The 60948-nt window shown below is 39.4% G+C and overlaps 1 protein-coding gene across 1 annotated transcript; it reads left to right on the top strand.

Moving 5' to 3' along the window:
• Positions 1-1505: 1505 nt before the first annotated feature.
• CPO (carboxypeptidase O) lies at positions 1506-23693 on the top strand. The gene is made up of 9 exons (XM_035006611.1): positions 1506-1622; positions 9704-9803; positions 12017-12118; positions 13058-13162; positions 14016-14126; positions 15463-15553; positions 16663-16865; positions 22511-22595; positions 23431-23693. Exons 1-9 carry the CDS (start codon positions 1555-1557, stop codon positions 23691-23693), a joined length of 1128 nt encoding a protein of 375 aa, XP_034862502.1. The 5' UTR covers positions 1506-1554.
• Positions 23694-60948: the final 37255 nt, after the last annotated feature.

Here is a 60948-nt window from a genome sequence, read left to right as displayed (position 1 = left end):
TCCTAATTCCTTCACACTTCACAGTTATTCCATAAGCAAATTTGCTTCTAAAATAAATTCCCCGTGTGGCCATGCTGGACCGTATCACTATGACTGACTACCCTGAGGCCCCATCATCGCTCCCTTAGAATTCTGGTTTTTCTGTTTCTATTCTGTCTGTTGCAGCAGCCAGACAAATTATTTAAGATATAAAACCAAAACCTTTTCAGGGATTTCTTAGAATAATATTCAAAGTCCATACTATGGCCCATGGTCTCTACAAGGTCTGCCCCCTTGCCTATCTCCTTGACCTCGTCTTCCATCACTATTTCAATCCCACTTCACTCAAACACTGGCTTTCTTCCATTTCCTCAATGGGACCAAGTTCATTTCTTCCCTGGGACCCCTATATATGCTCCTCCCTTTACCTGGCACGCTTTTCCTACAACCTTTTTCATGAGCCATATCATTTAGAACTTAACTCAAAAATCATCTTAAATAAATCAGGACAGGCCTCTCCATCTCAATATAGTCTTGGCCCATGATCACCCCCATCTCCTTAATTTGATTTCCTTTACTTGAAATTGTGGGTTTGTTTTTTTTTTTTTTTTGTACACTTGTTTATTGTTCTCTCAACTCTATTTTGAGTTCCATAAAGCAGAGACATGGTCTGCCTCATTCATCTTGGTATGTTTTCATCTTTGTACTAATCCCTGGCATATAGTGGGTACTTGTTACATTTTTGTAGAATGAATGAGTGAGTGAGTGAATGAATGAACAGAACAAAGGATTTAGACTGGGCCCCCAAATGCCAAGGACACTGTTTAAATCTACTTTGCAGCACTAAAGCTTGCCTTGCTCAATTAGACTTTTAGCAATGATCTTAACTTGAGCTTTTACTTTTTAGTGGTCATGTTTGAGATTCAGGCATATCTAGGTTTGTTTGAAAACATGGTGGGTTATCTGACATAGTCCTTTATGTGAGAGGGCCTTGTGAGAATATCCACTTGAGAAAGGGTTTAAAATGTTTTCACTGCTCAGATTTGGAGAGACCTGGATTTGTTTAAGAAGCTGGTGGTGTGATCTCTCAGAACAAGAGAAGGTATTTGATCTAAAATATAGCTTTAAGAGGGGAGTGGAAATCCTAATAATAACCGTGCCTACCATACCCAGGGCAGAAGACACACAACCCATTATGCCCAGAAAACTGTGTGGAAGGAACAGCAGGAATAATTAGCTCTTAAGTAAGTACAGGTGATGGGGATTCCTAGAAATGAGTACTTCACATTGGGAAGAAACTTCTTTCTGGATCTCTTGAGGCCAAGAGCTTGTATAAATTTGGTTTTCAAGGAGAAATGAAAAATCAAATGGTAGTGTTTTCTACTATATAAGAAAAAAGCTATTTGAGGACATGACAGAGTTAATAAAACACCTGCTCACTTACAATTCTGCTGAGACATCCATTAACTGACTTATCTTGATTGTAAGAGCCTCCGCCTTTATGCATTCTCAGAGATGCTTGATTCATTGACCTACAGGAAAAGCCTAGGATTTTCTAGTTCTCTCTGCAGAAGAATGAAGCCTCTGCTTGGGACCCTTTACCTCTTGGGGATCCTGGTTCCTGAGGGGCTGGGATATGATGGGTGAGTGTGAAGTTGGAAGACTGGCTGACTATCTTGACTTAGACTGTCTAAATGGAAAGCTTTTTTCAAGATTAGTGTAGCTGGATTTTCCCCTCTTCCTACCCATACATACCACCATGAGATGAGAAAAATAAAGTTTTATCATTCAACATAAATGAATAAATATCTTCATTTTCCAGCACAAAATATGATAAATACCAATAGATATGTCTTGTTTGTGATTGAAAAAAGGAAATTATAATGAAAATTCTATATTCTTCATTTACAGTTTCACAATTGGTAAATCAGATTATTCTAATTTTTGAAAAAAATGTTTAAAGTCTTTAAAATTTCACCAAGATATAGTTACTCTTAGTATTTTTGGATAGATAGGTAGATAATTATGTATTCAGTACTGTTGCCAGAAATTTTCAATTAAATTGTATTATAGAAATTTTCCTATGACATTCATAATACATTTAAAACAAAACCAAAAATAATATTCCATCATTGCTACCCTATGGGGCATATGGTGGATTTCTATGTTGTCATTTTTACAAATGATGCCATGGTGAGCATTTAGCCACATGACATTTTTTTGCAAATCTTTGATTATTTTCTTAATGTAAGTTAGAAGAAGTGGAATTCCTGGGTAGAAGCTGAGAAAAATGTGAGAATCTTGCTTTGCATTGCCAAATTGCCCTCTAGAAAAATGGCATCAGTTTACATGTGAAAATACCCAGTTGACTTACTTTGCATTTTGTTGATTTCTAATAAATTTAAGTGTTTTGTCTTGATTATTACTCATTTTAATAGTTTATAAGTTGTCCACTCTTATTATTTGCTTATGTTTGTGTTCTTTCTTATTCCTAATGAATTATAACTTCTTTAAATATATATTAAATTCTGTGTGTGTGTGGTATAATTTTCATATAAAGTGTATGTTTTCCTTTGTTCACACATGGTTCATCCTGCTCATTTGGCATATCTCATCAAGCATGTGTGGTTATAGATAGTATTTTTTCTTTTGCTTCATGGTTAAAAGAATCTTGCAACAAACTCACTCTCCCAGAACAGGGAAATTCACTCTGATTTTTGCCCTGGATGAATGGTGCAATCTCAGCTTATCTTTTAGCTTCATAGACAGTCTGATTTCAGCTATATAAAGAGAGCCCACAATCTCCACGGCACCAAAACCTGTCTGGACATTGCCATCTCATGTTTTCCATCAGTTTACTTAGTTTCATATAGATACTGCGTTGATCTTTCTGATATTCTTCATTCATAAATTAGAGACAAAGACATATATCACAGAGCTTTGATTGGGAAAAAGAATCACCTTGCTTAAAAATATCAGGAGCCTTAAAACTCACACATTGTTTGAATGAAACTTACACATTGATCCCTGCCTCTGGAAACTTATTTTGAGAAAATTAAGTATGGAAAGAATTTTATGCAATGAGATGTAGCTTTATTTATAACATAAATATTATATAAAATATTATAATATTTGGAAATAACCTAAATGTCCCACATTAAGTTATATAAATGTTGATATGTGATATATGACAATAGAGTATTATTTATCCATTAGAATAATGATTACAAAAAAATTCTAATAGCATGAGAAAAGGCATGTTTTATGCTAAAAGCAAGATGCAGGATAGGAAATGTAATAAAATACTTAGAAAAATAAAAGAAAAAATATGTACCAAAATGGTCATTGTTATCTTTGGTTGGTGATTCCCCCCCTCCTTCAATTATTCATTTTGTAAATATTCTTTAGTGAAGATTTGAAAAAAATATTTTTCAAACCCAGGTTAAATTATGGAAATGATGTGGCTCAGGCAGTAAGACTTAGGCTGGCTTCCATTGGATAACTCAAGTGCAGCTTCTGACTGCACTTGAGGAAAACATTTTAAATCTTCTAGTCCTGGTCCTTAGTGGCTGTTTGCATCTTCATTATTATTTACTAATAGAAAATAATGTTCACTTTTGTATGGCTCTTACCAATGCAAAACGTAGGTTACCTGCCATTTCTTATACTCTATTCATTACATAAGATGTAATAATAGTTTAGAAAATCTATGATTAACAAAGATTATAAGCTTTGTAACCTTCCTTTTGAGTAGTTAGGGAGGTGGACTCATATATACTGCACACTCCCAATAAAAGTGTAAATCTGTAGAATCATTTGGGATTTAGCAGTATGAATCAAATGCCTTGAAAATACTCATCCTCCTTGACCTACTAATTCTTCTTCCTGGAATGTAGCTCAAGGAAATAATCAGAAATGAGCACAAAGATTTAGGCAAAAAGTCATTAACTCCAGAATTATTTACAATAGCAAAAAACCAAAAGGGGAAATAGATTTAATATCCAGCATAGATGACAATATTTAAATAAACAATGTTATGTAATATACACCTACTGTCAGATATTATGCAGTCATTAAAAATAATGTTTATAAAAAGTTTTCATTGGTTTGAGAAAATGCTTCTGGTAGAATATTATGCAATACAAAGGAGTGAATACAAAATTATATATAGATATAACCTGCACTGTGTTTAAAAAAAAAATATGCACAGATAAAAGATTGATGAGAAATATGCCAAAATATCAAGAATGAACTCAGGGAGGTGGGATTATTAAACATTATTCCTCCCTTCTCTTTTCTGTTTTTCTCTTCTCTGTACTTTCTATATTTTCCACGATAAGTGTATGCTAATTTTGCAAGAAGAAAAAAAAAAGTTTGAAAATACATTACCGTCATGAAATATTCATATAACTGTATCCTTACTAAGTATTGAAAATACAAAATTTGCCTCAGTATTCATTAGATTCTTGCCTCTTTATACATTCCAGTCAAAATTTCACTAGACTATCTTAGATTTATAGTATTTATTCAAAATGTACCCCAAAGGATCATTTTCTCTGTTAAACATTTTATGAATTCCTATTCAAAAAGAATACACAAAGTACAATAATCTTTTCATTTGATTGGTGAGATGAGACTGGTGATAATTTGGGGGATTAGCCAGCTTTTCCTCCCTCTTCGCATGCATTATGCATTACCCAAGAAATTGCCTAGAAACAAGGAATTGTCTTTTCTAAGTGTATGGTTTAAACATTGCTTGAACTAAGTATTTGGGTTTCTGGAGTTTAAGTATTGTGTTTAATCTCATGTAAAAATGATAAGCAATTTTAATAGCAGAAGTTTTCACTCAGATCCCATACAGTTTTTTGTGGGTTTTTTGGGCATATTTCGTGGACCTAGTCATTCAAAGCCGGGCTTAGGAGGCAAGGCACTCACACATTTGACAGACGTTAGCTGGGGGAAAACCAAATGTTGGTTCTTGGTGGTATCCAGTTACCTTTAATTTCTTCCATTCTATATTGTGGAATTGCCAGGGAATACCAACCCAACTGAAACAGGAATTCACTGGGACCAGCCCTGCTTTGTGTGTACTCACTTTCCTACCCCACTGAGTAGATAACTATGATAAATAAAGACCCAAACATTTGCTGAACTGTATGAAGGATGGAACAAGGTTGCTCTGAACATCACCATCTCTGATTATCTCATTTCTGGGCAGGACTGGACAGGCAGGATAGCCAGTGTGGGGAAGGATGAAGGGAGGACTGAAAAGATATCCTTCTCAGTTGCTTTATTTCTTCTGCTCTCTCCTTTCTGAAAAAGCACTGAAATTGTTTTCTAGTGACTTTATAATGCTGATACTTATTTTCTTTCTTCGTAGTCCAAATCAGAGTGAGACAATTTTTTAAATGGGCTAATAAATATTTTATGCTGATTCTCTAGGGTATAATAAAAGCATAATTTAACCTATGTAACAAATCTTCAGAACAAAACAACAACCTGGAATAATTTACCTTAAAGATTTTTGTCAGGGTTAAGTAAGTGTGTATATATCAAGTTCTTTGAACAGTGCTGGCATGCATAATTACTAGGACAACACTGGTTGTTATCACTGACTATGCTTGAGTTAGGAATTCTCTATCCCTTGTCTTCAATACACTTAGTGTACCATTTAATTGGTAGTCAATCAGGCAATTTTCTTATCAGACTTCATGCCTTATTATTTAATGGCTCAATTATTTTGCTTTTCATGTATTTATGTCTATTCCTTTAAGTAGATTTTAAGGTCTGTAAGAAAGAAATCTACTTTTCTACTACCATTATCTATTACTGATTTTGTATACAGTAACAAGAGTACCAACCCCTTGGGTTGTTGATTGGGTTAAAAAAGATGATAATATAAATGCTTTTGTCAGTGCCTAGCATATAGTGCTCAGTAAAGGTTAAGTGGTAATAATATACATATATTTCCTGATTATTTAATAAAGACATGAACTGTGCTCCTGATTGAATTTTTATTAATTTAAACACACCAATGGTTGTACATATTTGCTTTATAAAATGATAGTATGTTTTGTCAACCAGCCTCAATATATTGCTTCCACCAGTACATATATTTTATATTAGAATTGCTCACTCTGAATGAAGCACTCTTGCTTATTTAAGAAAAAAATCAAATGAATGATAACTATTAGAAACAAAACCCTGAATAACATGGAGAAACATATTGCTCCTCAACTATTATAATTTTAATTACATTTGCTTCTTTTAATCTCCTAAAATTCATTTTCATTATTTTAACTTGATTATTTAGACAATCCTATCTCATGAGATTTTCATTTGAACAAAGTAAATAAGGTAAAATTCATTCAACAGTGTAATAAAACATTTACAGTTTTGAGGGTAAAGAACTTATTAAATTGAGAATAACAATTCTTATTAATATTAGCTATTCTTATAAATATTAGTAACAATTAAAAATAATAAATGTAGTTCCAAGTTTAAAGTCATAGAATTGTGTAGGGAAATTGATTTCTATTACAGTGGGTAATTGTAGTATATGTGCTAAATGAACAGGTTAAAAAATTGAAATTTAGTCAATCCAGTAACTGGATTTCATATTTGATAATCAACTCATGTAATCCATCACAACAATAGGCAAAAAATAAAAAATCACATGATACAGGATCAGTGGATATAGCAAAAGCATTTGACAAACACCAACACCCATTTGTGACAAAAACTCAGAAATTAGGAATAGAGGGGAACTTGCCCAACATCATAAAGAGTAACCACAAAATACCTACAGTTAACTCATACCTAATGGTGAAAAACTAGAAACATTCCTGCTAAGATCAGAAACAAGGCAAGGATGTCCACTCTCACAACTGCTTTTGAACATTGCCCTGGAAGTTTTAGCTAATACCATCAGACAAATAATGGAGATAGAAGGTATACAGATTGGGAAGGAAGAGATAAAACTGTCTATGTTCACTGAAGACATGACCATCTATGTAGAAAATCTGAAAAAATTGACCAAAAAAACCTCCTGGAATTAATAAGTAACTATACCAAGGTTGTAGGACACAAGGTTAATGTACAAAAGTCAACTGCTCTTCTATATACTAGCAATGAGCAAGAGAAATTTTCCATTAAAAACATATTACTATTTATATTATCACCCCCCCAAATAAAATACTTGGATATCAATCTAAGAAAATATGTACAAGATCTATATGAGAAAAGCTATAAAACTCTAATGAAAGACATCAAAGGAGAACTAAATAAATGGAGAGATATTCCATATAAATATATAGGAAGACCCAATATTGTCAAAAGGTCAATTCTTCCCAACTTGATCTATAGATTCAATGCAATCCCAAATCAGAATCCCAGCAAGTTATTTTGTGGATACTGACAAACTGGTTCTGAAGTCTATATGTAAAGGCAAATGACTCAGAATAGCCAACATAATATTGAAGAAGAACAAAGTTGTAGGACTGACACCACCTGATTTTAAGACTTATAAAGCTACAGTAATCAAGACAATGTGGTACTGATGAAAGAAGAGACAAATAGATCAATGGAACAAAATAGAATGCCCAGAAATAGACCCACATGAATATAATTAATTGATTTTCGACAAAAGAACAAAGATAACACTATAGAGCAAATTAGAGTTTTCAACAAATGGTACAGGAACAACTGGACATTCACATGCCAAAAAAAAAAAAAAAGTGAATCTAGACACAGACCTTATACCCTTCATAGAAATTAACTCAAATTGGATTATAGACCTAAATGTAAAATGCAAAACTAAAAAACTCCTAGAAGATAATATAGGAGAAAACCTAGATGACCTTGGATATGGCAATGACTTTTTAAATACAACACCACAAACACAGTCAATGAAATAAATAATTAATAGCTTGGATTTTATTAAAATTAAAAACTTCTGCTCTGCAAAAGACGATGTCAAGAGAATGAGAAGACAAGCCAAAAACTGGGAGAAAATATTTGCAAAAGATACATCTGATGAAGGACTGTTGTTTAAAATAAACAAAGAACTCTTAAAATTCAATAATAAGAAAATGAACAACTTGAGTCAAAAATGGGCAAACCGCCAGAACATACACCTCACCAACAAAGGCACACCAGTGTCAAGTATGCCTGCAAAAAGATGTTCAACATCATATGTTATTAGGATACTGCAAGTGAAAACAATGAGACACCACTACACACTATTAGAATGGCCCCAAATCAGAACAGTGACAACACCAAATGCTGGTAAGGAAGTGAAGCAACAGGAACTCTCATACATTGCTGGTAGGAATACAGAATGGTCCAGCCACTTTGGAAGACAGTTTCTTGGAAGGTAGTTTCTTACAAAACTAAACATACTCTTACTACATGATCCAGTAATCATGTTTCTTGGTATCTACCCAAATGAACTGGCAACTTATGCCCACACAAAGCCCTGCACAAAGATGTTTGTAGTATCTTTATTTATAATTGCCAATTAAACAATTAAGAAAGATGCCCTTTAGTAAGTGAATGGATAAATAAACTGTGGTACTTCCAGATAATGAAATATTATACAACTCCAAAAAGAAATGAGCTATTAAGCCATGAAAAGACATGGAGAGAAGTTGAATGCATGTTACTAAGGAAAGAAGCCAATCTGAAAGGCTACACACTGTATGATTCCAGGTACATGACATTCTGGAAAGGGCAAAACAATGGAGACAATAAAAATATCAGTGGTTGCCAGTGGTTGGGGGGGCGGGGCAGGGATGAACAGGCAGCGCACAGAGGATTTTTAGGACAGTGAGACTGTGCTGTATGATACTACAATGGTAGATGCATATCATTATACATTTGTTTAAACCCATAAAATGTGCAACACGAAGAGTGAACCCTAACGTAAACAATGGACTTTGGGAAATAAAGATGTGTCTGTCAATGTAGGTTCATTGAATCTAACAAATGTTCCATTGTGGTGTGGAACAGGATGTGTTAATAGCGGAAGAGGATGTGTGTAGGGGGGGAACATTATATATATATATGTGTATGTATATATATAATTATATATATATATATGAATATTCTCTCTCTATATATAGAATATTACTCAGCCATAGAAAAGAATGAGATCTTGCCATTTGCAACAACACGAATGGGTCTACAGGGTATGATGTTCAATAATGTTTTTAAAAATAGTTTTAAAAATATCGCAGTCTCTTCAATCAGGCTGTCCATTGTCAGTTATTGTCAATCCCAATAACACTTTCCCTGTGACTCGATTTCTTCATCTCGGAAATGGGGATAGTAAGAGTACCTATCTCAGAGTTTTCAAGAGAAGTAAATGAGATTTAAATTGCTTGAGTGTCTTGTAATACATTTCAGTTCAATAAATCTTAGCTATTATTTCTTTTACAAATTTAAAAGTATGTTTACCCACAACATCTTACTGAATTACCCAGCTTCCCTGCAAGATTGGAATGGCTGTCCTCACCTCACTCTACTGATGAAGAAACTACAGTTTGGAGGGACTCAATTTTTGCCCCAGATCTCACAGTCAGTAAGTCACAGTGAGAAGACTCTAACACTGACTTTTCTCCTCCGAATCCTGTTCACAGTGCTTTCTACCACCTTTTTCATCAGCTTTCCAATCCTCATGGTATTCTAGTTTCTTCATTGCTTTGAGTCTGACTTTCTTCTGCAGATCCCTAGCACAACCCAGACGAGAGGTTGTGGAAGAGACAGTGAACCCATGGAAGAGCCTGGACACCTATTCCTATACCAAATATCACCCAATGGAAGAGGTGAGCAAGGACACATGGAGTTTGGTGGTGGCCACGCCTACTTTAGGATGGGCGAGGGTTGGTTCACTGTTAATATGCATAGGCTAGAGTGTCTCAAAATATGAGGTAGAGATTTGCCCGTGCACCGAGTTCAAGGGATTGCAGAAAATCATTTTTTGATCACCACCATCAAAGCTATAAATCCTATCATATTAAATAAAAAGGCAAATCAACAGGGAAAAGAATCCTCTAGCCAGTTTTACTCCTGTGAACGTGGACTAAAGTTAACCCTTGTTCTTGTTTGTCAGGTGGTTAGCCAGTTTATTATTTTTTTAAAGACTTCATTTATTTATTTGACAGAGAGAGATACAGTAAGAGAGGGAACACAAGCAGGGGGAGTTGGAGAAGGAGAAGCAGGCTTCCCGCGGAGCAGAGAGCCCGATGTGGGCCTCGACCCAGGACCCTGGGATCATGACCTGAGCCGAAGGTAGATGCTTAACAACTGAGCCACGCAGGTGCCCCTGGTTAGCCAGTTTAAACAGGGCAAGGACAATGTGTATATGGCTGTGGGACATGCAGTGGAGAAGCCTTGTGATCCAATCACATTTAGCTGAAAATGTGGCATTTCTTGTCGGATGTGAAGGATGCAGGCAGTAGTTCTTAAGAGGGGAAAATTTCTTTTAAAGAAATACTCGTATCACTACTAAGATGAGTTTGGTTATTTTTGAAACTGGATACAGTAAAAAATTAGCTACTATATATGCATATTTGTGAGGTATGTGTGTGTGACTTTATGCAAAGCTTTTTTTGAGGTATAAATTTCTAAACATAGAGTCTTTGGGTTAAAGGATAAGCATATCTAAATTTTTATATAAATACACAAGTGTCCTTCCAAAAACGTTTTACCATTTATTCTGTCAGCATTTGGGAGTATATTAATATTTTCCAGAATTTTTTTTAAAGAATGCAAGAATGAGTTTATACATTCTTTTATAACAATCACCCCCAAGTACTAAAGATTCTAAAAATTTGAACAAGGTCCAGGAAGGCCCATAGAAAGCTTATGCTCTGGTATAGGAGATAGATCACACCTGGCTTGACCACTTGCTCTGTGACCTTGACCAAGACACTTAACCTCTTTGGTCTTTGGTTTCCTCACCTGTGAAACAGGAAATCAGTCCTGATCTTGCAGCTTTTCTGTGAGAGTAAATGGAATACACTACACTACTTCTGATTAAACAATAGATAAATAATTGCTGCTGTTGAGCTCTTCTTTGTAGCCTTCCCAGGGCTCATGACACCTTCATCTGACCCAGCCCATCAAGAAGCACGCACAATACCCATGTGAGAAGTTGTCGTTTTCTTCATTTGACAGAACTGAATTGAAAATACTCCACTGACATATCATTACTGTTATAATAATGCACTTTATCTGTTAAAAAGAATGTCAATTGAGATGCTAAGATTTTCAAATAAAATATTTATTATCCCAAATTAATTATGGTTATTTACCATAACTCTTATTGTAGAGATATTTCAACTATACAGAAACCGAGTGTGGGACTACCCTGTCATGTGTTGATGGCTATCTTAATATAGCTTATGTTTATGAATTCCCTCAGTCCATTCACCATTACAGAACCCCACATTATTGACTTACAGGTGAAGGTATAAGAAGACCCTTCCTTTCCAAGCATGGTGTAAGACTTTTAATTAATTCAACATCCATTCAGGTCTCCTCAGATGAATCAAAATGTTACTTTGGGATTGATTTAGAAACTTTTATTGGCATGTTCTGTGAAGGGCATATCCAACTCTTCTCTAATCTTGGATCCATAGGCATTAGCAAAGGATATTGTTGGGATCCAAAAGGATCCCCCCAAGTCAGCCTGACCTGAAACTGCTGGCATGATTGGGTACCACATGGAAGTCTAGAGGTGTGTGGCCATTTGAAGGATACGATGTTTCTGAAGTGTTATCAGTGGATTATTGAATCTACTAATGCTCAATAACCTATTTGTAAAGTTCAGTAGGTGTTCTAAGATTGGGGGCAGAGTCGATCTTTACAGAAAATGGGAGGGCGTCAGCATAGTTCATTGGTTTAGTCTGGTAGTTTGTTTAGCTAGAGCGAATAGTCCAGAGTTCAGTATCTTAATGAGAGAAGCAGTTATCTTAATTAGAGGCAAGCAAACGATTTTCTTATTGATATCCACAGTCCTCCCTGGCTGTTTCAGATCTATCAGTGGATGATCCAGATAAGTGAGAAGTACACAGGAGTGGTGACACAGCATTTCCTAGGAATGACCTATGAGATCCGGCCCATGTATTATTTGAAGGTGAGTGAAAAGGCTGGAAATTACCTTAATTACTTAGTTCATTGCCCTCTTACCACTTACTGTGGACATGTTAATTTACAAAGCACATTCCCAAATTTGAGAGTCATCTAGAACTACAAAAAAATCTATTGGCTCTGAAATTGAATTTACCCAGGATCTGAGTGAATGATTGGCTAATATGTTAAGCATGGGCACCTACCTACCTGATTTTGGATAGGCCGTCAAATTCAGAGCTGAGTCAGCCAAAAAAGATATCTAGATATCCTCTGCCTGGGGCTCTTTTAAAGAGTAGAATTGGTATATAATAAGGAAGCAATAAAGAAAAATATATAATCAAATACATGTACTCATAAAAAGGGTAATTATAAGAGGGAATGAAGATAAAAGGTGGATTAGGAAATATGCTGGCTGGATTAGGAAAATGGGTGAGGCTCTAGGGAAAAAGCTCCTTGAATATGATGGATCCAGTCTTGTCTTTATCCCAATTTGTAAATTTCTCACTGATAAAGAGGTAGAGCCTTCATCAGCCCAGCTCCCAGTGGCTTTCAATGAACAACTCGAGTCTAGGCCATTTACATTCAAAGCAGACGTGACTGTGACAAACTTGGTAGTGTTCACGACCTCTTCTCCATCAAAGAGAATCCACACTTGCCAGGTTAATTCCTACCTGGCCCACCCCTCTGAAAGAGGAGGGGATCTTTCTTGCTGGAGTGAGGCTAGACTGAGGCACAAGAATGGCACAGGGAGAAATGAAAGAAGACTGGGTTGACCAGAAGTGGATAGTGGTGGGTGTCTCTCCCATCATCCCTGCCTCATGCTTGGAATCACAGAGTGGAGGAAGAAAGGGACCTGTAGGGGAATAAAAAACCTGGTAACTTTGCACAGCAGCTTATGATTATAAGCAATTGTTTGGTAATAGAGTACGGATGTCCCCTCCAGATCAGCCAACCATCCGATAACCCCAAGAAGATCATCTGGATGGACTGTGGAATTCATGCCAGGGAATGGATTGCCCCAGCTTTTTGCCAATGGTTTGTGAAAGAAGTAGGTGTTTTTAGCTTTTTTATAATGGTTAATAGTCCAACAAAATACCTGTCACATCTTAGCTGTTTAGAAAGCTTCCTTCTTTCTCAGGTAGGCAATGCAGCTCTCTACTGAGTTACTCCTTCACCCCAAGGGAAATGGAATTTATAAGTAGCTTCACTGAAAACTGAGTTAGGTATTATGATCTCCACAATAATTTGTACTGGAAGGTAAACCACATATCTAAGTGAAGAAGACAATATATCGCGGAAGTTGGAGATGAGTAAAGCCTGGTGCTGCCTTTTTCAGAGAGTCTTGAGCAAATTTTCTAACACCAGGACCCCTCGTTTTTCACCTGCAGAAGGAGCTTGGAATGGCCTCTTTAGGGGATCTATAGTGCAGATGAAGAGATTTAGCATGTGGAAAATACCTAGCTCAGTGAATTGTTATGTATTAGCTATACCCTATAAGATAATCTTTGTGTCAGAAACCACAACAGAAAGAAGCCCACAAGGAGCAGTTCTCCAAGTGTGGTTCCTAGACCAATAGCATCAACATAACTGGGAACTTGTGAGAAATGCAAATTCTGGGGCTTCACCTCACCACCTTTGACCTAGTGAATTAAGGGAAGGGGGTGGGGTGGGGGAGGAGAGCCAGGCAGTTGTATTTTAACAAGCCCTCCAGGTGATTCTGATGGAAAATAAATCTTGAGAATCACTACCATAACAAATAGGACAACTGAGGCAGGGTTGGAGGGCAGGAGAGTAGAGGTTCCATTTGCAATCACCTCTTACAATTATGTTGAAATTGTTAGGAAATTGAAAAAAGACCTCTTCCTGGGAGCATTTCAAATGTTTCTCTCTTAAATTTTCAGATTCTACAAAACTATAAAGATAACCCAAGGATAGGAAGGTTCCTTAGAAACCTGGACTTCTACGTGCTTCCTGTTCTTAACATAGATGGTTATATCTATACTTGGACAACTGTGAGTACATCGAGTAAGGTTCTGGGATGAATCCATGAACTAGATCTTGACTCAGGTTCATTTTTCTGACCGTAGTCATTGTAGTGACAGAAATGTTTTGGGGCCATGTAGAGAAAAAAACCCCATTTGGGATAAAAATCAACTCAGTATTGTTAAGCCAACAATCTACATCAAGTTTAGGATGGAGAAAGTGGGGGCCTTGTTAGAGTTGAAATCCAGCACGTGTTTTTATGTTTGTTTGTTTGTTTGTTTTTGACATATTCCCAGATTTAACTTTTCTCCAAGTCCACCTCCTTCAAGTTTGTGGACTGCCTCTCTGATTGGTATAAAATTCATATACTACCTTGTAACCACCCAGTTTTGAAGTATGAGGGGCACAAATGATGTATAAATTCTAACCCAACTTTCATTTTCCACTGTGATCATTCACACAGGGGGCAAACATCTCATAAAGTTTTTAGTTAATGGAAAACTTCCTCTTGGGGCAACTGGGTGGCTCAGTGGGTTAAGCATCTGCCTTCAGCCCAGGTCATGATCCCAGAGTCCTGGGATCGAGTCCCGCACATCAGGCTCCCTGCTCAGCGGGTCGCCTGTTTCTCCCTCTCCCTCTGTACCTCCCCCACTCTTGTTCGCGTGCTCTCTCTCTCAAATAAATAAACAAACAAACAAAATCTTAAAGAAAAAAAAGAAAACTTCCTCTTTAAAATGTTTTGAAAGTGGATCACTCCACAAACAAGAACCCGTTTCTAGAGAATATCCATTCCTCCCTTTTCCCCTTTACTCTCCCAAAAGCGGTTCCTGGGACCCTTTTTCCTGCAGCAGCCTTTCAGCCTGGGTATAAATCAAATTCTTCCCTCCAAGCTTGTCTGGAGAAACTTGTCTTTATGCTCATCTCCACTCATCAGTCTTCTGCTTCCAGAAATGTGCAGAGACCATCACTGATACACCTGGAACAGCCTTTTTCCATCTGCCAAGCTATTTACCTTTCATCCTGTATCACTCGGACATAAAAAATGACTCTCTGAAGCTTTCCCTGATTAAGCAGATCACGTCCACCAGGCACTGCTAATCTGCTCATGAGGAAAAAGCCATACTCCCTCCAATTTGATAGTGTACATGTAGGTACACTTGGATTGGACAGATGTTCCTGTTATTGGGTGTTGCTGGCCCATCTGTGAGACTAAAAATTATAGGCACAAGCTTTGTTATATTAAAGGCAAATTTTCCCAGACAATCCTAGGGACTATTTTTTATGTTCCAGGGCCACCCACTCATCCCCAACACTGTGATTTATGAGACCCTAGAACAGCAGCTTTTCTATGTTCCTCTGTTACAGGATCGGCTTTGGAGGAAATCCCGTTCGTCCCATAATAATGGCACATGTTTTGGGACAGATCTCAATCGAAATTTCAATGTGGCCTGGTGTAGTAAGTACACGTTTAGTTGATGACTTGAGCAAAGAATGGAAAAGAGAAGCTAGGATGGAGGTGAATTACTAGAGATAAAACTTTCAAAAATAAGCATCTAATTTTGCACAGCTCTCTGGACTTCTTGACCAGTGTTTTCACCCTAAGGGATGACATTATCTATGCAGGAAGAACCAGCAACACTCAAGTGCAGGACTCTTTTCAAGTGGGATTGGCTAAATGAGGGCAAAGAAGACCTAAATCAAAGTGAATATGTTTGAAATCTATCACTTTATTTTTAAATATATGAATTTTCATAAAATGAAAAAAATCAGAGAATTATCCTTGCAGATTATTTTTATAGTGGGAAGGCAGAAGTAAATAAGGCAAACATTTCCTTCTCCTTAAGGCATGTTCATGTTTCTGAATCTCAACATGCCCAGTGAATCAGAAGCAAATAAAGAGGTAGAAATGGTTAAGAGCAATCTGGTTAAAAACCAGATGGCAAGGGTTAAGATTCAGACTCGGCGGCTGTGTGGTCTTGGAAAAATCGCTTCATCTTTCTGCTTTAGGTTTCTCTTATTTAAAATGTGGGCCGTAGTCCTACCATCCAATCAGTAGGTAGTTGTGGGGATTTGATGAGTTGCCACAGAGGAGGGGCTAACCACCATGTCCAGTGGGTACAAGGTGCTCAGCTGCTGGTCCTTATTATCATCACTGAGGAGAACAGACTACTGTGTCCTTGCAAAATAGCTCTACTGAGATGGAAGCCAGTAAGACAGTGAGAGAGACTTAGCCTGACCTAGGAACCCAAGAACTTGTTCCCAAACATCTATTTCAGGGCCCACCACAGGTTTAAGTAAAACATGACTGAAAATGCCATTTTGTTTTGCGTCTTCCTTTGTGGGCCATGGAAGCATGGAGGTTGTCTCTAAATCTGAATGTCAGTCCTCCTGCCTTTCTGAGTTCCTCCTTGAATGACTACCCTTGCTCACTAATTTAACCTGAACTAAGCCAGGGCAAGCCCCAATTCCACCCACAGGTTGCCCTGAGCAAGGGTGACTCCTTGCCCTCAGTCCATTCTAAACTGGTATCATGTTGACTTCTTCGTGGTTTTCTGTATGTTCCAGGTATTGGTGCCTCTAAAGACTGCCACGATTTAACATTCTGTGGGACAGGACCAGCATCGGAGCCGGAGACTAAGGCTGTTTCCAGCTTTGTAGAGAGCAAGAAGGAGAGCATTGTGTGCTTCCTGACCATGCACTCGTATGGGCAGCTCATTCTCACGCCTTATGGCTACACTAAAAATAAGTCCAGTAACCATGAGGAACTGGTAAGACCATAGCACCAGAGCCTTTACAAAAGCCCCCGTGGGACCCTGGCTTTCCTTTCTCTGGTTTCCATTTTCAAGATTTTGGCTCCAGCCCTGCTTTTGTTCTCTCTGCTCTTCCTTATTTTCTTTCTTGTGCTTTTTACACCTTGCCAGACGCCTGCTGGGAAGGCTTCAGGTTAAATGCTGCTTTACCTACATTAATTAACTACCTGTTTCGTAAAGTGTCAAGTTGGGAGACATCTTAGGTATTCGTCTATAATATAAATGAGACGATTATGTTAATAATCTGCAGGAATGTGCTTTCATTTCTGTAAATTCTCTTGAAGCTCCGTTCAGCAATTATAGCTTTTGAACCGTGCTTTAAAGAACTTGCCAGCAGTTAGTGGAATATGGCATATCTAAAATAACATGGCTAAATAATATCTGCTCTCTTCTCTGCTAAATGCAAGGCTTTATTTTCTTCTATACTCTGCTTCTAGTATTTGCTTAGGGATATGTGTAAGGAGAAGTGCCAGTGAAGTCCAAGCCGGTGCAGGGAAGGTGCCCTTTACTACATCCGGGTCCTCTGAAGCTGTGCTTACTCAAGCACCAGGCACAACTGCTGAATAGGACCGGTCTTTTTGCCCTTTCATGCACCTGAGGACAGCGGACACAAATCAAAGGGAGGGCACATTTAGAATTGTTGTAATATTTGTTATCTTAAAAAAACATTATTTTTTTCTACGTTTAGTCATGGCAAAATTCGCAAAACCTAAAATTTACCATCTTCACCATTTTTAAGTGGACAGTTCAGTAGTGTTACATATGTTCACATTATTGTGCAACTGATCAAAACTCTTTCGTCTTGCGCAGTGGACACTCTGTACCCATTAAAAACAACTCCTGGTCCCCGTTGCTTCTGTAGACCACCCTTCTACTTTCATTTTCTGTGAGTTTGACTGCTCTGGATGCCTCGTACAAGTGGAATCATACAGTATCTTTTTGTGACCAGCTTATTTCATTTAGCATAATGTCCTCAAGGTTTATCTATGTTGTATCATATGTCAGAATTTCCTTCCTTTTTATGGCTTAATAATATACCATCATATGTATGTATCACATTTTCTTTATCCATTCATCTGTCAGTACGTATTTGAATTGTGTCCACCTTTGGGCTACTGCAGATAATGCTTCTAAGAACATAGGTATACAAAGATCTCTTTGAGATCCCACTTCCAACTTTGGGGGTATATAACCAGAAGTAGAATTGAAGAATCATATGACAGTTCTGTTTTTAATTTTTGGAGGAACAATCATACTGTTTTCCAAAGCGGCTGCTCCATTTTCTATTCCGACTAACAGTGCACAGGGTTCCAATTTCCCCCACGTGCTCATCAACACTTGTTAGTCTCTGCTCATCTTTTTTATTTTTTAGAACAAACCCCTCATTATCAATAAATGCTGGGATGGATGGAGGCTAAGCTCACTCTGGTCTTGAGGTCACAGAGGCTTGGGAACCCAATGGTTCTCTCACCTGTCCTGTCCCTCTCCCACTGGAGCATGACCCGGAGAACACATGTCTGGGCATAAAAAGAAAAACCATTACTGATCTTTGCTGAAGGAAGCCCTTCCCCCAACAACCAAGAATATCCAGTAGTACTTCAATAGCTTTCTCACAGTGTTTTTGGACATTTGTACTATGTGATCATTTTGCAAGATGTGACAATAACTAACATTTGCTTAGCACTTTGCAATTTACAAAGGGATTTTAGGACCATTATCTCATCTGACCAGATGACAATATAATAAGCTCCCTTTGAAGCTGTGGATATTGAGACCTTGAGTTAACAATAGACAGTGATTGGTAGAGCCCAGGTTAGAACTCATGTCTTCAGACTCCAGAGGCTACATTCATTCAGCCTCCTCATACTGCCTCTCTGCTCGGAAAGGGCATGCGACTTCTAGGAGCTCCTTTTAACTTTGATGACCAGATAACTGTGTCCTATTTCCTCCTATTCCTGAGCTCTAGAAATTTCATTTCTTCAGTAAAGGAAACTGCAGAAACAGAGATTTCAGCTGAGAAGCCCAGAACTTGTTTTATCTCCCAGTTCCTGTGGTATTTGTTGTAGATGTCTACTTTCTGCTCAAAGGGATCTGTGACAAACACGAATGAACCACCAAAGGCAGGCCACTATAGATCTTTAATGGACCAGGCCTTCCACCAGCAGAAAAAAGCAGACTGTAACCCCTGGTATTTTTTTTTTTAGGGAATTCTGTTCCCTTCTTGGCTCAGGAAAACAGATACTATATGACCATTTTGCAAAGTTTGTATTCAAAGGTGAGAGGGTCTTGTGCTGTTGGTTCTCTGGTTAGAGCCCTCTGGCCACAGACTAGAGGAGGCAAAATGGCAGGAGAGACCTATGGCACTGACGTCACCACGGCTGGAAGGTTAGGGTTAGGTGGGAATTACCGAGAACCCTTTAGTACCATATGCAGAAGTGGGCACATCGAATTGAGAAAGGGCACTTCTATTCTGTATCTCTTACAGCCTCAGGTGCTAAAAAGTTAGCATAAACATTCATCCCCAAGACCTGTCAATAAAAAGACAGTGTGAAAATTTTGCCACCTGTGTCAACCTCATTGAAGCTAGCTAGCAGTTGTTTTAGGTTCTTATGAGTAAGCTTTGATAGAGTGCACAAAGACACAGAATCAAGCCAACTGTTGAAGGAGATCTCCATTTTTGGTACTATTTACAACTACCAGAGACTAGTAATTAATCTCTATATATTTACAAAACCAAAAATTTGTAGAAATCATGATAAATATTATACTGCATGATAGACAACTTGGCAATCACTATGTAGGGGAAACATAACTATATATAGCCCTGTTCTAAATTGCTCTGGAAATTAGAATAGCTATAAAAATTCTAATGTTTTAAATGCTGACATTCTTTCCACTTGAACTCTTCCCATATCAACTTCTAGCTCCTATCCCAAGCTCTTTCCTCCCACACACATGCCAGGGCCTCCATCAACCTTTTTTGTGTGCCTCCCTGTGAATATATGCCTGTAGGAAACTCTCTGGGAGTTATTAAGGAGGCTTGAGGTCTTTAGAAATGTAAATCATGTACTACTGGCAAGAGGATTTTTACTGTTTTGACTAACGTTCCTTTGGGCTGAGAAGAAGGTCAGCAGAGAAATTGGCTCCCTATGGCCGTGTGGTATATTGTCAAAAGGAGAGGGAATAATAATCAGGAGGTCCACCCTTAAGGATAGAAGTCAGAGTCTTTGGATTTTATTTCATCTTCTGGGAAAGAACCAAGTCTACAACCTAGGGTCACAACTGTATACTTCTCATATACCTTATACTTCCTACTCCTATCAACTTCCCCATAGTAAGAAGAAGAAAGCAGGAAGACTGTTCCCACCCCACAGGATGTGAGGGAAAGGAATTACATAGGATAAAATAAGTAAAGGCTGGCAATCAGAAAAAAGAAATGGTTGTCTGGGGTGAACAGACAAGAAAAAAATGCAAGAGTCATTTGGAAGGAAAATGTAGCCTGGAGCTGATGCATATAACCCAAATAAAAGTTAAGGTCCCACGTGGACCAGTTAGCATGGAGTTTCATTCAGAGAAATGCAGAAACATATGGGAATTAAAAATAATTAAAGGCAATTCATGTCTCTACCAGACTTTGAAAGAACTTCAAAAGGGAGTGTAGCTGGTAAATCATAGCAACTCTTTCCCCCTCCCCGCCTCATGCTCTTCATTTCACTCACAGATAACAACTACCCTGATCCTTTCTCTGCACCCTTCATTTTTATTTCGTTAGCAGAATTTATCTCTCCAGAAATCTTCTTTCTGACTCTCTTCTCCTTCTTATTTTCTCTTCTATCTACAAAAACAGCTCTTGTACCTCTTTGCAGTGTAAATTATTCAAACCAGCTTTATTTCATGCACTTCTCAAGCCCTTCTTACCAATCATGTCATTCTGAACAATGAGCCCAGGACCTAAGCCAGACTTAGAATCCTTTTTTTAGGAAGAGAGAGAAGGTGACTGGCCCAAGACAGAATTCTCAGTAGTGAGTAAAGAGGAGGCAAAGCTCTTGAACATATGTTCAGTTGAATGTTTTTTCTTTTATCTTTGCCATACACAGAAAGTCCCAAGTGCCCTAAGAATGCTGCTCACAGCTGCTGTATATGACCTACCACCACTTACTCCCTTTTCTACTCTTCCTTTTGAACTTCACCATGCCTATCCCTACTCTGCCCACGCACCGCTCTGTCATACCCCAGGATTCAGCTGGACAGTGAAGGACAATGCAGGACCAAGAAGGTTTAAAGTTAGACTCATCACTAGTCAGAAGTCAGAGGAGCTGATGCACCTGCAAAAGCAGTCAGGCTGCCCTAAGGGGTAAAGAAAGCAAAGGTGGATCACAGTCCAGGCAGGGAGTGGTCAAGGGGATTTTGGTGGTGTTTGTGTAAAATCTAAAGGGAGGTATTAGGGAGTCTGGGGTGGGGAAAACTTAGAGAAGACTATTGAAAGACTGTTGAAAGGGTATGTGAAGAAATTTATCAGAAGGTTAATAGACATAGCCAATACACTTGGATCTCTCAGTGTTAGTGGCTCTGATCTCAGGAAAAGGTTTGCAGAGAGCAAGGCTGAGACATTAGAAATCATTCAGTTCTGAGAGATTTCCAGTGCAGTCAGGTGACATGGTGGTAGGTGTGGGGAGGGGTGTAGCCTCTAGCTCTGAAATCCTATAAGCCTATAAGAGATAAGTATCAAATACCTATAAGGAAAAATAAGAAGGGAATTATAAGAGAAGTATGAACAAAGGGCCACGTGGTGGGGGGGAAGTGGGGAGAGAGAGGATTTAGTTGGGGTGATGAGGAAAGGTCCCATGGAAGAGTCAGCATTTGAAAAAGTCTTTTGAGGTTGGGTAGAATTTCAACAGGCAGAGAAAAGAGGTAAGGCATGCCAGGTGGACTGAATATCCAGATAAAAGGTAGAGAGTCTGAAGAAATGGGCATGTCTGGGGAACAGTGGGAAAACTTGAGAGTGACTATCATCTAGGGTAGGATGTAAAGAATATGGTGTGGGAAAGGTGGGCTAGGGCCACATCGTAAAGGATCTCAAATGTGAAACTGAGAAGCTTGTGATTAATTCAGTGGGCAATTAAGAATAAGGCTTTTCGGCAGGATCATGATCATAGTTCTATTCTACCGAAGTTCACCTGGAATCCAGAAGAGATCGACTGGGATAAGGATTGGTGAGAGGAAGAGAAACTTACTAAAAGATGACAATAGTCCATTTCAGAGGTAATGAGACTAAAATAGGGTGATGGTGCTGGAAATGCAACTTGGTAACATTTGAAAGAAGGAGAGTCAAAGGTGACTGCAGGATTTTATGTGTGTTTGGGGGAGCAGATAAGTCAGAAATATGGAAACCAGAACAGCTTTATTAGTGGGGGAATGATGAAATTGGGTGTGAGTGTGTTGAGTCTGAAGTACCAGAAGGCTACCTAGGTATAGAGGTCCAATGGGAAGTTAGAAAGATGGTCTGGAACTCTGGAGATGGATTTGGACAAAATACCCAACCCTCTGGATTGTTGGATTTATTTTTAACACCAGATATCTGTCTCTGCATTTCCCACCTACAGATCCAAGTTGGACAGAAGGCAGCAAATGCATTGAAAAAAAAGCATGGAACCAATTATAGAGTTGGATCGAGTGCAGATATTTTATGTAAGTAGCTTTTTTTGCCTCTTCAATAGTATCTAAGGCACAAAAGAAGCCAGTGGACTTTGGGGAGTGGGGTAGGCAGGAGAGGGACGGAAGAGCTCCCTGGGTTCAACAGGAAGTTGTACAAATCAAAATGACCAAGGATAAAAGGGAGTCTGTACAAATACAGAATTATGCTCTCTAGGGATAAAGTGTGAGCTAAAAGAAAAAAAATTAATACACTGGCTCAGACCAGAACTCCCTCTGGCTTCAGTTAAAAAGAGCCGGCAAGTGAGAAGGTACAGGAGTTAACAGGAAGGACGTTTTCCAGTGACCCTTGGTCAGTTGATTCAGTTCTCAGAGGACCTATCAGTCTGAGAAAGCAAAGCAGGTGGGGCCTCGAGAAAGGATCTTACACAGAAAAGAATTTAGTTAAAAGGACAGTGCGCAGCTTTTCCCCATCCCCAGCCACAACTTCCTCCACCCACCTGAGGACCACCTGGATAATATTTGCATAATATTTTCCTTGTTGCTCATTTTACTTCTGTTCCTTTATATGTCAGTTCACTTGCCTTGTAATAATAGGTTGTCTAGTCTTTGATTCAGCGGAGAAACTTTACCCAAACTTCTGCTATATGCCAAGCATAATGCTAGGTATTCTGGGAGGTGGCGAGGGGAGACAGGCTAAACGAGACGTACTTCCTGCCCCACAGGGTGTCATATCAATGAGAGGGAGAATCCTTAATATGAAAAAGTTCACTAATGTTGCTGCATTGAGCCTTTATTCCCTGAAATAGCCATAGAAACCTGTCCTTTCGCAGTATAATTTCTACCTCTGCCTTCATGCTTTTGTTTGTAGATACCACATCAGGGGCCTCAAGAGACTGGGCTCGGGACATTGGTATTCCCTTCTCATACACGTTTGAGCTGAGGGACAATGGTACATATGGATTTGTTCTGCCGGCCGCGCAGATTCAGGCCACCTGCGAGGAGACCATGGAGGCCGTGCTCTCGGTCCTGGATGATGTCTATGAGAAATACTGGGACTCAGATGGTGCTGGAAAGGGGACACCTACTGCCGTGGTGCTGGGCCTGCTGGTCTCCTTCATGTCTGTTCTCTGAGTCTATCCTACCCAGGTCTGCTCAGCCCCAGGCATGAGAATGTGGCTGCAGGGAAGGCTAAAGAGGAATCAAAGAATTTAAAGATACTTTCCACTTCAATAAAGAGGGATCATGTTTGCATTCTCAGGTGTGTTTTGCTGGTAATCAGTTATTACTTTAAAAGAGTATACTATTAGTTATTGCTGCAACAATGCCACACCGAGCCACTCCAAAGTTCAGTGACTCATGAATCTGTAGGTCTGCTGGGAAGTTCTGCTGATCTTGGCCATGCACATTTATGCATCTGTGGTCAGTTTCAGCGCAGCTACCCTGGGGCCTAAAGATGTTTTTTTCTCATCTACATATTTTGAAAAATTTGCTCATCTTTTTGGAACCAGGTTCACGTTTAATTTTGTATTATTGAATTAGTAGCATCATTCAGAAGATATTACATAATCTTTTTATATAGTCGTTGCTGGCTTTCTTTATTTAATATTGTCTTTATTTATTCATTCGTAAATCCTTTTTCAGAATCTGCTAGGTATATTTTGCTAAGCTCTAGGGTTACAGTGGTGAATAAGATAGACATGGCCCCTGTCCTCTTGGAATTTCTATTCCAGTGGGTGAGATTGGGGATGGTAGCTATAAATAATTAGAATGGACACACTGTTGCATACAGGGCAACTCTGGCTCAGGGGAGCCATAATAATCAAGAACACAAATAAATAAACTGAATATTGCAGCTTGTAACAGGTGCTATGAGAGAAATAAAGAGTAAGGAGAGAGGTAAGCAAGGGCCAGATTGTACATATACAAGAATATAGGCATTTAATTGTGCTATCTTGTCTATTAAACTGCAAGTGCTCTTAAGGTAGTGTCTATGACTGTCATTTCCTATGTATCTCTATGTGACACCTTGAAATGGTGCTAAGCACTTGTCAGGCTTTGAACAAATGTTGTAGCTGTAACCAGCTGACACAGCATCCTTGGGTGTTCAGTCACCCATTTCTAAATTTCCTTGTTGGTCACAGTCACAATACACTTCTTGGTTGTAACCCTTTTATTGCCTTTCTTTGTCCTCTTTATTTCTTCCTGTTTTGCCAGTGTGTGGCTGATAAGGGTCAGAAAGAAAAAAAATGTCAGGGGCAATAGGGCTTAATGAATCAGAGAACAGCTATTTACATAAAAATGCCAACTCCACAATTGTGGCATTGTCAGGAGACAATGCTGGGGTCTCATCAGTAGTCAGCCTAGGAGAGAAGAAAACTAGTGTGACCACCAATGCAATATTCAAGAAAAAAATGAGGGAGCTATGCCTTGGAACATGGATTATCAGCTTTCATCTAGCCTGTGTTTTAGTATCTATGACTGTCTTTTAACAACTTGGACCTCTAAGTATTATAGGAACTCTGACCTACAAAGCTTAATTTATGTCTAAAGATTGAGCCTATGGGCAAATAAAATTGGAAGGGAACAGATGGAGATGCAAGCTATTAGCTTGCCTGAAACTTCTTACATGGATTCTTCCAAGAGTCTAGGGCACAATCATAGGTTTCTTGGGGGGCTTCACATGGCTCTGAGGCCAGGGGGGTATCTGAGATCCAGGACATGTTTTTTTACTTCTTCTGAAAATTTTTTATTTCCTGTGACAGGATCCTTTTTTTTAAATTTAATTTTATTATGTTATGTTAATCACCATACATTACATCATTAGTTTTTGGTGTAGTGTTCCATGATTCATTGTTTGCATATAACACCCAGTGCTCCATTTAGTTTGTGCCCTCTTTAATACCCATCACCAGGCTAACCCATCCCCCACCCCTCTAGAACCCTCAGTTCGTTTCTCAGAGTCCACAGTCTCTCATGATTTGTCTCCCTCTCCGATTTCCCCCCCTTCATTTTTCCCTTCCTACTATCTTCTCTCTCTTTCTCTCTCTTTTTTTTTAACAATACAATGTATTATTTGTTTCAGAGGTACAGGTCTGTGATTCAGCAGTCTTACACAATTCACAGCGCTCACCATAGCACATACCCTCCCCAATGTCTATCACCCAGCCACCCCATCCCTCCCACCCCCCACCACTCCAGCAACCCTCAGTTTGTTTCCTCAGATTAAGAATTCCTCATATTGGTGAGATCATATGATACATGTGTTTCTCTGATTGACTTATTTCGCTTAGCATAATACCCTCTAGTTCCATCCATGTCATTGCAAATGGCAAGATTTCAGGTTTTTTGATGGCTGCATAATATTCCATTATATATATATGTATCACATCTTCTTTATCCATTCACCTGTCGATGGACATCTTGGCTCTTTCCCTAGTTTGGCTATTGTGGACATTGTTGCTATAAACATTGGGGTGCACGTACCCCTTCAGATCACTACATTTGTATCTTTGGGGTAAATACCCAGTAGTGCAATTGCTGAGTCGTATGATAGCTCTATTTTCAACTTTTTGAGGAATTTCCATACAGTTTTCCAGAGTGGCTGCACCAGCTTGCATTCCCACCAACAGTGTAGGAGGGGTCCCCTTTCTCCGCATCCTCGCCAACATCTGTCATTTCCTGACTTGTTAATTTCAGCCATTCTGACTGGTGTGAGGTGGTATCTCATTGGGGTTTTGATTTGGATTTCCCTGATGCCAAGTGATGTTGAGCACTTTTTCATGTGTCTGTTGGCCATTTGGATGTCTTCTTTGGAAAAATGTCTGTTCATGTCTTCTGCCCATTTCTTGATTGGATTATTTGTTCTTTGGGTGTTGAGTTTGACGAGTTCTTTATAGATTTTGGATACGAGCCCTTTATCTGATATGTCATTTGCAAATATCTTCTCCAATTCTGTCAGTTGTCTTTTGGTTTTGTTGACTGTTCCTTTTGCTGTGCAAAAGCTTTTTATCTTGATTGTTCATTTTTGCCCTTGTTTCCCTTGCCTTTGGCAATGTGTCTAAGAAGAAGTTGCTGCAGCTGAGGTCGAAGAGGTTGCTTCCTGTGTTCTCCTCTAGGATTTTGATGGACTCCCGTCCCACATTTAGGTCTTTCATCCATTTTGAGTTTATTTTTGTGTGTGGTGTAAGGAAATAGTCCAGCTTCATTCTTCTGCATGTGGCTGTCCAATTTTCCCAATGCCATTTGTTGAAGAGACTGTCTTTTTTCCATCGGACATTCTTTTCCTGCTTTGTCAAAGATTAGTTGACCATAGAGTTGAGGGTCCCTTTCTGGGCTCTCTGTTCCACTGATCTATGTGTCTGTTTTTGTGCCAGTACCATACTGTCTTGATGATGACAGCTTTGTAGTAGAGCTTGAAGTCCAGAATTGTGATGCCACCAGCTTTGCTTTTCTTTTTCATCATTCCTCTGGCTATTCGGGATCTTTTCTGGTTCCATACAAATTTTAGGATTATTTGTTCCATTTCCTTGAAAAAAGTGGATGGTATTTTGATAAGAATTGCATTAAATGTGTAGATTGCTCTAGGTAGCATTGACATCTTCACAATATTTGTTCTTCCAATCCATGAGCATGGAACTTTTTTCCATTTCTTTGTGTCTTCCTCAATTTCTTTCATGAGTATTTTATAGTTTTCTGAGTACAGATTCTTTGCCTCCTTGGTTAGATTTATTCCTAGGTATCTTACGGTTTTGGGTGCAATTGTAAATGGGATTGACTCCTTAACTTCTCTTTCTTCTGTCTTGTTGTTTGTGTATAGAAATGCAACTGATTTCTGTGCATTGATTTTATATCCTGCCACATTGCTGAATTCCTGTATGAGTTCTAGCAGTTTTGGGGTGGAGTCTTTTGGGTTTTCCACATAAAGTATCATATCATCTGCAAAGAGTGAGCGTTTGACTTCTTCTTTGCCGATTCAGATGCCTTTTATTTCTTTTTCTTGCTGTGACAGGATCCTAAGAGTAAAGTTGGAAAGGTGATAAAACACAGATATTTCCTAAGGAAGTTTTAACTTCCTGGTCTTAAATGGCAATAGGTTGGGAAAACTTCACAACTGATGCAATTAATTAAATCTTGAGAGTATCTTGTCCTGTGACTTTGTTGGGTATGGGATTTGATATTACGCTACTTTAAAGCTAAGAAGTTACCTTGTTACTATTTCATGTATGTTGGAAGACATGAGACTCCGGAGTCAGGGACACAGGACAGCATTACTCACAGCACAGTAAGCAGCCTGAGCATCAACATATTTACATTGGTTCCTCTTGCTCTCAAGTTCCAAAAGAGCCCAGGTGACACCTGCTAATGCGGTGAGTTGTGTTATAGGAGAGAAACACCAAGCTTGAGGACTTCACTGCTTTTATAGCAAGCAGTAAGCAAGCCTGCTCTTTATCCCAGTAGGAGACACTTCCTCATTACTCACAGTTGCTTGCTTCAAACACAACTCTGAGAAATGGGCCAGAGCCCCACATCCTTAGCATAGTCAGCAAGATGCTAGGAGCAAGAGAAGCCCATTGATGACTGTCTTCCAACAGGCTTTATGTATTAGGTTGAGTCATGTGAAATTGCTGTTTTCATATGTCAAAAAAGTGCAAGTATTGGTGATTTTACATGGTTCAACATAATTTCTCAGTGTTAATAAAGGTGCCTCCATGGTGCCTTTTTAAAAATTTTTTAGAAAGTTTGAATATACTGCATTTTCTGTTACTATTTCTTTCCTTCCACCAAATTCTGTTGGTGTATGTTTTTTTTTCCCCATAAATGTTCCTACAAAGGATCTAAATCTTCTTGACTTATAGGTAAATTTAGAGTTTAAAAGGATGCAAAATGATAAATTCAGGTGGTATCCAAGCCTCTAACTCCTATTTTTTCTACATCAGTGTCAAAATGAGTTATATTTTTGTTTCCACTATGTATGACCAAGCTCCTGTTCCCCTTCTTTTTCTTATGCAGTTTAACCATCTTCTGATATGTTACTAAAAATATATTTTTCATATCACCCCAGTATTATTCTTATCTCATACGTATAATTTGAATCTGGCCTACATGTATCATGACACTAAGAGGAGTCCACTGCCCAAATATATAAAATTACAATACTAACTATAAAGGAGTTAAAAAATTAAAATGAATCATTATTAATCTCTCTTACACTATGAAGTGATTGATACACTTTATGTATATCACTTCATGTAATACTCATAAGAATCCTGAGTTAGGTACTTCTATTTATTTGATGAAGAAATCGAGACAAAGAAAAGTAGCATGCCCATGCTCACACTGTTCTTAATAATTGTTGACTGATCAAATAATTGAGAATTTCATATTTATAGGAATTTTCTGGCTCTAGGATATCAGAAGCACTGTCTAGTGGCCACCATCAGTGCTTCATACAGATCCCTTTGGACCCCATCTCTTGTATCTCTCTCTGTCCTTGACATTTTTTTGCTTCTAACAGCTCACACATATGTGACTCTTCTTCTGATGGCTGCCCTTTGGCTACTGCACATACTTTGCCTGCAGCCACAGAGAGTGAGACATGTATGGGGTTTGTACCCACCACTAGAAACCCCTAGCACCTGCCTGGATGGGAACTGACAAATTCACGAGTACAACACCCTGTTGCCTTGTAGTGGGTTGAGGAAAACTCTGAAGTATAACTCATGTTGCAGAGATTTTGTGGGATGAGTTTGAAGTTACCCTCCAGGGCGCCTGGGTGGCTCAGTTGGTTAAGCGACTGCCTTCGGCTCAGGTCATGATCCTGGAGTCCCGGGATCGAGTCCCGCATCGGGCTCCTCGCTCGGCAAGGAGCCTGCTTCTCCCTCTGACCCTCTCCCCCTCATGCTCTCTCTCTCTCAAATAAATAAATAAAATCTTAAAAAAAAAAATGAAGTTACCCTCCAAAGAAGTTTCTCTGAGGTTACAACTGTGCATGGCTTCTTCCCTTCTCCTGTCCTGCTGCCCCCACTCCCTTACCAGCTTCTCTTGGGAGCACCTCCTGAGTAAACCATTTGTATGTGAATCCTCACTTGGGGGTCTATATCTGGGGAACCCAACGTAGGACAACCCCCTTGGGAATTCTTACCAAAACAAAATATATTCTTAATTTCCTAAAATGACCCTTAATAAAAGTCATACTAGGATTTCATAATCAGAATATGTCTGGGGATTATGAATGTTGTATAGACAGAAATATTCTTATTTTGAAGACATTATCATTCTAGAATGTGAAGAATCTTGTTTCAGATAAGACTTTTATTTCAGGAAAACATATGCATTTCCAGTTTTGTCTTTATTGAAAGCAAAGTAAAAAAAGATCAGCCTTTATGGACTTGTAAATTTTGAAGTATTTGGTGTTATGATAAAAGTTTATGAGAAAATAATGCCACTTACCACAGTTTCCCACTCTGCTGTAATCAAGACTGCACAGTCTTTTCTTAGCTATCCCAAAAAAGGAATTTTATTTCTTTCTAAGGAATCATTCATTTAAAATAATAATAATAAAAAGTAAAGCTCCAAAGAGCTTAAATGGTGAGTGTATTAACTCCTTCCCAAGCTGCATGCACCTTTCCCATTGAGCTCTTTCTACATTTTTTCCTGAGAACTTGTTCTTCTTTTAAAAAAAAAAATTTTGAGCAAGTCAGCCCCAAAATGATCGTGCAAATCAAAGGTGAACAGTGTCCTTTTCTCTTCACACAAATGACACAAAAGCAACCACAGAAACACAGAGGAGGCAAACAGTAATATGCATTCATGGGTTTGAACTCCCTGAAAACCCAGTTAACTAGGTAGAGGATCCTGAGAATGTGAGGTAGAAAGTCAAGGTGGAATCAGGTGGTTGAAGATCCTGAATGTCAAATAGTTTGGATATTATCCCTATAGGCTCCCTGAAGTCCTAATGTTTTTGCACAGGGAGGATAAATAAACACGTGTTTTGTAAAGATAAGTCTGAGAGGATGAATTAGAAGGAGACAGTTGGAGTGGAGAAGTCTGAGGCAAATAGTTCAGAAAATATACTCAGCACATATAAATGGAATAAGACTCAAGTGGAGTTGGAGGCCATAAAAATGGAAACAAGGGACAGAAATCAGAGGTGTTGTTCAGAAAGATTCAATGTGGGGTCTATTAGAACACAGATGTGGAAAAGGAGGGTGGAAATTTTTGCCAGTGGATGATTAGAAAAATTATGGCATTATAAGATCATGAGAACTTGTCTTAAGTCAAATTTGTTTCATCCCTACCTTGGAAGGTACAACAGACCAATGCTGAAAGTGGACTTACTGATTCATGGAAGCCAGAAGGGAAGCTGTATGAAAAAAAGAGGAACCACTGTGTTTCAGACAAGAAGTAGGAAATGCAAAGTTGCCATGTTGAAGTGTCAGTTGATACTTGGGCTTACTTTCCAACTTTAAGTCAGGTCGCTAGTCACAGGCAACCTTCATTTCAATCTCATTTTTCAAGATTTCCTTCAATATGGAAACTTGGTAAAAGCTTTAAAAAAGTTAAAAAACATAATATCCACCAGCTTCTTCCTGCACATACGCTAATGTACCCTATGACATTTATTTTATAATTAGGTTTGCAAGTCTATCACTTTAAAGGTTGACTATTTTCTCTAACGCAGTTGCTCCAAAGACTTGTTTTGCAGCAGAATTCCTATTTCAAATAAAAATGTACCTTAAAGCATGATATTGATAAATCAATCAGACAAAACCAGAATTGCTCTGCTGATCTGGGGAAAGGATGGTAGTGGGTCTAGAGATGCCCCTCGGCCCCCTCCTACAATTTCCCTGAAGTCCTGAAGCACTTTCTGTTGTTTCTCTAGGCCCTTACTCCTCAAAGTGTGGTCCATGACCTGGTAGCTCCAGTCTCACCTGGAAGCTTGTTAGAAATTCAGATTCTTGGGTATCAGAATATGGGTTTAATGAGATCCTTAGGTAATTTGATGACCTTGAAAATTTAGGAAGCACTGCTCTAGAGTACACAAATCACTCAGAAACATGTTAAAACACAGATTCTTGGGCCACACCAATAGATCTATGACAGCATAAAATGTCCATGTTTTACAAGTTCCCCAGTGATGCTGATGCTATTGGTACTCTACCATACGTTGAGTAGCAAGAGGCTAGAGCAGTAGTTCTCCGATGTTAGTGTGTATCAGAATCATCTGGAAGGCTTGTTAAACATGGACTGATGGGCCCCATCTGAATTTCTGATTTAGCAAATGGGTCCTGAGAATTTGCATTCTAAAAGATTCCCTTCTGCTCCAGGGAACACAGTTTGGGAAATATTAACTTAGAGCCCTCACCTCATAATCAGGATAAAACTGCCACTAGGTAAGCAGAGAGTACCTTGATTTATTTTTTGAGTAAAAGGAGGTAAAATGTGAAAGATAAAATCTCTTCCCTCAAAGATCCTTGAGTCTACTTCAAAATACAGAAAAGTAAACACTTAAGGAAAAGTACTGAAATGGAGGCCAGGTACATGGAGCTAACTAAGAATAAAAGAGCCTTTAACTCAGCCTCTGTGTGGGGTGGGTGGGAGCCAGGGAAGATCTCACCTAGCTTCAAGCTTGAGCACAACTTGGAAATAGTCTGATTGTTTAAATGATCTGTAGTCCATGCAAGACACATTCTTTAATTTGAGATCCTGATAGTCGCCATGGATTTTCCATCCAATTATGCTATTTTAATTAAAAATACTCTCAAAGTCTTTTATGAGGCAGAATGCGGTAGGGTAGGATAGGGTGGAGGAGTAGGGTTGGGAGTCAGGGGGCTTGCAGGGGAGCAGTGGAGGTGGGGAGAAGCCTGAACAAACCCTCTCTCAAGTGGGGAAGAAAAGGTTGGAATTAAATCTCAGTGAAGAAACATCTGGTTGTTTCTGGATCTTTGCCTCATAAAAAGTCAAGTATCTGATTTCAGCCATTGTCCCTGATAATAGAAGGAAATTCCCAGGACCCTGCTTCTGAAGGAATGGAGTTCTTAAGTCCTAGGAACTGAGGGGTGTGCCTTTTTCCAACTGCCCACAGGTGTCCTAGACAGATCTTTTTTTTTTTTTTTTTTTTTTTTTTGGATACAAGGGACTGACACCTCAAACAATCTGGCTTCAAACTTAAAAAAGGGAATTTATTGATTTGTATAACAGAAATGTTTAGAGGGAGTTCAGGAACAGAAGGATCTGGGAATTCCAAATATGTTTTCAGTGCTAGTGATTTTTCATATTTTAATTTTGCATCAGCTTTTTTTCTGTTGGTTTTACTGAAGCAGGTCCTTTCCATTTGGGGCAAATGACCTCTAACAGTGCTAAGACTGTATCTTAGCCTCTCTGCCACTAGGAAAAGTGCTTCTCTCTTTAGTAATTCAAGTAAGATGCCCAAATAGAGAGTGAATGAGCCTCCTTGGGTCAAGAGGTGAGAATATGATGATGTTCAGGCCTGGGCCACGTGTCCACTCATAGATCAGCTCTCCTAAACTATGTGGATTGAGACAAAAAATGAAGTCAGGCACTTGTAGTGGAAGAAGAATGAGTGGGCACTGGTCAGTCAAAAATCAAAGCTGACCATTCTACCAGGGAGAGGGCAGAGCTTTGCACAATCTCAGAATTCATCCCAACAGATTCAGAGGATCATATTCTCAAGAAGCAAGTCAAACTCTTTCTTGAACTGTGGGCTGGGCATACATCCAAAATTGGGTTCTAGGTTCCCCAAACCAAAGCCAAAGCCCATTCTAATCATAATGTCTACTTAATTGTAGCAACAATGTCCCTGGGGCTCAAAGTCTGCGGGTAACTATTTTCATGGGCTAGTCCCAGGTTACATGTGTGGGAGACAATATAGGGCAGTGTTAATGGCAGAAATTCTGAAGCCTGTTGCCCAGGTGAAAAGCTCAGTTCAGTCACTTCATGGCTGTATATCTGGGGGGAGTTGCTGATCCTGTTTGTGTTTCAACTGTCTTATTGGTAAAATGGGAATACTAAGAGGATCTACCTTATAGACTTGTTGAGATGATTCAATAAGATAATATTTGTAAAGCACTTTGAGGGGTGCTGATTTTCCACAATATCACTTGTCCACCCTAGGCCACTTCGATAGTCAAAGAGTAAATCCTCAATAAATGCAAGGAGTGGGAAGAGGAGGAGTAAGATGGCAGAGGAGTAGGAGACCTAAATTTCGTCTGGTCCCAGGAATTCAGGTAGATAGGTATCAAACCATTCTCAACACTGACAAACTCAACAGGATATCAAAGAAAAGAATAGCAGCAACTCTATGAACAGAAAAGCGACCACTTTCTGGAAGGTATGACATGTGGAGAAGTGAATCCGAGGTGATATTTGGGAAGATAGACCACAGGGGAAGGGAGCCTCCATCAATAGAGCAGTGGGGCACAAAAAGAACTTTTAGAAATCGGGCACGCTGAGGGATGTTGCTGCAGTGGCTAAGCAGGGGGTAGAACCCTTGCTGGGACAGTGTGGTCTCAGGACCTCAGGGTCACAGAAAGACCAGGGGTGCCTGAGTACAGCAAAGCTCCCAGGTATTGGAGTGGGGAAGCCGGCTGCAAAGACAGAGCTGAGAAGTGGGCTTTCAGCTTGGGGTTGCCATAAACTGTGATCCACGGCACAGTCGAGCCACCACTCTTCCAGCAGGGACCCAACAAGCGGCAGATCTGGGGAGACTCCCCACCTCTTCCTCTTTTTAGAGTCATATTCTATCCCTTCATTGTAGTTAACCTTGTTTTTTGTGTATATATATGTCTTTCTCTCTTTAAAATTTTGGGATACAGTTTCTTCTAACAGACCAAAATATACCCTAAATCTCTAGTGTATGGCTTTGTTCCAGTCTCCTGCCTGATCATATTCTCTCCCTTTTTTTTTTGTTTTTTTTTAATTTTATTTTTCTTCTTTTTTTTTCAACCAACTTATCAATTCCTTTTATAAAATCTTTTATGATTTTCATCTTTACAGTCATATTCCATCCCTTCATCATATTTACCCTTATTTTTGTACATATATAAGTTTTTCTTTCTTTAAAATTTTGGGAGGCAATTTCTTCTAACAGACCAAAATATGCCCAAAATCTAGTGTGTGGCTCTGATCTATTCACCAGCCTGATCATATTCTTTTTTTTTTTCTTTCCCTTTCTTTTCCCCCCAGTTTCAGGTCTCTTCTGATTTGTTTAGTGTATATTTTTCTGGGGTCGTTGTTACCCTTTTAGCACTTTGTTCTTGCATTCATGTATTCTTCTCTGGACAAAATGACAAGATGGAAAAACTCACCTCAAAAAAAAAAAAAAAAGAACAAGAGGCAGCACTGATTGCCAAGGACCTAATCAATACAGACATTAGTAAGATGTTGGAACTAGAGTTCAGAATGAAGATTATAAAGATACTAGCTGGGCTTGAAAAAAGCATGGAAGATACTAGAGAATCCCTTTCTGTAGAAATAAAAGAACTAAAATCTAACCAAGTCGAAATAAAAAAGGCTATTAATGAAGTGCAATAAAAAATGGAGGCTCTAACTGCTAGGATAAATGAGGAAGAAGAGAGAATTAGTGAAATAGAAGACCAAATGATGGAGAATAAAGAAGCTGAGAAAAAGAGAAATAAACAACTACTGGATCACGAGGGCAGAATTTGAGAGATAAGTGATACCATAAGACAAAACAATATGAGAAAAATTGGGGGCGCCTGGGTGGCTCAGATGGTTAAGCGTCTGCCTTCGGCTCAGGTCATGATCCCGGGGTCCTGGGATCGAGTCCCACATCGGGCTCCCTGCTCCTTGGGAGCCTGCTTCTCCCTCTGCCTCTCTCTCTCTCTCTGTCTCTCATGAATAAATAAATAAAATCTTAAAAAAAGAAAAAGAAAAAGAAAAATTGGGATCCCAGAAGAAGAGAGAGAGGGGCAGAAGGTATATTGGAGCAAATTATAGCAGAGAACTTCCCGAATTTGGGGAAGGAAATAGGCATCAAAATTCAGGAGGCACAGGGAGCCCCCCTAAAAATCAGTAAGAATAGGTCAACACCCCAACATCTAATAGTAAAACTTAAAAGTCTCAGAGACAAAGAGAAAATCCTGAAAGCAGCTCGGGACAAGAGGTCTGTAACCTACAGCGGTAGAAACATTAGATTGGCAGCAGACCTATCCACAGAGACCTGGCAGGCCAGGAAGGACTGGCATGATATATTCAGAGCACTAAATGAGAAAAATATGCAGCCAAGAATACTATACCCAGCTAGGCTGTCATTGAAAATAGAAGGAGAGATAAAAAGCTCCCAGGACAAACAAAAACTAAAAGAATTTGCAAACACGAAACCAGCCCTACAAGAAATATTGAAAGAGGTCCTCTAAGCAAAGAGAGAGCCTAAAAGTAACATAGACCAGAAAGGAATAGAGACAATATACAGTAACAGTCACCTTACAGGCAATACAGTGGCACTAAATTCATATCTTTCAATAGTTACCCTGAATGTCAATGGGCTAAATGCCCCAATCAAAAGACACAGGGTATCAGATTAGATTAAAAAAACAAGACCCATCGATATGCTGCCTGTAAGAGACTCATTCTAGATGCAAAGACACCTCCAGATTGAAAGTGAGGGGGTGGAAAACCATTTACCATGCTAATGGACACCAAAAGAAAACTGGGATGGCAATCCTTGTATCAGACAAATTAGATTTTAAACCAAAGACTATAATAAGAGATGAGGAAGGACACTATATCATACTTAAAGGGTCTATCCAACAAGAAGATCTAACATTTGTAAATATCTATGCCCCTAACATGGGAGCAGCCAATTATATAAGCCAATTAATAATAAAATCAAAGAAACACATCGACAGCAATACAATAAATGCAAGGAGTGAAGACTATTATTTCTATCATCCCTAGTCCCCAGCTCTCATGGAAATCCCAAGATATAGGAAGGGAACTCTTACCATAGAGTAACAATAAAAAGGAAAACACTTTTGAGTCTATTGAGCTGTTAACTGTCCTCCCCCATGATGACTTGCCTAGCCTAGGGTATGTCTGATGTGATTGTCAATGATTAAATATTCCCAATGTTCTCTCTTTTATCTCCTGGTTTCTCAGCATTTGGTTATTCTGGGATCAGTAAGATGTCTCACAGTGGCATTACTGAAGAGGAGTTTGCCTTTCAAGAATAACACCTGGCATGGAAGGCTGGGGTGGAAGAGGAAGGCAAAGTACAGATGAATGACTCCAGAATGCACCACAGGGGTCCCCCACATTTGGCTACCTGCTGGGTGTCAGCACCTACTCTGAGACTTAAGTCTCACTGATGTCACCAGGAAGAGAGAGTTTTTCTCCCTTCTCTTGTAAGAACCTTCTATTGTTCCTCTCTCTCTTATTGCCTTTTTCCTTGGCTGACCCCAGAGTCACTTCTGGTCTTCTGTGGGCTCTCTGGGCTCTCTTCCCTGTTCCCTCTGTAAGACAGGTTTCTGGTATCACAGCAATGAGGCATATATATGTCCAGCGAGGAGCAAAGAGCAATTATCAGTAGTTCCTTAAATATGATTTCAGGTTAGGGGAATAAGGAGATGAAGAGTAGAATCATTGTCTAAGGTAATCCAAACAGATTGCTTCCAAAAAGGAGAGGAAAGGGGAATGTCATAAACCCAGTGGGAAGGTACTAGATGGCTGAGGGGTCAGTCAGCTCTTTTTTGCAATGACCTCTTCTCCGGCCTTCACTGGTTTCTTGTTGGGGGGTGGCATTTGGATGTGTTGATCTCCCGTGAGATTATCTGTAGTTGGACACCAGCAATCTAGCTCTAGGCTGAGGTTACAAAGTTAAAGAAACTAGGTCATCCATTCCCTGGCAGGCAAAGGTTTCTTAACTCTTTATCCATACCTTTATTTTATTCCAACCTCATAAGTCTTCGTAGGTCATTTTAAGCCATTGTCCCATTCTTTTCTATTTGTCTTTGTCTGGTTCACTGATGTTGGCTTTGCTCTCCTACTGCTCCTCTTGAGGTCAGGCCCTGATGTTTCTGGCCCTTGCATCCCTTCCAGGAGAACACAGTGTCCCTGACTTATCTAAAGTTAAGCATGCTACTACAACAGGGCACATCTCCCAAATCACTACTTAAAAGTGACTTTGAGCCTCAAAACTTTTGACCCATGCCAATATAGACACTCAGAAGACAAAATGAGACACTCTTTTCATTTGCTCCGAAATGATGATGTAAAATACAAAGTATCCTGTAAATAGTGAACACTGTAAAATGGATTATTGTTATGAATTCCTTCTCTGTCCCATTTCTTACTCTTCCATCATTGCTTCTTATTAATAGCTTTTCCTTCCTACTCTCATTTGTTTGTTTATAGTAATTCACTCAATCTATAGGGGGACAAATTGAGTTTTTAAGATAACAATAGTGGCCCCTTGTTAAGTCCCTGTGATGTAAATAGTAGTTAAGAATTTGGGTTTTAAGCCTTGTTCAAATTCCAACCCTGCCCCTTAGCTAGCTTGGGGTTCCAGTTCTTCATGTTTCCCTACATCTACTTTTGCATGTTTTCATCTTGGACAGGGTGTGCTTCCCCATTCTTTGAGTTTGGGCCCGCCCATGTGATTTGCTTTAGCTAATTTTATGTTAAGAGGAATTAGCCCCACGCTAGTTCTGAGCCTACAACTTAAGTGGCTTCATATTTCCATTTTGTTGCTTTCATCTTTACCAGCACCATGGGAAGAATATGCCCCAGCTAGTCCACTGGCCCAAGAGGATGAAAGACAGAACCACCGCAGCTGAATTCAGCTTAGCACAGCCAACATCCTGAAAACCCAGACATGGATGACATCAGTAGTTACTTCCTGTCGTATGCCACTGAGAACTTGTAGGTGTTTGTTACACAGCCTTATTGCAGCAACAGCTAACTGAATCTTCTCTCAGTTTCCTAACTTGAAAAAAAGGGATCATCATTGTACCTTTGTACAGGGTTGTCGGGGAGAGTAAACGAGACGGTGTATGTGAAGTGCTAAACAAACTGCCCGATACCCAAGAACCAATTAGCACTTCCTTGTTATTATCATTACTGAGTGCCAGGAATTGATGTTCCTTATCTTCATTTATGTGCACTTCCGTTTTCCCACCTGTAAGTAGAAAGAAATGAGGCTTAAGTGGGAGAAATTTCAAAAATATTAAAAGTACCATATAAATATGAAACTCCACCATTTCTATCACCTTCAGAGGGAGAAACAAGAGTGAGTTCCCAGGAACCTGCTGAAGTGGCCCAGAAAGAACGAAACTGGAGAGTGAAAACTTCTTTGAAGGCTCAATCAGAACCTTCTCATGTGACCACACAACTTCTGCCAATAGATTAAGAAAGGAAGACAAAAGGCTTCCTTCTAGGAATTGATGACAAAGATGAAAACAAGGAGCCAAAGACACAAGTCTTTGGTTAGAAGCCTGAACCCTGAGATAAATCCTGTATGTCAGTATTTTATCACTATTTTAATGTAGCTTTTACAATCCCTCTCACCCTTTGTGTCGTGAGATCTGCTCCTTTTTTCACACACGAGAGTCCCCTGGAAGGGTTGTGGGGCTTCCACTACCATGACCTTGTCAGGAGAGGTGGTGTGTGATCTTCCTGTCATGTAGAGAGGGCTGTGTTCCCATTACTCTCATTAGGGTTTCTCTCCGGGGGTTAAGGCAAAGGAGGAGCCCCACCAGGTGCCATGGCATAATGCTTGCTTCCACTTTGTTTGCCCGGAGGCGGGCTAAAGCAAGGCATTATCAGAGCTTTTCACATGTGTGCCTCTGCAAGTCCAGGATTTTCAAGAGAGGAACATTTAAACCCACTTTCAATATGAGGCCAGGGCATGGAAGGAAGGGGAAACATCCCTGGCCATTCCTTGTAGGTGCCAACCCAGAGGTCACGTCGTTTGCAAATATTCCTGTGGCCCCTCCTTTTCCCCCTAAAATAACCAGGAGACCCAAAACTTAAAACCAGACTTGCCAAAGAGGTCTAGCTGTGAAGGGCATTTTCATGAGTGCTGTTAAAATCACTTTGGCTTTAATGATGAGCTTTATTAAATCATATGCAGAATGCGTATGCATTTTTCTGGGGAAAGGATACATACATTTTCAGATTTTTCAAAGAGTCTTCAGAAAGATAAGAACTACTGATTCAGAGGGTTGCTAGTTAAGCAATTCAGTTAATTAACTGAAATCAATCAATTCAGCTAATGAGAATATTTTTATATTTGTCTTTATACACATAATCCTTCATTTCAGAAGAAAGCTGTTAGTGGAGAAATCCGTTACCCTATTCTTGTTCATGACGATCCACGGTTGCCTCTAAGACACTGTTGTGTGTGCTGACCTTCATATGCTGGGAGTGTAAATGGAAACTCATAGGTGCTTTTCTGTGTCTTCGGTGCTTTCTGAAAATGTCTCATTAGTTATCCCAATATGTCTGCAAGGTGGAATCTCCATAAGCAATCACCACAGAGCACAGGGCTGAAGAACTCAGGGCTTTCTTGCCTCTGATGCTCTGCCCTAGCAGGTGACTTTGGCCCGGAATCCTCAGTACTGTCCTTAATGGTGTAAATAAGGTTGCTGCTTTTTCTCAAGATCCCAAGGGCAGGATTGTACTGGGGCCAGGCACTCATTTACAGGAAGCAGCGTCTGTTACCAGCCTCGGGAGCAGAAGGCAGGAGTAGTAATCACAGTCTCGGCACCAGTGGCCTCCCCAACCTAGTTACTTGTTTTTAATTAAGATGACAGTACAACACCTTTTCATTTCCTTCAGGAATTGGTGTGTTCCAATTCAAAGGGGCAGAAGAAGAAGGCTTGGTGCACCCAGATCTTTGGTGCTGACGATAGAGAGCCATGACCGAGGCCTTGGTTTCCGATTTGTGGCATCATCGGAGGACCGAGGACAGCAGGCCTCCGGTATAGAGCGTTTTCCAGGAGATGGCAGTGCACTCTAAGGCTGGATCCTGGTTCATGCCTTCTGCATCAACCACAGAATATTATAATTGAGACATAGCATTATAATGCATTCCAGACCACACAGCCGCTGGAGTGTCACCTCAAAATGCATCTTACCAGTCTCAAAGTCACTGTAAACAGGGGAGGGAGATGGAAGTGACACGGAGGCGGGGGAGAAAGGGAGGCACCAGACAGCAACAATCGGCATGCCTGTCAGTGGAGTTTCAATACCTCCAGGCCAGGAGCCACCCTGATCCATATTTACAACTCTTCCTGGGTTCACCTCCGAAGACCAATAAAAGGAAATTGAAGGACATGTATTGTCTGCATTTTAATTTCCAGGTTTACAAGAAATATTTCATTATTCTAATTCAGGAGGAAATAAAACATCTTTCCTTTTTAAATGAAAGGTCTCCTTGTTCGGGGTGAAGAGCATAGCCAATCAGTCTCTCCCCTGAGAGGCAGAGCTGTTCTTAAGGCTGGCCCCAGATTCCACACAGCTAAGGAAATGCCGATGTGGGGGTGAGGGGGAGGAGTGGGGAGGATGGAGAATACTGCCCATTGACCGAATCACCATGTGTGATTGCACACGGAAGAAATGTATTCCGCTGACTGCATTACTAGGGTGACCGGCAGATACTGTAATTCCCAAGCCCTGACAATGACATCTTGGGACAGACCTAGGGACGAAGAATGAAACGGAGGAGAGGCAAATATCTTTCCCCGGAAAGAGCCTGTTGGCTGAGGTGCAGGTTTACACAGGCACTTCTATAGGAATGAATGAGCCCGAGAAGGTCAGGGCCGGGAGGATGGCAATGACTCTTCAGTAATGTCACATAATTTACTAGCTTGTTCATAGCTTGAGAGCTGAATCTCTATTTCCAGGGTTCTTATTTGTGTTTTTTGTTGTTGTTGTTTATAGCCCCTTGGACTTTGCCAGAGACCTCCATATGGATGATAAAGCAGTAAGGTCAACCAGGTGGATTGCTTGAGAAATCTGTGCAAAGGGAAATGATACTTAAAGAAGTAACAGTTTAAATGTCTTTGAACTCTTCCAGAGTCTGTATGTGATTTCCTTTTAATTTTTGCAGAAAAGTAGTTGCTGTCTCTCTTCCTTAACCCTCTTCCAGTGGAACTCTGTTTTATATTCCCCACAAATCCTTTTCTTCCATTGAAACTCTTTCTTTCTTCCACCCTCTTACTTTTAATTCTAAGAGTAATCCTCACTTAGAGCCTGTAAAGTATAGACAATAAATGCACAGAGGTAGTGTTCCCATGCTCCCCCGATAGCACTTGAAATACGCCTGCCTTTGCCATGGCCAAGTGACACTTTAAAAGTTAGAAAACAAAGCAAACACACAAATGAAAATTCACAGATAAAATTCAGTTTTGAGTGCTGGGATGATGTTCTTTCAAGAGGCCAGCTCTTCCTAGGAGAAACCAAGGTGCTTTCTGGGCAAGGAGGAAGAAGTGCCCATTTTGCAGAGAGGGAGAAAAAATCCACAGAGTGCAGAACTGAGCTATTCAGCATGGGTGGTGGCAGTTCAAAGGACACGTGTCAATAATCGAGGGAGGGAGGCCAGGAGGACGACAAAATGGGCAGACATTTAGGGTGGAGACTCAGCCGAGAACAGGAGGGAAATGAAGACTCCTCTGGGCAGTGCAGGACAGAATGAATGTTCAGACTACCACAAAAGAATACTTTATAACAGAAATACAGTGGGGACTGTGAAGGTGATGAAAATGATCAGGGAAATCTATGCACATTTATAATGAAGCAGCAAGATCCTCTAACCAAAATAAGTGAACACTGGGCAGATCACAGAGGAAACATGTGAACTCTTGGCAACCCATGTGATAACAGGTGTCCCAGACAGAACATGCAAGTAGTCCTAAGATATGGACCAGCCCCAGTGAGACACTAATTATCCATCTTGCTGAGAAGAATGCATGGTCCATGCTAAGCTCATTCTTGTTTCACTTATCTGAGCTGGTTACTTTTGTTTACTTCTTATAGTGTTTATCAATCCTCAGAATTAAATTATTTTCCAAAAGTGGCTTTATGTTTGAGTCTCAGTCAAAGGGATCAAGTTTTTGCCTAATGCTCAAGTATCTGAATCCATGTAGTTCCTATTGACCATCTGGTGGGATTGTTATATCATTAGCCATATTTAAACTCGTAAATATCAGCCAGGAAGATTGAGGAGGTAGTGCCAGGATTATACAAACTATTCACCAAAAATGGTGTCTCCATTGTACAGAAATGGTGCAACCCTAAAAAGCACTTCATTCAAAGTCAGCAAGTGCATGGGGCAATGGTCTGTCTCCTCCATTACAGAAAGAAGTACGGGGTGAGGTTCACAAAGGAAACCCAGATCACACAGCTCCAGAATGTGCAAGCCTGCAGCTTTTGAATGTTTGGACATTGGAAAGAGCTAAATTTCACAGTGCCAGTGCAGGAAGATTGGTGGGAAAGATACTGAGGCATCTTTTAGGCAAGAATATTTCTGACCTAGGTTTCTTTGTGGTTCCTGTTGGTGGTAATGTTTGTATTGAGTCAGTGGCCTGATCTGCAATAAGTATTTTTTTCTGGTGTTGTTTTTTAAACTTAAACACATAGGACTAGGAACCACATCTAAAATTATCTGGCCCAAATTCTAATATTTTAGCAGTGGAACTTTATGTTAAAAACAAACACACAGAAAAACCCCTATCTTAATGAAACTTTATCCAATCAGGGTTATTTGGTTGTAAAGTTAACTGAAGCATAAGGGAGTTTACTGGAAATATTTAGTGCTTTCATATGATTGAAAGAAGGATGGAAGCATAAGCCTGGTAATATGCATAGCAGCAGGAACTGAAGTGTTCTTGAATGAACTCTGACCATTTCTTTTGCCCTTGTAGTCACTCGTCTAAGGGTTAAAATCTAAGAAGAATCTGATTAAGCTTTAGTCACAGGCTTGGCTGTATCTGGATGATGAGAGCTGCAAGTAAAAAGAGGCAGTAGTCTCTGGCTGGTGGATAGGACTTCTTAAGGCTGTACACAATATGGAGGAAGTAATTCTCCAGATGGAAATTGGGGTGTTGGTAGAAAGAAAGAATAGGTGCTGAGAAGCAAAATCCATCAAACATACACACATGAAAATAGCTGAGGAGAGAAAAGGAGGGGAATCCAGAATCTATCCCTAACCTTTTACAGAGATATCTGAGGAATCCGTGGCACAGAAAGAAAATGACCAATTTGGTTCATCTCTTGGCAATTTGGTATAGTGAGACAATTTATGGTCTCCCAAACTTTCAGAGAATGAATTTCATACTCTATTTTCACAATTTCCTCTAGGAATTCTTAATTATCATGATTACTTAATGTCAACTCTTAATATTTGTTGTTATCAAAACCCTAATGTGGAACTCATTAGTACAATCCCAAATCTATGTTTTTTCATCACTGGTCCTGTGATATGATTACACTTCCTCACAATTTTTGAAGTTAGCTGTGACCAGGTGTTGGCCAAAGAAATGTCAGTGGAAGGGATGCATGTCACTTCTAGGCAGAAGTTTCAAGAGCTAGTGCACAATTCACCATGCTTTTTGCCTGCTGCTGTTGTGCGGATGCAAGCATGAGCCATCAGCCTGGGTCCCTGACTGTCATAAGTAGAGCTCTCTGACCCACCCCTGGTGGAGTTACTGGGATAAGCCACTGAGATTTTGGAATTGTTCAGTATTGCAGCCAATCTGTACTGATAGATCAATTATCTTTTATTCTGACCTCATTGAGGTAGGATATCTGGTCTCTTCTCCCAGAAGGTCCTACTTAGAATCATGGTATGCTTTCTTTGGTAAAGACTTCAGAGGTCATGGACTTTACTGGGCAGAAACTGAGGTCCACTAAATTCATAAAATTAGTATACTAATCCTTCTTAGTTGTTTAATCTAAACTCCCTCTAAGGCAGGAATCTACTCCGCAACATCTCTACTTTGGAATTAAACAGACGTGGGTTCAAATCCAGACTCTCTCACTTATAAGTAACACAATCTTCAACAAGTCACTTAACCCTCTAGGCCTCAGGCTACCCATTTCTAAAATGGAGTAATATGTTTTCTGCCTTGCAGGATTATTGTGAGGATTTGAGATAATGTATACAAAACACACTGGCATGTGGTGGGTATTCAATAAATGGCAGCTAGTATTATCATTGCGAACCTTCAATCTTTTCCTAGACACTTGCAGGGACTTGTAGACTCTTGGCAATAAAGCCTAGTCCCTCACATAGGACATCCCTAATCGTTAGCAAGCTCCTTTTTATTCTGCACAAATCTGCCTCTGCCTCTCTCTACTTACCACTTCATATACTTCTTTTACCCTCTTGAAAAGCGGAACCCAGCCTCATTTCTTTTTCTACATGACAACTTATTGAGTATCTGAATACAGCTATCTTGCTACTTCTATAGGTCTTGTCTCCTCTGATCAAATCATTCTTGGTTCTACCTCTCATAAGATAGTATTTCCAGATAACCCATCTAACCTGAGAACTGGGTTTTAAAATCTCTTTGTCTGCAGTGTCTAGTAAGTAGTCATTGCTAAATAACTCTGCTCCCTGACTACAGTTGATTGGTCTAGGGCTTCCTTGATACAAGTCGGCCAAAGTTCCTTCTCTTGGAACCAAACATTGGAACGGTGGAGTCCAGTCTAGTCTCCTCAGTATAAGAGAGAAATATTCGCAGCTCTGGCATGACTCTGTTTCCCCCACCCCTACGCCAAGGCCTGGGGAGTAGAGAAGAAAGCAATGAGCAGGTACAGAGAGGTGAGAATGAGGAGGAGAGAAGCAACAGTTGTTGCTGCCCATACTGTGAACAGCCTTCTACTGAGGCTTGCTGGCAGTCCTCTGTAGCACCCAGTTCTATGTAATAATTCCTCCCTTTTACATTTAAGTTACTTTGAGGGTGGGGGCTCCTGTTCCTTGGAAACAGTAAAGTCCTAATTCATTCGAGTACCTTCTGATTCTTGTTAACGCATTAGCTCATGGAACCCATCTTGAACAAGGCTTCTGGCTCCCATTTGTTTGTTAGTTTGTGTTTTGATTTTCCTCCTCTGTACCAAGTGGCCTCTGTTTTAAGTCAGGTTCACTAGAACCAGAGTCTGAGGCAGAGATTCAGGGGGTATATTTATTGAGGGGCTGCTCTTCAGGAAGAAGTTGTAAGGAAATCAAAAGGAAGAAGAGCTGACCCAGGAGACTAGATCCAGCGTTGGCCCAAGACACAGGGAACTTAGGAGATGAACTGGCCACAGATGTGTCTCAGCTTGAGGAAAGGGGGTGGGGCTTTTGTATCTCATCAATCGGTGACTGGCTGGGGGTCAAGGAGGGAGACAGTGGTTAACGTTCTTCAGCCAATTGTAGTTCATCCCCAGAGAACAGGACAATTTTAAGGGGTTAGTGGCCCACACTCATAGCAGCTGGAGAAAGGTGCCTGTAACCTGGTGAAAGGGATATAACTAGGGCATGGATTGTGTCTAAGACAGCCTTCTTTGATTCTAATTATTAAATCCACCTTCCTGTTTGGGCTTGCTATTTCAAAGATAGTTCCTATTAGACCTCTCAGAACACAAAGTCCTCCTCAGAACACAAAGTTCCTCACCTGATGAATAACTGCTGTCTTTTTCTGCCTTTTATTGTTATACTGGTTCTTTCATTATTCTGCAAAATATGCTGAAATTAACATCAAGAGTAGCAACTGTCAGTGAAAGGGGTCCCTCTAGGGAAAGGTTCAGCTGTGGTACTTGTCATGGCTCTGAACATTATAGTAGGTACCTGGGATTTTGCTGCCTGTATCCGTTTCCCTCCTTTCATGATGATAGCATTCCAGATTTTCCTTGGTAACAAAGCCCCACACTCAATGGGAATGACCCCACTCTCTTCCAGAAATGAGCTCTGATAAACTTAAGCCAATCTGCAAAGCCGACTCACCCCTTCCCAGGCACAAGCCTTAGTGATGAGCACCTGTTTGAGCCAGTAAGATGCAAGGAGACTTTCTCTTGGGGTGTCAGGTGAAAATGTTCCTTTGGTCTTATTAAAGACTAGCAAAGATGCAGTCTTATCTTCTGACTGGCATGGGAAAATGATGTGATGCTCCAAGCTGTGAAACAATTTTTGGAACTTGAACCTGGGACCAACATGAAGAAAGGACCTGACCTAAAAGGTGCACAAAAGGCTTTCAAATCAACAGAGCCCATGATTCATACAATGGATCTCTGCTTCCAACTACCTGGGAAGCCATATACCCTAAATCTGTCAGTATGTGACTATTCCATTAGTTGCTTATGCCAGTTTCAAATGGATTTTTGTTGTTTGAAACATAAACTATCCTAAGTGATAGACTGCAGGGGGTGGGAGGAGAGATGGATCATAGTCAGGGAATGTCACCACCTACTCGTTTTTGGCAAACTTTTACGTGTAAACCCTCCCCTCAAGTCCCCTCATTTGTTCAGATTTAAAAGCAGGAAGAGTTGATTCAGCATCTCTGATAACCTCTCATACAGCATCTTAACCTGGAAGCTAAGTGTCTAGCTGTCCCCTGCAGGCATCCAGTTTTAGGATTTGATTTCTGATATGCTAAACCATTGACATAATATCAGCTTCATTTGGAACACCTCCAAGTGCTAGCAGAGTTTTGCAGAAAGCATCCCCTGAAATGAGAAGAAAATGACCTCTCTCATGGAGGTCTCTTCTAAAATTTATTACTAAAAATTGTGACTGAAACTGTGTGTTAATGAACTGTTGAAACTACTTCGGAAATAGTAGAAGTGCTCAAGATAGCTTAAGGGTTATATGTATCATGTCACACTGTGGCCCACACTGTCCTAGAACTAGTTTCAGGTGTGGGGTGGGTGCAAGTGTCCACTCTGGGCCATTGAGGGGACACCAGGAGTCCCAATCTGGTCCATTTCTCTTTATCTTTCTTCTTCTCCAGAATCCTTCAAGAGCTCTCTAACATGAGGGCTATTGTTTTTTGTCACATGCCGGCAGGTTATATTACACCTGGATGATTTTTTTAAATAATAATCTCAGTTATTATCATGGTTAGATATCTCTTTGTTTCTTTTCTCCATCTATGGTGCCTAATGCTATCTTTGACCAGATGGAGAATGCAATTAAAATAAATATAATGTAATATAAAAATAAAACAGAACATATTGCTTTTGCAGGGCAATCTGGGCCCAAGATTTTCTGCAGTGGAAATTACCGGCTAAATAAACCTATCTCCTCATTGACACAAAGCTGAGGAGAGAGATTGGTTACAACAACAAAAAAAGAAAGAAATGTGATTATTTCCTAAATCGAGGCAAGAGAAGTTTTGCCCAAATGCAAAATTATTGAAGTAGAAAGTTTCTTTATTATTTTTTCTTTTTCTTTTTACATAAACACCATAAGCAAATTCAATAGCATCACAGTCTAGGTGCTATAGGGGATGAAAAGTGAATAAGAAGAGTCATCTCCCTAAAGAAGCTTCCAGTGTAGTTGGGGAGAATACAGGTACGTGAAAGGGGAAATAGAACAACATGGAAGGTGACCTCAAACAAGAGATTGTTGTAGCTGTGTTCTGGCAGAGGCCCTGCTCCCTTTGGACCACCGGATGAGAAACTCATCCGTCCCAACAAGACACTTCCAGTACAGGGGGCTGGATAATAACCTTGACTACTTAATTATCACAGACACTATCTCAATAAAGAGATTTTTAATACAGGTAACAAGCAGACTCAAATGTGTGAAAATGAGTATTTGTTAGAAGAATCCATGGGTATCTCATAGAACGCAACAACCTTTGTGCTCCAGGAAAGAAGGAAATAGGGACTGGTCAATCTGTAGGACCAAGGGGGCTATTGCCAATCTCCCCATGACAGTGATGCCATTTGCCTCCACTTCTCTCCCAGTGTTTACTTAATTTTTTTCTCTCTTCACAACAGCTCCTTTTGCACATGGTGGAACATTACAGGCCCAGCCCTAAAACCACATCACCTCCTAATATCAAGGCTCATAAGTAATTGATTACCACCCTAGGTCCAAACTCCTAGGGAAGAATCTCATTGGCCCAATCTGGGTCCACTGTTCATCTCCGATCCAATCAGGTATGGCCAGTAAAAGATGTGTCAGTCAATACAAATACAGCAACAAAAGCCCACCCATTTAGGTGGGGGGACTGTTCTTAGAAAAGTGAAATACAGTCTGGGAAGACACAAATCTGGTTATAGTTCATTATATTAATTCCTGGTAGTTTCCTAAGTACTTTCACTTGTAATCAGTTCTGTGTTTATAAACCCATAAAAGATCTCTTTATCTTAACTAGAGCTTATGATTTATCATTGACATATGTAACTCAACTTCTTAGAACTCTGTTTCTCATTTCCAAAACCTGAGAGCAGGACTGCCATATGGAGGTACCAGAGCCTATACCTTTGGAAGAGGGACCCATCCATGGTCTTTATTTTATTCAACTACTCTCTTAAACACATACTGCCAACAGTCACATGAAAAGATGCTCATCATCACATGCATCAGGGAAATGCAAATCAAAACTTTAATGAGGTATCACCACACACCTGTCGGAATGGCTAAAATAAAAAACAAAGGAAACAACAGGTGTTGGCAAGGATGTGGACAAAAAGGAACACTCATGCACTGTTGGTGGGAATGCAGACTGGAGCAGCCACTGTGGAAAACAGTATGGAGTTTCCTCAAAAAGTTAAAAATAGAACTACCCTACGATCCAGCTATTGCACTATTGGGTATTTACCCAAAGAATACAAAGACACTAATTCAAAGGGATAATGCACCCTTATGTTTATGGCAGCATTATTTACAGTAGCCAAGATATGGAAGCTGCCCAAGTGTCCATCAATAGATGAATGGATAAAGAAGAGGTGGTATATCTATACAATGGGATATTATTCAGCCATAAAAAAGAGTGAAATCTTGTCATTTGCAATGACATGGATGGAGCTAGAGAGTACTGTGCTAAATGAAATCAGTCAGAGAAAGACAAAAGCCATATGATTTCACTCATCTGTGGAATTTAAGAAACAAAACAAACAAGCAGAGGGGAAAAAAAGAGAGAGAGACAAACTAAGAAACAGACTCTTAATTACAGAGAACAAACTGATAGTTACCAGAGGGGAGGTGAGTGGGGGGAATGGGTGAAATAGGTGATGGGATTAAGGAGTGCACTTGCTGTGATAAGCACTGGGTGTTGTATGGAAGCGTTGAATCACTGTATTGTACACCTGAAACTAATACACTGTATGTTAACTTACTGGAATTATCATAAAAACTTATAAAAACTCCATACACATACTAATGTAGCATATCAGAGTTAGTAGAGGCAAACTTTTATCTGAAGGATTTAAATAGGGACATTTGGGAAAGGTTAAAAAGTCATATTCTCCCTGATTGCACACCAGTTAAAATATCTGCAAGGTTATAAAAAGAGGGGAACAAATAGCTATGCCATGGAGAAGTCTGATGAGAAGCCTTACTGAAGTAAGGATGGGTAAGTATTTCTGTTAGTATCTTGACGATACCTAACCAGTTATAGATTTTTTTTTGTTCTTGTCCCTCTGAATATTTTGACTGTTGACGGAGGATATTTGAAAGAACAAGCTCTAACATTTCTTGAACGTTTACTCCATGAAAATAATTTTATGTAATGTAAGAATAGCCATGTAATCTTCATATTAGTCCCGTGAGGCAGCTATTATTATTGTTGTTTTGTAGATGAGAAGAATTAAAGCTTAGGCCAGTCAAGTGGATGGCCATCATCATGACCTAGAGAGAGCTATATTTGTCTATGGGTAGAATATCCCAGCTCTGTCCACTACTCAGAATTTGCCTCCCCATACTGATGTCTCCCTTAAGTTTAGATATATTTGACTTAATGGCTACATACATATCCCCAGAAGGAATGACTGAAAATGCAAAGGTTCTAGGTCCTCTGAACTGAGTGAATATGTAAGCTTTAGAAAATCAGTTCACCTCTGAAGCCCATTTTCTTTATGACAAGGGACACTACCCATGAAAGAACTCAAGTTGCAGGCACCATGTCAAAAGATCGAAGCAAATGAGGAGTCATATATAGACCACTCAGTGTGTCCTCAGGACCCTTACAATTTTAATTTTCTTCTTCCTGACATTAATGATCAGAGAATTAACCAAAAAGTAAAACAATATCTTCTGTTTCCCTTTACTTCCAATCTCTTAGAAGACAGCTTGGAAATTTCAATGAAAAAGTTTTGGTGGTAATGGAAGGGAAACAGTTCTATTTTTAATAACTTGATATTTTGGCTCTTGATTGAATCATCACTGTTATCCCACTGCCACCTCCTTCTTGATGTATGTGCGGCTCTCCCTCTGCTCCTATAGCTGAACATGGAGTGGAGTCACTTTCTGAGCAGACCCTTAAGTCCTGCCCAGCAGAGGCACCATAGCAGTGTCTACAGAAAGCACTGTATCAGAAAGCCATGAGGCCTGGGTTCTGGACTCACCTCTGCCATCACTGACCTAGTCCCTGAGGAGTCAGACCCCATCTCTGGCTTTCAGTTGCCTCATCTGTAAAACAAGAGGGTGGGAGAAAAATGTCTTCCTAGGCTTCTTCCAATTTTAATGTTGAGTGAGAAGAGAGAACACTCCTCAAGGTTTACCTGGTCTCCTCAACTAGGTCTTTCCAGGACTTTTTGCCCTGAGAACACTGAGGCAAGCCCCTGTCCTTCCTGCTTTCTGAGTCAAAGAGCTGTGAGGTCAATACATAGGGACAAGCTGCAAAATCAGTGTAGAGCATAGAGAGTGATACTCACTTTCTATGTTATTTTATTGTGACATTCTGTGGCTCATTTCACATGTTTTGTTGACTTGTACTCTAAAGAGGCATGAACTTTAATGGGTTCCTTTTTCATAGCGAATGCTTGAGTCCCCAGTGCCACCATGGAGCATAACTCTAGGTATGAAAGGCCCCTCTGGATTGTGCAACCCAGGGACTAGCTAGAGGGGTGGTGGGTGGGGTGTCTATAGCATGACTTTTACACTCTTGCTCATAACCATTACAAGGAGTCAAAGGGTACAAACTGTTTAGCACTTGGTTCAGATATTTCATTTTCAATTCAGAGATTTCAAGTTCCAACTTCACTACTTACTTGCCATTAGATCTCAGGCAAGGTATTTATGCTCTCTGTGCCTCATCTCTCATCTGTACAAAGAGAACATTTATTCCTCCTTCACAGGATTGTTGTTGAAGATAAAATTTCATCTTTCATATAAAATGCTTAGCAGAGTGCCTAGTACATAGTAAGTATCCAAAGCATCTTAGCTAATATTATTATCCCTCAAAATACATGCACACACACACACTAAATTCAAGAAAAAGCAATGTTTTTATTATAAAATACAAAGACCATATCCCTATTGCATAAGCAAAGCAATTATGATTTTTCATTTCTTTGAGTTTTCAAGCAAAACTATGGGTATAAAATTCAGAGCAGGGCCAAATTGAATTTCCAGGAAAGTAATATCTGAGAAGATTTTAACAAAAGAGAAGTTTGTTGGCTGAAAGGCATAAACACACTTAACCTTGGAATCAGATGGGAGCAGACAGTGTGACTGGCCCTGACTACTTACTGATGAACTTCTACCTGCATGAAGACTGGGGTTATGCCAGCCAATTTTAACTCCATTCTATGTCTTTGCTCCCCATTCTTTTATTTCTTTTCCTTAGTGAAGATATTCCCAGGAGGCATGTGGGAAAACTGGGTGCATTCATAGAATAAAACTATCATGGGGACTGTGGCACTGAAGGGGTGGATCATGTTGGATATGGTGGGCATGCTACTTATGTGTGAGATCATCTGTTTTCATGCCAGGGACACACACACACAAACACTACAGGGATCGGACAGGTGACATAACTAAGTAAAATGAACTGGCTTGGGACTGAGGCAAACCAGAAACCACATATCCTCTCTAAAGAAGGCAACCACTATCCTGCTCCAGGCTGCTGTTGCCATGTTTATTGAATGCTCCAGATCTTTCCATTTAAAAGAAGTTAGAAACTCTGGACTGTTATGTGAAACTTCTCAAATTCTTAATTGATGGCAACTTGTTAAAAAAAAAAAAGTATAAAACACCACTGCAGTCAAAGTCCTAACTACACAGTCTTAGCCCATTGTAACCCCCAGCAGTAACTAGAGTTGAGAATTTGCAGATAATTGGCATATGTGTGGGTATGGGGTTGGGTGAAGTGATGGCAGTCAGACAGACTTCAGTTTCTTTTCTCTCTCTCTCTTTTTAAAAGATTTTATTTATTTATTTGACAGAGAGAGAGAGCACAAGCAAGGTGAGTGGCAGGCAGAGGGAGATCCAATGTGGGGCTGGATCTTAGGACCCTGAGATCATGACCTGAGCTGAAGGCAGATGCTTAACCGACTGAGCCACGCAGGCACCCCTAAACTTCAGTTTCTACTGCATTGTTTTCACCAAATGCATTTGTACTTAGTCATAGAATCCTGATTTAAGGTTACAACTTTCAAAGTCTTGCTGCCAGCCATAAGGGAGCCACTGGTACCAGACTTGTCCTCCCACCATAAACAAGTGTAAAGATGACCAAAAGATATGATTTAATTGTTTTTAAGCATTGAACAACAGACAATGAAGAATTGCAATCCTTGAGAGAAGAGAAACACACAAGGTGAACCTCCATCCCTTTCTTCTGGGGGCTTTTTCCTGGCACAATGTAGAAATTCAGAGCTGAAATAGAATGGCCATCTAGCTGAGTTGATAAGGCAGAGATCAGAATTGTACACTGCAGAAGTACCTAGAATTTTCAGGAGAGGGTACTAGAAAAGAGGAAACTCCAAAAGAGGGTGTTCCAGAAGTCTATGTGGCAATTTGCTCTTTAAATTAAAAATTATAAAATTGTATTTTGTTTTATTACTTAGGTACATAAAAAACATGTGGCCACAATAACACAAAAGATAGTGATTAAATAGGATTTTATTGTTGAAACTCATACATTTTATATGAAGTAGTACAATATTAACTGTAAATAAATTATGATAAATTAAATATGCATATTTTAACCCTAGAAATGTGGTCTTCAACGTTTAACTTGCGGACTAATCATATCAGCATTACCTAGGAATTTGTTAAAGATATAAAATATTGGTCCTTACCCAGACTTACTGAATCAGGAATTCTTGGGAAGGGGGCCATCAGTTTTTGTTTTGCTTTAACCTGTAGGTGGTCTGAGAATCATGGCCTTAGAGCAAAAAAATCAAACCAAAAAATTTATAAAGATGTGTTTTTAAGGCAATGGAGAGCAATGGAGAGGAATAAAGGACTCCTCAACTAATTTTATGATGCCAGTATATCCCCGATGAGAAAACCTGAAAAAGACATTACAAGTAAAGACAATTACAGACCAATATCTCCTGTGAGCGTGGATGCAGAGATCCTAAATAAAATATTAGAAACTTGAATTCAGTGAAATATAAAGAGAATAATACATCATGACCAAGTGAACACAAGGCTGGTTTAATATTTAAAGTCATTCAATATAATTCACCATATTAACAGGTAATAAAAAGAGTAATTATATGATCATCTTAATAGAGGCAGGAAAATATTTGACATAATTCAACATTTATTCATAATGAAAACTTTCAATTAACTGAAAATGTAAGTGAACTCTTCTTAACCTGATCTACATCTGCATCAACAAAAAGCCTAAACTAACACGCTGTTTAACGGTGAATCAATGGATCTACTCCAACATTGGGAACATGTTAATTCCACCACCTCATTCAAATTGCACTGTAAGTCTTAACGCAAGAAAAAGAAATAAAGAGCATAAAGACTGGAACGGAAAAAGGGAAACAAAGTTTATTCACATATTCACATGATTATTTATGTAAAATATTTTAATGTTTTAAATATACTTCTATATACTACCAACAAACAATTGGCAAATGAAATTTTAAAATATTTAAAATAACATCAAAAAATTAAATTGCTAAGAAGAAATCTAATAAAACATGTGTAAGGCCTATACCTACGAGAAAATAAATAAAACCTAAAAAAAAAAAAATAGAGACATGTTTGTTGATTAGAAAAGTCACTATTGTTAAGATGTTGATTCTGTCCAAACAGATTAAAGGTTCTACACATTCTCAATCAAAATCTCCATCGACTTTTCTTTGTGAAAATTGACAGGATAATTTTTTAAAAATATATAGGAAAAAGGCAAAGGGTTTAGAATAGTCAAAATAATTTTGATAACCTGGGACTAGATGTCTTACCTGTTTTTAAAACTCACTATAAAGGTATAGTAATCAATAGTGTGGGACTGGTGTCAAGATAGACAGATCACTAGACTATAACAGATCCAGAAATAGACCCATAGTAAGTCACCTGATTTTCAACAAAGGCACGAAGGCAATTCAATGGGGAGAGGAAATCTTTTCAATAAATTGTGCTGGATAGACTTATTCGGGAAAAAACAAAGCAAAACAAAACTCTGACTTCTACCTCTCACTATACACAAAACTGCTTTTAAATGGCTTCTAGACCTAAATAGAATGGCGAAAATGTCAAGTTTCTGGGAGAAACAGAAGAATATCACTGAATCCTGGAGGTTGCAAAGATTTCTTAAGTAAGACACAAAAGGCACTAACCATAAAAGAAAAAAATTATCAGATCAAGATTCTAATTTTTCTCCTTCTCAAAAAATACAAGTAGGTGAAACAGCAAGACTAGGAAAACATATTCACATTAGCTTTATCTGATAAAAGTTCTCATCTATATTTACAAAGGATTTCTACAAATGCTCAATTAAAAACAACCAAATTTAAAAACAAGTGAAAAACATAATCAGACATTTCACGAAAGCAGATATAGGGATGGCTAATAAGCATGTGGAAAAGTACTCAGTATCACTAATCATTATTTGGAAAGCCATGAAGGAAATTTCCAGTATGATGAAAATGTTCTATATCTTGATTGAGGGGTTGTTTACATAAGTATGTATTTTGACAAAACTGATTGAACTTTATACTTAAGATTCATCTCTCACTGTGTGTGTATGTTACATCAATTTAAAGGAGCACAAACAGCTTGTATTTTTTCTAGCTGATTTGTTGCTATTCTAGTATTCGTACTTGAGAGTAGATTTGTTTTTAATTTGTTTTTTGTTTATTTTCTCATTTATTCATTCAGCATTAACTACGTACCAAGCTTTGGGTTTTAGCAAAACCAACTTGTCATCAATTTCGGTATGATAGGGGCAGGGGAGGGCCAGAGGAGAAATGACTGGAGTGTGAACCCAGGAGTTGACATTGGAGATGGAAAAGAGGAAAAAGGAAACTTATGTGAGACATATTTGGAAGGAATACTCAATAGGACTGATTAGATTGGGGGGCAGAGTTGGCAGGTTCAGTGGAGGGAGAGATAAAGAAGTACATTTAGATACCTGCCTTAAGTGACAAAGAGGAATTATGGTATCCAGTAATCAAAAAAGGAAATATAAGAAAGAATAGGTTGTGGCAGGAAAGGGATATGGGTAATGGGCTAATACAAGATGGTGGGTTCAGTTCTGCACAGATTGAGTTGAGGTGCCCAAGAGAAACCCAAAAGGAGAGGTCAATCAAGCAACTGGGTATAACATCAGAACACTGAATCCTAATTACTTTCTGCTTTGCAATAGAAACTTGGTTTGGTCCCACAATCCTTTTTCAGTCTTTTTTTTTTTTTTTTTTAAGATTTTATTTATTTATTTGACAGAGAGAGAGAGAGCACAAGCAGCGGGGAGCGGCAGGCAGAGGGAGAGGGAGGGGGAGAAGCAGGCTCCCTGCTGAGCAGAGATGATGCAGGGGCTCCATCCCAGGAGCCTGGGATCGTGACCTGAGCCAAAGGCAAATGCTTAACCAACTGAGCCACCCAGGCACCCCATCCTTTTCCAGTCTTATCTTTAAAATGAACTTAATCCATCTGACTACTATCACTAAAATATTCCAAGGTTAATGGTAAACTTTTGACTTGGTTTGTATTAAAAAAAAAAAATTCATCCCCAAACTTTAGATCAAGCTCTATTATGTGCTATCATGGTGGGAGTAGAAATCTTACGGTGTGTGGAATCAGGCTGACCTTGATTTCAGTTCCTGCTCTGCTATGTAGCAACTGGGTGATCCTGGATAAATTACTTTATGCATACCAGCCTCAATTTCTTCTCCCACAAAAGGGGATTAGAATCTTATTTTGCAGCAATGTTGTGATAATCATGAGAGATTCTATGTGGGAAAGTACCTCTCACAGAACCTGGCACACAGTAAATGCTTGATACATATCCATATACCAGTAGCTTTGCTTTCAGATGATGAAGGGATGATGTTTCACCAAGAAAACAGCCCTAGCTAGAAGTGCAAAGTATGCCAAACCTTGGACTCTGTTTCCCTCCCTATCCCCCTTCAAAGCCCAGGTCTTTCTCCCCATTTTTCATCATCAAGATTAGCCCTCAGGAGAGAATGTGACATCAGTCCTTAGCCTCTCAGATGTTAATGAGCTTACATCATCTCTTCCCTTGCCAAGGAGACTTCACATTCCAAGCCTTCTACGTAACAATAGAAAGAATGGCTTTGTTTGGGGTTGAAGGCTCAGTGTGCTGGTTAGGAAGGAGGCTGTGCAGAGCAGGGGCCCTTTCCTGGGACTCCTGAAATCCTAGCCATGAAAGTAACTAATTCTCTCTTCTCTGCCTCCCAGTTTGTAGCAGAGAGAAGGAGAGCCCTATTTCACCAGAGCCGGTGTACAGACACCCCAGCTAGCCTTCTGCAGCTCTACTCTCCACCCTCGCTGCCTAATCACCTCCCTGGCTGTGTAGTTTTATTTTGGATTTCAATTATTATATTATTAGTAGTTGTAATTCTCCATAAGAGACAAATAGGGGAAAGGGGAGTATTTGTCTATTATTTGTTACTCTTTAAGCTAAATGTCTACAGGTTAATTAAATTGAAAAGTATTCCCCCTGGGATGTACCAGGTCCCTGGTGGTCCAATAAGGTAATAAAACCATGGTGAAACTGAAAGCATTATTGCACGGTGCTTTATTGTCATCAGCAATGGCATCCAAATACAAATTCAGTCAATTATTAGGTGATTCAGAACAGGTTTTCTGGGAATTTAATTATCAGAATGGTCTGTGTGGGCACCGTGGTTGCTGTGGGGCAAATGAGCTGGAGTTGTCCAAGGGCCAGTGGTCTCATGTCCTGACTAAACACATTTACCCGGAAAGCAACTGTTGAACAAAGAATTCTGCTCTGCTTTTATCAAAGAAAGTGTCTACCACAGCAGCAGCCTCTACTGGGGATGTGTGCGTGCATGTGTGTGTGTGTGTGTGTATTTAAATCACCTCATTTTCTTTGTTTCTCCAACCTCCCTCCATTAATTCATTAATTTGGCAAGTCTTTGTAAGCATCCTAAATTCCCCCAAACAACAGGACAGATGTTATCAGATCTGAGCAACAATGAAATCATTAAAGACTTTGGAGGGGAGCAAGAAGACAGGTACAGGGTAATAGCAATTCTTCCCTGAAAGCAATCTAACCCATTTTTAATTTAATTTGGAGTGCCATTATTTCAGGATTCCAAATGCTAAGGCCATTTTAATCATGCAGATCCCATGTCTTATTGAGTTGTGGCAGAGAATTACTCTTTTTTGTGACCCTGAATTAGCAAGGACATGCTGGGCAAACAGCCAAGGTGCTATAAGCTCAATAATAATAATAATCTGTATTTAAAGTTAGCATGATGGCTATTAGCCATTGGCTCTCCTGATAGGAGGAGTGTCACCTCTTTAGACCTTATAGCTGTTTGACTTAGCACTTTCTTTAGTGAATGAGAAATATCATCAAATAAGCTATCTTTCTTGCATGAGAGGAAAGAAGGCATAAAACACATACTATAGAGAAAAACTATGAAATAATTAAACATATAAAGGAGAAGTGCCTGTGGGGGTGAGGAGGGATTTGGGGGGAAAATGGAAAGAGACTGACCTTGCAAAGGAGGGCAAAAACCTCCCTTTCCTGGAGAGTTGTCTGAGGGTGTATGATGAACCAGAGATTTATTTTGAGCCCATCTGCTCTTCACCAAAGAAAAATAACTTGGTGATCTACTTTCTGTGAAAAAAGCAAATAGATATTAAATCGCATGTCATGTTAGCCTGCATACTAGGTTTGGATTCTCTTTTCTAATAGCTATCATTTACTGAATCCATATTGTATGCACAGAGGTCACAAGTTCTTTGCATGCATTAGGCTTATTTAATTTTCACTGCCAGACCTGTATTATTTATTTTCCACATTTTATAGATGAGGAAACAGGAGCTTTAGGAGGAAATATATAATTTGCCCACTGCTAACAAGAGGCAGAGCTGGAATTTTTATCTGGAATTCCAAGCCTCCCACTTTTTATTCTGCATCACCATGCTTTTTTCAACAACCTGGAAAGGTATTTTGTTGTTGCTGTTTGTTTATTTTAATAAAGAGTTCAAACATGGCCTTCTAAAATATGTTTTTCTGGTGTTAAATAGGTATCTAGGCTCTCAGATAAGTACTGAGATGTCTGACCATTTATTCTCTCCTTTTCAGAGTGCCCCAAATGTTTAAATGCAATTTTAAAGGCACAACTAGTTAAAGTGGGTCTTAGAAAATTGGCATGTGATCAATTTGGAAGATAGCCTCTCCTCCGCAGTCTTAGAAGTTAGCTGCCACAGGAATGTAGATGTTGAACTAGAGGACACTTATTGTATCTTATGCTGGGCCAGTGTGTGCTAGAAGGTTCTTTGAATATTTGAAACCCATTTGTTCTCAAAGCCGCCAACTTACCTTCTCTGTGCCTCACTAAAAAGTGGGATTAGTGCTTTTAGTCACTACATCATTTTGCAAAAACTGTCAAGGATTAATAAAATAATATTAGCAAATTACCAATTGTTTTTCTTTAAACTACTTTAAAAACATTAATTCCTTCAATTCACCTTCTAGAGAATGAAGACACCAGAAAGTCAATAATTCAAATTCTCCAGTAAAATGGGAAAGTATTATTGACCCTAAAGAGCACAGAGGTTAATTTATTTGCAAAAAATTACCTCCTGCCACATGCTCTGGGTGGAAAAGAAATTATGTTAAGCCTCATGAGAAAACAATCATCTCTCTCCCTTTAGACCTCCTTGTTTCTGTTTGTTTTGGGTGTGTGTTGATGGGGGTTTTGGCTCCCAGGAAGCCATGTAAGAGAGATGTTCAAGTATGCTTGAGTACATCAAAGCTGGTATGTTCTTAGTTTGTCCATGAGAGAAGCCATAGGGATCAAGAGGAGAACTGGTTACATGGATGACAGCCAAGCACATTTTGCAGGCCAAGCAGAATTTGTACAGGTCTATTTATTTATTTATTTTCCAATGATTTGCAAGGCTGGGTAAATTGAATTACTCAGTGTTGATTATAAAGTAGGTTAGTAGGCAAGCCCAGAAGGTCAACTTTTTCACCACTACAACTGCTATCCTTTATCTCCACCCCAAATTATTCTTCTGGGAAATTACTCCCATCCTTAATCCAATCTATAAAGAGAATGGCATTTCCTCAAATTACTCCCAATAATTCAAATAAGAGAACACTAAATTTAAGTAATGACTTGTTGATATTTGAATTTTAAATTCATGAACACATTCATTAAGAACTTTTTGATTTAAAATATTCTTTTTCTAAATTGCATTTTGGAATGATATATGTTCTTTCTTTGTTTATTGAGAATCCATTCCCCCTGTCTTCTGGTGACAAAATCCCAGTTCCCTTTAGGGAAAATATATCTCCCCCAGGATGTATAGGCTAGGTGGAACTGTAAATGAAGGCTCCTCACCTTCCCCTCAATAAGTAATGGAAATGTCACTAAGCCAGGTCAATCAGGGTCTCCCTCCTAAATATCTTGAGGGTGGCATGTACCCATCACGGCAGCAGACCCTGATGAGATATCTTGAAATGGAGAATTCTAAAGCAATCTGGTTCCTTCTTTTCCCCTTGGTCCAGTTCCTCAGTTTTCAATTTTGTGAGCCTCCCTCAACTATAATCTCCCCCCCGACTTATAAATAACCATTTTATGTAAGTTAGCCAGAATCCATTCCTTTTGTTTGCAACCACACATTCTGTTACACCAGCTCAAGATGCTAAAATGAATGGGAAGTAATGATAGACCAAGGTCTAACTGGGCCAAGGGTGTGGATTACTCGTTTTCAATAGTTCTGGCTTTGATCTCATTTCTACCTCACATTGTTCTAGAAACATCTGAGGGAGAAAAAACACACTGCCGTGGA

Source organism: Mirounga leonina, unplaced genomic scaffold (genome assembly GCF_011800145.1).
Source record: "Mirounga leonina isolate KUSES-001 unplaced genomic scaffold, KU_Mleo_1.0 Mir_151, whole genome shotgun sequence".
Lineage (NCBI taxonomy): Eukaryota > Metazoa > Chordata > Mammalia > Carnivora > Phocidae > Mirounga > Mirounga leonina.
This window is presented reverse-complemented; position numbering and strand designations above follow the sequence as displayed.

Excerpts from the sequence above, each read along its gene's own strand:
- CPO (XM_035006611.1), top strand. The coding sequence starts at position 1,555 with ATGAAGCCTCTGCTTGGGACCCTTTACCTCTTGGGGATCCTGGTTCCT. Across the intron at positions 16,866-22,510 it reads CCAGTAACCATGAGGAACTG|ATCCAAGTTGGACAGAAGGC; the intron begins GTAAGACCATAG and ends TCCCACCTACAG. Across the intron at positions 22,596-23,430 it reads ATCGAGTGCAGATATTTTAT|ATACCACATCAGGGGCCTCA; the intron begins GTAAGTAGCTTT and ends TTTTGTTTGTAG.